Raw genomic sequence first — 61,344 nt, forward strand, 5'->3', positions numbered from 1 at the left:
AGATATGCTCGAGACTCCTGTGATCGGTGTAAATAGTGCACTTGGTACCGTAGAGGTAGTGTCGCCATATCTTGAGCGCGAAGACAACAGCTCCCAGCTCTAAATCGTGCGTCGTGTAGTTCCGTTCATGAACTTTGAGTTGCCGCGAAGCATAGGCAATAACTTTATCCCGCTGCATCAGTACACAACCAAGCCCCTGTATCGATGCGTCACAATAGACTACAAAATCGTCCATGCCCTCTGGCAATGAGAGAATAGGTGCGCTGCATAGTCTATCCTTCAGGTACTGAAAAGCAGTTTCTTGTGTATTACCCCAACGATAGGTAACACCTTTCTGTGTCGACATAGTAAGCGGCTGTGCGATCTTGGAAAAGTCTTTGATGAATCGTCTGTAGCACCCCGCCAAACCCAAGAATTGGCGTATTTCCGTTGGCGTACGCGGTGCAGGCCAGTTCCTGATTGAATCTACCTTGGATGGATCGACATGAATCCCATCCCTGTTCACCACATGGCCTAAGAAGTGGACTTCACGAAGCCAGAAGTCGCATTTTGAAAACTTGGCGTACAGTTGTTCCTTTCGAAGAAGTTCCAAGATAAGACGTAAGTGCTGCTCGTGTTCCTCCTGACTCTTGGAGTAGATCAGAATGTCGGTGATGAAGACAATGACAAACTTGTCAAGATAGGGTTTGCACACCCTGTTCATAAGATCCATGAAAACTGCAGGCGCATTCGTAAGCCCAAATGGCATGACTAGAAACTCATAGTGACCGTAGCGAGTTCTGAATGCTGTCTTGGAGACGTCCTCATCCCGGACTCTCAGCTGATGATAACCAGACCTTAGATCAATCTTGGAGTAGTAGCTCGACCCTTGCAACTGGTCGAATAAGTCGTCAATACGGGGAAGAGGATAGCGGTTCTTCACTGTGACCTTGTTCAGCTCACGGTAGTCTATGCACATCCTGAAAGTGCCATCCTTCTTTTTCACGAATAATACTGGAGCTCCCCAAGGCGAAGAGCTTGGACGAATGAAACCCTTATCCAAGAGCTCTTGTATTTGCTTTGAAAGTTCTTCCAGTTCAGTTGGAGCTAAACGATACGGTGCGCGGGCTATAGGTGCTGCTCCTGGAGCTAGCTCGACTTGAAATTCGACCTGACGATGAGGCGGTAGACCAGGTAAATCTTCAGGAAACACTTGAGGAAAATCACGTACAACTGGAATATCCTCTATTCTTTTCTCTTTCGTCGCTGCATCAGTAACAAGTGCCAAAATGGCAGTATGCCCCTTTCGTAAACATTTCTGAGCCTTCAAGAAAGAGATGATGCCAACCACAGCACCACTCTTGTCGCCTTGAACTTCGAGAGGTTCCTTACCCGCACGAGGAATACGAATGATCTTCTCCTTGCATAGGATCTCCGCCTGCTGCTTGGATAACCAATCCATGCCGATGACGATGTCGAAACTACCCAGAACTATAGGAATAAGATCAATTGAGAAGATATGACCCGCTAGAACGATGTTACAACCCTTGACTACATGCGTGGCTTCTACACTTTTACCATTTGCTAGCTCTACGACATGTTTGGTGTTTAGGGGTGTTGGTGTACGTTTTAACAATTTACTCATTTTCAAAGACATATAACTCGTATCCGCACCCGAATCAAACAAAACAGTAACATAAATATCGTCGAGAAGAAACTTACCCATAACTACGTTGGGATCATTTCTGGCATCACCCTGCCCCAACACAAATGCACGACCCCTTGCTTCATTGCCGTTGTTGTTCCCACCAATGTTGTTGTTGTTGCCATTTCCCTGATTGTTGTTATTGTTGTTGTTGTTCTGGTTCCTGTTTAGCTGAGGGCAGTGCCTTTTGAAGTGACCTTCTGCACCACAATGAAAACATCCCTTGTTGCCCTGCTGCTGATTCTGCTGTGTTGGTGGCTGCTGCTGATTCTGATTCGTAGGCCGAGGGCTTCTACAATCCTTGGCCTCATGACCCATCTTGAGGCATCTTTGACAGCGACCCTTGTTACACTGGCCACTGTGGTGTCTGTTACAGTTGTTACACTTCGGAAGGTTCCCTCGATATCCGCCCTGCCTGTGACTGCCTGAAGAGTGCTGACTGGGACTTTGATAACTGTCAGTCTTTCGCTGCTGAACCTGTGACTGAACTGAAGCTGATCCCTTGCTAGAATCCCCATCCCATTTTCTCTTGTTGTCACTGGGAGTAGCAAGTGTAGTAGCAGTGGTAACGGTAGCAGTAGCGCTGATACGTTTAGGCAGTCTTTTCTGATCCACTGCCTGATCTGTGAGACGATGAGCGAGGCGTTGAATAGCCTGGATGTTGTCGAGATTGGCCGATGTCACATGGCTCTGAATCTCCGGTGCTAATCCCTTGAGATACAACTCGATACGCTTAACTGGAGGGTCCACCATAGTTGGACACAGCACGGCCAGCTCATTTGACCTTTTAGTGTAAGCCTCAATTTCTGATCCAGTCATTTTCAAATGGTAAAGCTCGTCTTCCAGCTTATGGATGTCTTCCCGAGTGCAGTATTCCCTTTTGATCAGTTCCTTGAAATCATTCCAAGGGGTGGCGTTAGCAGCTGCCAACCCTAAGGTCTGCACTTGTGCGTTCCACCAAGTTAGAGCAATCCCCTCTAAAGTACCAGTGGCATATTTCACCCTGCGAGCCTCAGGGCATTCACACATCTCGAACACAGACTCGAGCTTTTCAAACCAGTGGAGGAGTCCAACCACTCCTTCAGTGCCACTAAACGTGCTAGGACGACAATCCATGAAGTTCTTGAAGGTACACACAGGTTGCCGAACGTGTTGACCTAATGTGTAAGAACAGAATGAGGTTAAACATAAGAGTTGTTTAGGAACGTAGGATCTAAATATCCTAGGATGAGTTACGACTGCAGGGTATACCTCCTGCGTTTGCAGCTGCAAGTGCCGCAGCAACTTGTTCATTAATAAGAGCCGTCAACTGGGCTTGTGTCAAGTTAATTCGTCGGGCCATTGATCTTCACATCAAAGGCAACATAAGTGAGAAAGGTTCGCCAATAGTGCGATGACAGAAGAGTGTAAGCACACAAATGTTCTCAAGCAATAACAAGTAGTGAGCAATGTAATCTAAACATACTACGAGCAAAGTTCTATGCAATTCTAGCACGTAGGCAATAAACATAAACCTTATTACCTAGGATGTTGAGTCTTGCACGTGGAGCGAAGCGTCGTTGTGGATCGTTGGGCACTGTACTGGTTATAGTCTGGTTTTAATAAAAACGTTTTCCCATATTAAAACCAAGTTCTCTATAACCAATGGCTCTGATACCAATCTGTCACACCCCCAAAATCCACCTGCGGAGTATCACCGCTTGGGAGTGTGACTGACCAGGATCAAGCCACCAATCATATTGAACATGTAATTAATATATAAAGTAAATGTCATTCAACCACCAATATGATAGGTGTTCCAAAATATAAGTATGTTATCACTGTTTAGCGGAAGCGTATAAATAAAACCCATCATAATAAAGTACTAAATGTCATAAATGTTTAATAAGATGATCACGATCCAAGCCCACAACGACCAGCTCCTCCCTGTGCAAGCTCCATATATCTAACGACCTGCAAGGCATGTAACAGAGGATCAACAACTAGTTGAGCGAGTTCACAGAAAGTAAATGCGTAATGGTAAGTTCGTTTGTGACATGTGGCTCTACTGGGCCGATAGTATGTTCTAATGGTGGGGGCTTCCCATGTTGTATACCCACTAGACTATTCGTAACCATAAGTGTTCTACTTATCCCGAGAACAGTAATACGTACAAGTTTACGTAGGTTTTACGTAAGTATCCTTCACAACCGAGGATAAGGGTACGCAGGGGTTTACGTAGGTTTTACGTAAGTGCCTGACACAACCGAGGCAGTAGTGAGTATAAGTTCACGTAGGTTTTACGTGAGTGTCCTTCGCAACCTGAGGACAGTAAGTAGCATAGGTATACGTAGGTTTTACGTATGTATCCTGCACAACCGAGGACGATGGTATGGTAGTCTAGTAACAGTTTCCGTATGAATCTATTCAACCTCATCCTTTCAAACCCATTCCCACGCCCTGGGAATCCCATGCCTTAGTAAGAGTGTGAACTCACCTTGGTTTGCTCGGAAGGATGTTTCACTTGTTTTTTTAGTTATTAAACTGGTCACACCCTGTTATTATTCCATTAAATCATTAGGCTCATATTCAAGTATGGTCACACTCACTAATGTATAACACAAAGCACCTTGGAAACGCACGTTAACTACATCATACTTACAAATAACTTATCTAACACGCGAACCATCATACATACATACACTACGTTCCACAAGTAACACCACAATAGTACCATACAACCCATCAGATTATGCAATTGAGTCAAATTATAACGAACAATGTTCTAGACCCACAGTCCTAACCCAAGTGCCCCACTGTCACCGCGAAACCCATCATTAATAGCCCAACATCATTTTACAGCCCATTAAGTAAATATGAGACTGGCCCAACCTTCGAATTATATTTGTTTCTCTTTTGGGTATGGCCATATCCAATTCACATGTTTTGTAAACTACACCCACAATTAATCACATTATAACTTATCCCCTAACCACATATACAACCACAACAGATTTATGTATGATGTCTAGTTATGTATGAAGCCCAGATATGTAAATTAGGCACAAGTATATTCCCTCCCAATGAACCGGCCCAATTAATTCACAGCCCAACTAATTTAACGGTGTGTGTGTGTGTGTGTGTTCAACTGTTTGTGTGCGGCCTAAAATAACCATAAAGACAATACTGAGATCAAACAGAAACAAACAAAACCACCTTCATCCTATAATTTCAAATAAAAAATTATTCATGTTTCCTAGTATCATATGCAGACATATATTTCTACCAAGGAATCTTGCACAACTAAATGTTAGTGGCCGCCAATATTGGTATAGACACACATGACCTCTCTCCTGATGTCATGAAATCACTTGATAAAAAGGAGATATTAAATACAATCTGACAAACATAGCACACATTTACATTCATCGAATTCTTCTATTGGACCAACTACAACACTCACATGGCATGGATCAGACATCTCAATTTAAATCACATGCAAATCCTTGAGTTTTTTTAAATATTTACACTACTAAATTTTAATTGGACCAACAATTGAGTAGTGGCTGACAACCTAATCATTATGTTTTCTTGTGATACACAACTATGATATTAACACATAACACATAATCTAACCCTTCCCTATCACATAAACATGAAAAATTAATAGGTGAGATCTACTAACCGGAACCTGATTGATCAGGTACAAACTCGAACAGGGGGGGGGGTCTTGTCTTCCGTCGCACGACAAATAGAGGGGTTGGGGGTAGGGTTTGTTTCAACTAACATTGATATATATTTATATATATAACAAATGCATCCTAGTCATAATCGGAATCAAGTAGGCCGAGCCCACTTGAACCACATTTTGTTTCGATAGCCAATAGGGCTTTTAAGTTATTGGGCCATGTTTAATAAATCAAACTATAAACATGGTAGTGGGCCGAATTGGTTTTAGGATTGGAATTATAGCAGAATAAACTGTGTGTAAGAGCGTCCTACTCTTCCTACGGCCCAACAATGACCCGACATAGACTAGACTACACACCCAAATATACACGAGCATGATTATGTAAAACAAGTTTATGGACGGAGAACAATGAGGATTATAATTACAGGATTACGTGATACTAACCTAAAAAGTCTGGGTTGTCACATAGGGAGCTTCACACATTGATGGTAGGTGGATGGGACTGCCTTCATATCGTGTATCCACGGCCTACCAAGGATAACATTACAACAAGACAAACAGTCAATAACACAAAATTTCTGATAATTATGTAATCCTTCCACGTAAATTGGGAGTTTGATGTCCCCCAGGGTTTTCTTAGTTTCGCCACTAAATCCCACAAGCACGGAGGATCTTGGTGTGATGTCTGATTCAGGAATACCCATTTTCTTCAGAACATCAAGTTGGATAATGTTTACCGAACTTCCTCCGTCAATAAGGATCCTGCGGACAAAATGGTTAGAAATAAAGAGAGTAATAACTAAACTATCATGATGAGGATTCTGGATGTTAATTCTATCATCCTCATCAAAGGTTATGATTTTTCCTTCCGAGACACTTGATGTTCGAATAGGTCTTTCTCCATTATCCATTTTAGCTTCCTTTGCATGCCTCTTAGCTGCTGAAAAGGATGTACCACAAATGTCTGATCCTCCGGAAATAAAGTTTATCACTTGTGCATCTGCCGGAGGGGCTGGAGCTTTTTCAGGGATCCTTTCAGGATCCTGAGTCCTTTGCTTTTTTCTTCCCAACAACTCTTTTAAATGCCCCTTGCTCAACAGATATCCAATTTCCTTTCTTAATGCGATGCATTCTTCTGTTAAATGCCCAAAATCCTCGTGGTATGCACACCATTTTGATTTGTCTTTAGCTGCGGCTGGTTTGTCATTTTTTCTAGGCCATATGGCTTTTTCTCCTAGATTCTGCATTGCAAGGATTAGTTCATGGTTATCAACGGAAAAACAGTATTCAGAAATCGGAGGATAATCCTCATCATCCTCTTCTTGGTCAACAGCATGCACGTTCTGGTTGTCAGTTCTATTGTAGGATTTGAATTTGTTGCTTTTGAAAGAGGATCCTTGCTTTTCTTGTTTTGAGGATCCTACTTGTCTCTCCTGGATCCTCTTGTCATCCTCTAGCCGGATGAATCTGAGTGCCCGAGTCCTTACTTCGTCAAGGTTCCTGCATGGTGTCATAACAAGATCATCATAGAACAATGAATCCCTCAGCAATCCCATTTTGAAAGCCTCAACAGCTGTGGCCACCTCCAAGTTGGGAATGTCCAAGGATTCTTTACTAAATTTGGTTATATAATCCCTTAATGATTCATTATGACCCTGAGTTATCCTATATAAATCACTAGTCAATCGTTCAAATTTTCTGCTACAAGAAAATTGATTATTGAATAAGTTAACTAAATTAGCAAACGAAGTAATAGAGTAAGGGGGAAGACTTAGCAGCCATTTAAGAGCTGATCCAGTAAGAGTGGATCCAAATCCCTTGCATAGGCATGCTTCCTTTAACCTTTCCGGAATTGGATTGATCTCCATCCTCTCCCTGTATTGTGCTATGTGTTCCTCAGGATCCGTTGTACCATCATACAGCTTCATAGTAGGGATATGGAATCTTTTGGGTATCTCAGCATCACAAATTGGTGGTGCAAAACGAGATACCTTATGGCTTCCATCTGCAATCTCCGGGATAGGTTTGACTACCCCTGGAACACTTGAAATCATATCCTTCAGTTTCTGCAGTTCTCTGGCCATAGCATGGTTGATACCTGTATCCTGAATGAATCCATGGTTAGTGGTAAGAGAATTATTAAAAGTGTTACCTCCCATCGGGTTCAAGTTAGGAACATTGGATGTGAATCCGTATTGCTGAGGTTCTGGGATAATGGAGGGACCAGTGGAAGCAATGGTCTGCATCGGAATAAAATCTCCTTGATGGACATCTGAACTTCCTGTCTGCAAACTCTTCGAGGATCCTGGTATCTGGAGGGATCCTTGAAACTGGGATGATCCTGGGATGAGAAAGGATCCTTGACCCTGGGATAATCCTAGAACAAAGGAGGATCCTTGAACCTGGGATGATCTTGGAATAAAGGAGGATCCTTGAAATTGCTGCGCTCCTGAGTAAGCTCCTGAATTCATGAAGGATCCCATATGCTGAGTATAGGGTCCTGCCGGCTGGAAATATGATCCTGATGCCTGAGTCACTGTTGATGAGCCGAAATGTACTCCTCTTGATCCACCCACATGTTGAATGTCTGGGATCTCTGATGGCTGAGAAGTAATCATCGGGGTATCAAAATTCAAAGATTTTGGCATCAGTGGGGAATGATCCTCTGCCGTTTTCTTTTGTCTTTTGAGATCTCCGATTTCCTTGAGGATCCTGTCATTAGTTTCATCCTGCTGTTGCATACGATCCCTCATCTGCAAAATCAAAGTAAATATATCACTAGTACTGGGAGTAGAAGAAGTTAGAGCAGAAGAAGATGATGGTTTAGAGAAAATAGGAGTTGGTCTCTTCTCAGCATTTTTCTGAGATCCAGCTGGTGGTGGCGGCAAAGGTGGAGTGCCCTGAGATGAGTTGACTGCAGACATCGCTGTGGAGGTATTCTTTAACAATGAAGCCATGCAACGCTCCGGAATGATCACCAACAGAAAAACTTTCTTATGAATGAAGCACCAATTGCCCCACGGTGGGCGCCAAACTGTTTTGGTCAAAAATCACACAAGGATTATGCAACCAAACTCTTTGTAAATGGGGAATGATGCTTGGTATGATGAACAAAGATAAGGATCACTTAAATGAAAATTGCACAAGTGACACAAGGATTTATACGAGGAAAAAGCCCTTGATCAATGAATGATCTCTGGCATAAAAAACCTCGGGTGATGGAAACTACCGATCACCAAACTTCAATATAACAAACAATGTTTACAACTTTGGATGGGAACGAGCTAGGTACAAGGATCACTATAGTATCGTATGCTAGAGCGTGTGAGAAATGTGTTGTGTCTTCCGAATGCTGTAGAGTGCCATTTATATAAGCGTGTGTGGTTGAATTTTAGGCAAGTCACCTAACTACTAGCTCGTTACCCCTTTAGAAATAGAAGTAAATTTAGCCTAACTAATTGCCCGTAATTTGTGCTAAGTTTCCATATTCTCCACAACGTCTATTTCCGGAGATGTATGTGCGAGATTTACGTGAAAGATTCCTTAATAACGTTGCCAAGACCAGGTCCAACTCGTAATCCCTGCAAAACAACATTAAATTCAAAGAGAACAATCGTTAGTATGAGGATCCTTAGGATGATCCATGATCCTGATCCTGAAGCTCTTCTGAGGATCACTATCTGCCAAAGAAACAAGGATCACTCGTTAGGATATCATGTAAGGATCACAGGTCATTAAAATTCTGCCCTAACATTGTTCAAAAGAAAAATGGAAAGTGGAGGGTATGTGTCGATTTCACTGATTTAAATAAGGCATGTCCCAAGGATCCTTTCTCATTACCCCACATTGACTCCATGGTGGATGCAACGGCGGGTCATGAACTGTTAACCTTTATGGATGCATCATCTGGATTCCAACAAATTCAGATGGAACCATCTGACCAAGAGGATATGGCTTTTATGACCCCAACCGGTTTATATTGTTATATTGCTATGCCGTTTGGATTAAGGAATGCAGGTGCAACATATCAAAGGCTGGTGAACATGATGTTCAAAGATCAGATTGGACAAACTATGGAAGTATACATAGACGATATGGTGGTAAAATCCAAGAAAGCTGAGGATCACCTAAGGGACTTGGAGGAAGCATTTGATATCCTTGATAGTTATAACATGAAGCTTAATCCTTCAAAATGTCACTTTGGTGTTAAAGCAGGCAAATTCTTAGGATATATGGTAACCCAGAAGGGCATTGAAGCAAGTCCGGAACAAATCAAAGCATTGGTGAATATCAAATCCCCTGCCAACGCTAAGGATGTGCAAAGGCTAACAGGCAGGATAGCGGCTTTAAACAGATTTATATCCAAATCCTCTGAAAAGTGTAAAGAATTCTATGATATCCTAAGAGAAAACAAGAAATTCGAGTGGACTGAAAAACATGAGAATGCTTTACAAGCCCTCAAAGAATACCTGTCCTCAGCTCCAGCGTTGATGAAACTAGAAAAAGGAGATGTGTTATCCTTATATCTTGCGAATGTCCTCAGGAAACCAGAGATGTCCGGAAGGGTGGCTAAGTGGGCAGTAAAGCTTAGTGCCCATGATATAAGATATGAGCCTAGAACAGCCATCAAATCTCAAGCATTAGCAGACTTTGTGGCTGATTTCAGAAGTGATTTACAAAAGGAAGCCGAATTGGAAGTCCAGTAGCTGGATGAGACCAAGGATCCTTGGATACTGCATACTGATGGATCCTCAAATGTTAAAGGCACGAGGCTTGGTATACTACTAAAATCGCCACAGGGGGACATAATACCCGACTCCATAGCTTGTGAGTTCCAAGCCACTAATAATGAGGCTGAATATGAAGCCTTAATCGCTGGTTTGCAAATTGCTAAGCATATGGGGATCAGGTATCTTGAGGTATACGTGGATTCATTGTTAATCACTAATCACTTTAATGGATCCTATGCTGTTAAAGGTGAAAAACTAACCAAATATTTAGAGATAGTCAAAGAATTGGCACTCTCCTTTGTTTTCTTCAGTTTGACACAGGTACCAAGGGAAGAAAATACATAAGCTGATGCATTGGCCAATCTAGGATCATCTTTGAAGATCCCAGAGGATATAAGTATCCCCATCATCCATATCCTGGCTCCTGCTATTGAAAATCAGGTGGCCATGGAAATAGAAGAGGATTCTACAATGATCCCCAATGAGGATACTCAATCTTGTTCAGGATCATGGATCTCACCAATCATGAGATACTTACAACACGGAGAGATTCCTATGGGAGAAAACCCTAGGGCTTTCAGAATTAAGGTATCTCAATTCACAATCTTAAATAATATGTTGTATAAGCGATCTCTTGCAGGACCATATTTAAGATGTATCGAGGATCCTGAAGTTCAAGAAGTTTTAAAAGATTTCCATGAAGGAGATTGTGGAAACCACACTGGGGGTAGGGCATTGTTCTCAAGGATCTTAAGGACAGGATACTACTGGCCAAGTATGAAAAGGGATGCTGTGGAGTATGCTAAGAAGTGTGATCCTTGTCAAAGACACAACAATATCCTTCATCAGCCGGCTGAATTTCTACATCCTATACCATCCTCTTGGCCATTTATGAGATGGGGGATGGATATAGTTGGCAAGCTCCCTAAGGCACCTGGTGGAAAAGTGTTCATGCTTGCTATGACTGACTACTTCTCCAAGTGGATAGAGGCTGAAGCTTTTGCCCAAGTCAGAGAAAAGGAAGTTATATCCTTTATTAAGAGAAATATTATAACTAGATTTGGCATTCCTTCTGAAATTGTATGTGATAATGGTTCCCAATATATTGGGAGCAGAACTACTAACTTTTGTGACAGCTGGGGGATTATGATGATAACATCAACACCAGTCCACCCACAAGCCAATGGACAAGCAGAATCATCCAACAAGATCATCATCAACAATCTGAAGAAGAAACTCGGATCCAAGAAAGGGAAATGGGCAGAAGAATTACCTTATGTGCTTTGGGCTGATAGGACAACCCCCAAGAATGCTACTGGTCAAACACCATTCTCTTTGGTATTTGGGGCAGAATCAGTGATCCCAACAGATATGGTGGTTCCAACTGCTAGAACAAGTACCCGTGATCCTGAGGAAAATGATCAGAACTTGGTTCAAGACTTGGATACTATTGAGGAAATCAGGGATTTGGCTAGGATAAGGATGACTAGCTACCAACAAAGAATGGCTGGTGCTTACAACAAAAATGTCAGGATAAGGAAATTCCAAGTTGGGGATATGGTATTGAGAAAAGCATTCCAAAATACCACTAATCCTGCTGATGGGAAATTGGCACCAAAATGGGAAGGCCCTTATTTGATTGAAGCCGAAGCAGGAAAGGGGGCATATAGATTGCTAACCATGGAAGGTAATTTGTTACCAAGAGCCTGGAATGATGTCCACTTGAAGAAATATTTCATGTAAGCAGGATCCTTCTGGCACATATGATCCTTACATTTGCAGTATCCCTCAAGGATCCCTGAAGTATCGGTAATCCTTGCTCTGGTAATGTCCTAAGCTCGAACTCTTATTTACATATTTTCTTATTTAAGGATAAGGATCATGTATCCTTCATCCTTCTCTCACGAGATTTTGAGTTCTGATAGTCCAGGTATCCTTAGCATATTGTCGACAATCTTCAGAAGCAACTCAGATCCTTGGGTTCAACCCCAGTTGTTTGGGCTTGTCCCCAGTTATCCTCGGGCTTGTCCCCAGTTTCGCCTGTAGCGCACGATGATCCTGGTATAGTTCAAGTCTTTGGGACCAGTACTCGCTTTAGGGGCTGATAATTCCATCGTACTGGCTATACCTAGGATCCTACGTATAATGGTAGACCTACCATACATCCGTTCCTAAGGTTTCTAACGTTTTCACGTTAGCTAAGGTTTTGGCATTATCATGTCACTAAGTTTGGATAGTCGCCAGTAAGGGCCATACTCCAGTTTACACACGATCCTTGGGCTTGTCCCCAGTTATCCTTGGGCTTGTCCCCAGTTATCCTTGGGCTTGTCCCCAGTTATCCTTGGGCTTGTCCCCAGTTACTAACTTGTCTTTTATATTGGCTTAGTCCCAAGTTATATTCTATTTTCAGGTTTTCGAAGTTAAACAATTAAGGATCCTCAATCCTTATTATCCATTAAAGTTTTTCTTATGGTTATCCTGATTAAAGGTTAGGATCCTAACTTGGATTCTCAAGTATGATCCTTAACTGTTTTGATTTCATTCATTATTTTGAACAACCCTTACACTTTGACAACTGAACCTATGATCCTTAAAATGAACTACTTTTTGGAAGTTTTCGACTATAGGATATTTGATCCTGGATCATATCCTAAATTTCTTAAACATAATTTGCTTAACTTTTCTTACTTAGACAAGTATAAATCAAAACAATTGAGAATTTAAAGGATATACAAGGATAACATCACAAGATAAGTCAAAAGTTAAAGTTTTATTCATTCACAAAATAGTTAACCCTTTAAAGTTGTCAAAATTGCCAACCCACGTTTCTACCAGCAAAACGTGGCCCGTCCACATGGGTTGGCAAAGGGTGTCCATTGTTCATGTGGTCATAGCAGTGCAGGAAATAAAGGTCAGCAGGATAACAAGTGGCTTCATCCCCCAAACAGAGGATCCCTCCACCACCTATTATCCTACCTATTGTTCACAGGATCATAGATCCTTATCCTAAAAACTATTTTTCAAAGTACAAACCATCAAACTATTCAAATAAACAACCACCAAACAAAAAAATTGGGCTCCGGCTAAGTCTCGAAATTTCCATCATCGCCCAATCCTGCAGCTCAATCCTTCGCTGCACCATCTCCACCGGCTCCACTTGCCTCTCCACCTTGATCCTTGCCAGTGCCTCCACCCTCGAGCATCGGGATCTCCTCAGCCTCCTCATCATCCTCCAGTTCAGCCAGCCTAGCCTTCCAGCCTTCAACATCCCAGGTGCTCTTATCAAAAGCAGGATCCTGGGCTTCCATGGCCATTTGCAGCTGGATCTTGTACATAGCTATGGCGGCAGAGACCTTGGCATCCTGGGTGATCTCGTGCTTCTCATAGTCAAAGTTGATCAGCATCTTGGCAGCTGACGTGAAGTCGTGGTCACGCAAATTTAATCCCAATAACAACTATATAGATAGCGGCAAGTGGGTATCGAACACAGGGAGTTTGTAGAATGTGTGTTATTTGAAGATTTATCTAAGTTACCTAAAATTAAACTAATTGCAAAAGAAATAAGATTCGAGAGTTTATGTGAGTAAATTGGTTTTAGACTAAATTAAACTAAGTAAATTGCAAGAGAAAAGTTTGTTTGTAAGCAAATTAGAGACAAATGACCATCCTAGATTTCCAGTTTGTATCGACATTCATATTATCATTCCACTAGAAAGAACTACATAGACATAGCTCATGTGTGATTACTTTCAGTGATGAAAAGGAACTAAGTACTCAGATTCCTAGAACGTGAGGTTGTTACCCGATGATCAATCAACCCTTACCCAATCCTAATTCTACCCATGATATCTCGATTGCCAACGGCACCAAGAACGTATGGTTTCAAACTAGAAAATCATAAGAATTAACAAGTTACTAACAAACAATCACACACCATAACAAACCAACCATCAAGATTAGGATTGCTATTCTAGAAATTAGGAAATCAAATACAAATTGTCTCAAACAAACCTTCAATCTAGGACAGTCATAAAGTGTTTAGCCACACATGGCTCGAATCAACATCCTAACAAAGATAATATTGTTCATACGGATCAAAGACACAAACCGAATGTTAGAGATTGTCCAAAAACAAGCAAGAACCAGCCAATTCGCCCCTGGAATGCCCCCAAAACCGACAATGATTGGAATATGTGAAAAGACACCATCAAAGCCAACTTAATGTGGCAGTTACACTTTTTCACGCAGCCACCACCGTAAATTACGGCTCCACCGTAATTTACGGTAGACTTGATATGTTTATGGTGACAAGAGACTGATTTACGGTGGCCAATATTTGATTCTCAGGTCCACCGTAAATTACGGTGGAACCGTAATTTACGGTAGTGACCTGAATGTCCTTCTTTGTCTTGTCTTTTGTTCCATGCTCGACCCGTTCATCACCAAAGTCTCCAAAGCTGCATTTAATCCATCTTTTAGCTCCCAAAATGCACCTGAAACATAAGCAACGGTAGTTATCTAATTCAAGATAATTACACAATTAAGTGGAGGATTATTTCATCTTTTAACACGCTTAAGGGTTGTCCAATGGACCACCCGTCACATCCCCACACTTAACCGTTGCTTGTCCCAAGCAACTCATCAAAGCAATTCCAAAACAAGTGATCAAATTAACCCAAGCAAAACATGCAATCATTTTACCAACCCCTTTTTGACACCCAAGCAATGCACCCCTCTCTAATTCTCTCCTCTCGGCTACAAGTGAAAACTAGCAAAGATAAGCTAGACACACACTAGGCAAACGGGTGGGTGCACAATCATAAGCTTGTACCTAAATCGATCATTCTCCTAAAATGGGTCAAACATGAATGCAAATCAAAGGGACTTCAAGGTTGTAACGCGGCTAGGTGTATAGGTAGGGAATGGAATATATATGAAGTAGCGAAAATTCGACCCGGTCTTTTTATTACAAACATAGACAAACGAACAAACAAACTCAACTACTATATACAAGACAATTAAACTTCTCTTTTTTTTTCTCTCTTTTTTTTTTTTTTTTTTTTTTTTAAGCAAACAACTATACAATAAAGCATTAACCATATCTACTTCAAACTAGCAGAACTACTAATACTATCACTAACACTATAAGACCGGGTCAAATTTGGGTAACTTTTTGGGAAACTAGCTATGGGGTAACAAATGATCGGCTTTAGGCACAAAATTGGCAACTAAATGTCCAAACCCCCGCCCCTCTCACTACCAAACTCATATATATAATTAATGAGGTCCAACCCCCCAAATCCCACACTCGCACACACTATGACGAGTCTTTCCTAAATGCCCTTATCCTTTCTACATTCATGCTCAACTAAGGACTCAAACCGCATTCAAGCACAAGTTCTAATGCACCCCCACCCGTAGCCACTCTCATCAAAGACAATCATTATTTATATACAAGTGTGGCTACAACTCTCACCAAGAATGAAAAAGGTATCAAGGGTTGCCGGTGCATCAACTTGGGGTAAATTAGGGCATTTAAATTCTCACATCATTTCGCTTGGCTCAAAATTTTTCAAAAACTTCAAAAAATCCCCCCCATCCCCACACTTGGGATACATTGACCCCAATGTATGGCTTTGGGAGGCGTTGATCACTAAACTCATTCAACATCAATATACGCTTCTCCACTCAAACCCCAAACTTCTTTTTGTATTTTTCATTTTATATTTTTTATGCTTTTCTTCTTTTTAACACACGACACCACCAACTAACACCAACCCAACAAAACAAAACAAACATACACCACCCCTCCGCCCAACCATAATCAACATAAAAACACAAATATGTACAAATTATACAAAAGAGAGAATACCACCTGATTAGTAGTAGCGCGGTCCTGGAGGTCCAAAGATGGATGACATCATGTCATTCCACTCTCCAAATCCGAATGCGCCGCTGCTACTCCCTGCTTGTTGCTGTGCTCCTTCTTGCTGCCTCGGGTCAAGCCATTGAGAATGGTGAAGTGGTGGAGTCGGATATGAAATGCTACCATCATAAGGCAGTAATGAGGCATAATCCACATGTTGTGGATCCTCAACAACCGGCCTTCCGGCATGCCAATCCGCATGCATCCTCCTCGCCTGATCATCATGATACCTATTATTAGTGTCCACTTCTCTAGAGTATGCGAAAGTACGGTTCCATGCCTCATGGCGATCGAAGCTATGTTTTAACGACCGCTCTATACTTGCGCTATTCCTCGTGTTTTGATCATACAACGTCCTCTCCGACCCCGACCATGTATCAAAAATAGATGCCGGAGGACGTTGACTTTCAATTACCTCTTGCATTGTACCACTATAAGCCCACCCCGGCTCATAAGATTGTTGCGCATAGTCATAGAACATACCACCGTGACCTCCACCGTAACCCCCTTGACCCACATTCAAGTTCACCCCGCCTTGCGGTTGCTCCTCATAATCTTCATCCCCGCTTGGGATCTCTGCTTCTCTCTCGGGTTCATCCTCTTCACCCGATAACAAATCCCTCGCATTCGCCTTAAGAGCTCTCCACCTTTGGCCCTGCGACTTTAACTTGTGATAACGCTCCGTCTGAGTATACGTCCAAACACTCCCCAACTTATCCAACGTGAAAGGCTGGTGCCTTTTTGTTGCTCCCCGATCTTCCGATGTTAACGCCTTCTGTTGTTTCATCAATCCCGTAATTATTCGACAATAAGGGACGATGTCTCTTCCATACTTATTTCGGCAGATCCATAAGTGGTGCATGATAAGGTAACGTATCGGAAAACGTGGAGCCCCATGCATCAACGAATAAAGAACAGGTATCTCTGGAAACCTCACCTGTTCCTTATCTCCCCTTCTTGGAATGACATTGAGAAGGCAGATTGTATGCAACAGTTTAGCTTCTATCTTCAAATTCTTCCGGTATAGAATACCATTGTATTTACCGGGTAGGAACAATGCTGCTAACATGTCATTCCATCGAACATGTTTTTCCGGGTTAAGCAAGAGATCATCGAGAGTGGGAACCATGTACTCACGAGCTGGGAGACTGTCATACTTCCCGAGCTTTTTTAACGTGTCGAATGACATCTCCACCGGTACCCCGTGCACCTTACCAATCAACTTCATCTGTGATGGCTTGTTAAAATTGTGACATTTCAAGGTTGCCATCCACTCTTGTATCTCTGTCATGAACAGGTTACTCTTGTCTTTGTCAAAACATTTGAGCGCCCCTTCCCAACCTAGCGCCCGAAACTTATCAAACACCCTAAACTGTTGGAACTCCACTTCCCGAACCTCTCGTTCACAAATGAAAGCCGCTGCCTTGTTCTTCAATTTATTCATGCAGTCATGGTAGAGTGTCGGTTGCCACTCCTCAGCTTGATCATCTAATGAACCCGAATTCCACACCGGCTTATCACTCGGATCTAACTCCATTTCTTCTTCGCCTTCACTTTCGCTTTCACTAATACGACCCATATATTGCCTTTTTCGTGGTGGTTGTTCTTTTTGTTTGCCTTTCCCTTTTGATGATGATGAACTTGATCCCGCTTGTTCCTTTGTCTTAGCCATTTCCTACACACATGAGACAAGCAACAAAAGCAAACACAAAATTAATTCCTCTTTTCCAAAACATCCCCACACTTGCTTGTTATCATGGTTGTAGATGTTAATGAACCAAAACTATATCAAGAATTTTTTCAAAAATTGGGCATGGTGTCTCTACAATGTAGAACATCCCAAAAGTTCACTACTTTAACCACAAATCTTACGTCTACAACCATATCTATGTTCAAATAATCAATTTCATACCATATCTAAGAACAAGCAAGTGGGTAGGAGCAAGTAACCTAAATCACCTTACTTTTCACAATGTAGCATCAAAATATAGCAAATAAGCTTTCATACCTTTGTTTAAAGATGCAAGAGTGCTTGTGAAACAAAAGCTTCCAAAACCCCCAAATTTTTCAAATTAGGGTTTCGAATTCGGACCCTAAAAGTGCGTTTTCTCTAAAATTTCTCCTCACAATCGACAAACTTGTGAAAAATTAGTCAAGTTAGACTAAAATTTCACTTGATTTGGACAAAGATTCAGAAAGTTATGGAGGATGGAGGGTTTGGGAAGAAGAAGGAGGTTATGGAGAATTGTGGTGGGTCTTGAGAAGAAGATGGATGATTGTAAAGTGAAAAGAATATGTGGATGGGGTGAAGTCACGTTATTATTCGTTTTATTATTTATTTATTTATTTTTTTTTAACATATGCGCTGGACCCCAAACGACGGAAACAGATTTTCTCCGCACCGTAAATTACGGTCTCACCGTAATTTACGGTGAGACCTGAATTGCCAATTTCCACCGTAACTCAGTACTGGAATACCGTAAAACTCACCCAGTTTCATAACATACCGTAAATTACGGTATGACCGTAATTTACGGTGAAAACTGAACATGAAATTGTCACCGTAACTCAGTAGAGTTTTACCATAAAACCCAACAACATTTCCTTTCCACCGTAAATTACGGTGAAACCGTAAATTACGGTGGATACTGGGCAATCCTGATTCATGCTAAAAATTGAGGTTTTAAGTGCAAAAATTTTTTTAGATTTTTTAATTTTTTCGATTTTTTTTTATGTTTTATGTTTTTTTTTTAATTTTTCAAAAACTTGGAAAATTACCCTACCCCCTCAAAAATCCCGTGTTGTCCTCAACACAATGTTAGAGTAATTCGTGACCCGAATATCCCTACACTTGTTTCAAACACGGATTTCGAGGAACTATGGCAATTGTGCAAATTATACAAAACAAAATACTACTATGTACACTACCGAACCTGGGCCTCTCATGGTTGTTCCTCATCAACCGGGCGTAAGATGTAGCCCGCTTTGTCAAGCTCCAAGGTGTTGATGTCATTCCCATTCAAATACGGTTTGAGCCGATGCCCATTCACCGTTTGTTGTCTATTGGATTGTTCGTCTTCTATATCAATATCACCAAACTTTCCCACTCTTCGGATGATGTAAGGACCCATCCATTTGCTCTTGAGTTTTCCTGCAAACATCTTTAACCTTGAATTATACAACCACACCTTTTGACCCACTTCGAAGTTCTTTTTCCTTATCTTTGCATCATGAACTTTCTTCAGTTTGTCTTTGTATGCGGAAGCACATTCGTAAGCTTCATCTCTTATCTCTTCGATCTCATTCAATTGCAACTTCCTTGTTCGACCCGCTTCGTCATAATCCGCATTAACAGTTTTAATGGCCCAATGCGCTCGGTGTGCTAACTCCATTGGTAAATGACACCCCTTCCCATACACCATCCGATAAGGGGTGGTTCCAATTGGAGTTTTGTAGGCCGTTCGATATGCCCACAACGCATCATCAAGTTTACTTGACCAATCTTTTCGATCCGTTCTCACCGTTTTCATGAGAATCTCCTTAATTTGACGGTTGGACACTTCAACTTGTCCACGTGTTTGCGGATGGTACGGTGTCGCCACACGATGGTTCACATTATATCTTTTAAGCAATTTTGCAAAATTAAAATTTTTGAAATGTGAACCGCCATCACTTATTATCACCCTTGGCACACCAAAACGAGCGAATATATTGGATTGCACAAACTTACACACCACGGAATGATCATTGGTCCTTGTAGCAATGGCTTCTATCCACTTTGTCACATAATCTACCGCAACCAATATATACAAGAACCCATTCGAATTAGGAAACGGACCCATAAAGTCTATCCCCCAAACGTCAAATACCTCCACTACCAAAATCGGTTGTAACGGCATTTCATCCCGTTTTGAAATACTTCCCACTCTTTGACAATTGATGCAATTTCGGGCATACTCACAAGAATCCTTGAAAATCGTGGGCCAATAAAACCCACTAGATAACACCCGATAACCCGTCTTGTTCCCACTAAAATGCCCTCCACATGCCGATGAATGAGCATGGGTCAAAATCTCTAGAACTTCAGTTTCAGGAACACATCTCCTTATCACTTGATCGGGTCCAATCTTGAACAAATCCGGTTCATCCCAAATGTATTGTTTAACTTGACTTAGAAATTGTTGTCGTCTCTTCTTCGTCCAATGATTCGGAATTGCACCCTTAGCCAAATAATTCACATAATGGGCGTACCATGGTGCAACGAAAGTAGAAACGGCTAACAATTGTTCATCGGGAAACCGCTCATTAATCTCACTCGGGTCGTCGACACCTTCCAATGGGATCCGCGACAAATGATCCGCAACAACATTTTCACACCCCTTTTTGTCCCGGATCTCTAAATCGAATTCTTGCAACAAAAGCACCCAACGGATCAACCGGGGCTTTGCATCCTTCTTTTCCATTAAATATCGGACCGCACTATGATCCGAATAAACAATCACCTTGCTCCCCCAAATGTAAGCTCTAAACTTGTCCAAGGCATACACCACCGCTAATAATTCTTTCTCGGTCGTGGTGTAATTCAGTTGCGCCTCGGACAAAGTTTTGCTTGCATAATAGATCACTACCGGTTTCTTATCAACCCTTTGACCCAAAACCGCTCCAATGGTCGTGTCACTAGCATCACACATAATCTCGAACGGCTTCGACCAATCCGGTGGTTGCAAGATAGGAGCCTTCACCAACTGTTCCTTCAACACATGAAACGCTTGCAAACATTCGTCAGTAAAATCAAAAGGAACATCTTTTAATAATAAGTTACATAAAGGTTTTGTAATTACACTAAAGCCTTTAATAAACCTTCTATAAAACCCCGCATGTCCCAAAAATGATCTCACCCCCTTAACATTCTTTGGTGGGGGTAGAGATGAAATTACCCGAATTTTTGCTTTATCTACCTCCATTCCCCGGTCCGAAATCACATGCCCCAACACAATACCCTCTTGAACCATAAAATGGCTCTTTTCCCAACTTAGGACCAAGTTTGTCTCCACACACCTTTTCAAAACTTTTTCTAACTCATCAAGACAAGAGTCAAAACTTGGCCCAAAAATGGAAAAATCATCCATAAACACCTCAAGAGACTCTCCAACCATGTCCGAAAATATACTCATCATACATCTTTGGAACGTGGCGGGAGCGTTACATAGTCCAAATGGCATTCGCCGAAAAGTAAATGTACCATATGGGCATGTAAACGTGGTTTTGTGTTGGTCGTCCGGGTGAATAGCAATTTGATTATATCCCGAGTACCCATCCAAAAAACAATAGTATTTTTGACCGGAAAGTTTTTCAATGATTTGGTCAATGAAGGGTAACGGGAAATGGTCTTTGGAGGTAGCGGCGTTTAATTTTCTATAATCGATACAAACTCGCCACCCGGTTACCGGGCGGGTGGCAAGTTGCTCACCTTGCTCATCTTTAATTACCTGAATGCCTGATTTTTTAGGCACTACCTGAGTCGGACTTACCCACACACTATCCGAAATGGGGTAAATGATCCCCGCGTCCAACCACTTGATAACTTCTTTCTTGACCACCTCTCTCAGGTTCGGGTTTAACCTTCTTTGTGTTTCATGGGTCGGCTTTGCGTCCTCACTTGTAATAATTTTGTGCATCACAATGGATGGACTAATGCCTTTTAAATCGGCTATCGTCCACCCAATCGCCGCCTTATGAGCCTTCAACACCCGTATCAATGTAACATTTGTGCTTGTAATAATTATGAACAGTTCAATTATCAATAAAACAATGTTATTTTATCCCAATGATTGTTTGATTGTGTTTTACATTTTTCATGTTTTGACTTTCGTTCAATTTCAAACCCTACATCGCTTTCTGGAGCATTATACGCAAACTGGTGCGTAAACGTACTCAGTTTAATGCGACAAATACTCCGGAACATCAACATATACTCAACATACCTTAAATAACCTTTACATAACTTAGAAATAAGTTTTAAAGGCTTTGGTATGGCAAAAACAAGATAATTCGCTTACAGGGACTAAACTTGACAAACTGTAAAAGTATGCCAATTTGAACTGTAACGAACATTCCGAAACATGTCCATAAGTTAAACATACCATAAATATCCTTTACATAGCTTAGAAATAGGCTTTGAGGGGTTTGGTATGCTAAAATAAACTTTTGGATCATTCAGGGACTAAAAGTGTCAAAAAGTGCATAAGTTTGCACTTTCGCGCATAACTTACGTTCTGAATGCATCCGGACATCCAAAAATTTATGTAAGCATCCTTATATTTTGCCTTAGTGTTTGGCATGAGAAAAATCCATTCGTCGCGTCATTTGGATCGTCTTTCGCGCTTATGCGCATTCCGTCGTAATTAAGCGAACATCGCGATCGTACGGCCAAACGAGCCAACATCCGGAACATTTTTGGGCATGTTTCATGTCCACAATGTTTAGGCATCATTTTGGGGCCTTAAAGATGGCTTTACAGGTCTTAAAAGGGCTGGAAATAGCTTAAAAACGCAACAGGGGCCAAATATGTAAATTCTGCAAGTGGTGCAGATCAGACGGGGCCAGGCGACCCGCGTAAGACCTGCACACACTTTCACGCGGGCCGCGTGAGGATGTCTGACAGAAAGATTTTGCATTTAATGCAAAATCTGGCCTTTCGTTCGATCAAGAGGCGATGCCTTTTCACCCAATGAAGGGCCAAGGGCCAAGTTCAGTGAATTTAACCATTGGACACATGTACGCACGAGATCAAGGCACGATATTCGATAAAACGATCCTAACGGTTCCACTTTTCCTATAAATACCCCCCCCCCCTTTTGTGTAAAAATCACAACAATCTGATCTTGAAGCTCTAAGTTGAAACCATTGTTTCATACCTGAGCTATTGATCTAGATTAGCACTCGGGGACCCTCCGTAAGTCTTCTTTCGCTCTTTTATTCGCTTTTCGAGTCCGAAAGTCAATGTTTTGTTGACTTTCTGCATTGACCAGCTTTTGGTCGATGTGAAGTTCATGGAACTTCATAACGTGAGCGTGATCACGATGGTTATGGTCCGTAGTAACCATACCTACTGATCACCACGTTATCTAGGCTCAGTGACGAGTCGTAGTTTCGGCCAAAATGTGCATTCTTGCATATTTTGTAACCAAACTACTCGTGAGCATCAAAGCCGTTTGTTTTGATGTCAAACCTATTTTCAAACTTAGTTAAGCATGAATAAACATGCTTAGCTCGTCACTTTTAGTTTGGTGCTTATATAGGGTCGTAAGGTAAGCGATCTAAACCATCGCTTATACTTTCGAACCCGACCCATTTGGTCGGTCATTAGGACCTGACCAAACACATTAGGTGACCATAGCTATAACCTTCCGAGGTTATACCTTGTGGTCGCAATGTTAGGCGTTCCGAACGCGTTCTACGCGAACGACGCGTTAGGGTGGCATAAGCTACCTCAACGGGTCGTGATGGACCGTAAGCACTTAGGTTAAGTTTCATTTTAGTATGTAGGCTTTGTTAAACCATATTACACGAGTCTCCATACTCGTTTGGTTTTCGAACCCGCGTACTGGCCGATCCTTCCGATTTGGTCCGGTATATTAACATAAGCTACCTATTAGGTGCCGTTGATATCCCGTGATCTTTAGCATTATCTGGTTATTCTACAAGAACTCAAAGCAATCTCAGGTGAGTACATAGAACCCCATCTTTTACTGTTTTCCAAACTGTTTTGGGGTGAAACACATGTGCCTATCTGTTACTTTCATGCTTTCCATGTTTTCACATCATATGCCTGCTATGTTGTTAGTACATTATAGTACACGATTTCATTACATTTCATGCTATGTATGCCCATTGTGTGCGTACTTAGTACATTTGATTTACATTACACTTCTGTTGCATATGTTTACTCAGCATATGGACACATTGATTTACATGAACATTTCTGTTGCATATGTTTACTCAGCATATGGACACATTGATTTACATGAACATTTCTGTTGCATATGTTTACTCAGCATATGGACACATTGATTTACATGAACATTTCTGCTTCGTATGTTTACTTAGCATACTTAGTACAATTGTTTACATCACATGCCTTCATTTTGTTATGACATTTGGTTTGTTTAACATGGGACAATACATTCATTAACATTAGCTACGCCGTTCGTTAGTAGGTAGTGGTACCATAGGAATTGACAACTCCCATTCCTGAAGTCCTGGGTTTGATAGGACTGGAAGGAATGACCGAATTCGATATACATAACTTAGATAAACCTTTAATTTGTTTAAGGGTTTATCGCCGCAGTCTCAAGGCTTGGATGTTTGCATAGTTTACAATACCACATAAATGTTAATATCAATAGAGCATGCATTTTTCCACAGAACATAACGTTGATTTAAACCACGTGTTACTTCAACGACTTGTTTTGTGCATTTTACAAATGGTTTAAGTTGATACATTTCGCTTACCATACATGATACATTTTGGGATGCACATTACATGATTTACATTGAACATAAACACGTCGACATTGACATACACATTTGGTGGTTTACATTTGAACATAAACATTTGACATGGTTTACACAATAACACTTGACATTTGGTTTACACATGAACAATTTACGTGGTGGATTGGTTTGGGTAAATGTTTTAAGTAACGTGACGTGTGTAATATGATACAAACATGGTGGATACGCCGCTGGTACTTCCTATATATAAATGTTTGTATAATATTACATATAGTGGCGTTATCTAAGTCATTTCAGTTTAGACACATTACACTTTACATAAATAACATATTCTTCACAAGACATTATTTTCACAAACAACTTATCTTATTCAACTCATTTTACTTGGTTATTCGTTTAACCTTGCACTTATCTATACATATCATTTGATGTTATCGTTTTTCAAATGGTTTACAAAGCAAGACAAATTACAAGGTTCATGACTGACTGTTATTAAACATTCTTTAAACTCAAGTCATGAATCCCATTTTCACAAAACCTATGTATCTCACAGGCATTTTTATGCTGACGTACCTACTTTCACATGTGTTTTCAGGAGCTATTCCATAGGACGATGATCATGATTCTAGGGCGGACCTGTGCCTTAGAGCCTAAAAATGAAGTTTGAACTAGCTTAATTATGTTTTGATTTCCGTACTCTCTTTCTAAGACAATGTAACACCTTTGTTTATAAATAAAATACTACTTGTATGCCATGGTTATGAAACAATTTAATTCTGTCCACAACACTCCCCGACGTTTTCCGCCGCGGTTGCATGTTATACGCGGTCGGGGTGTGACAGAAGAGTTGGTATCAGAGCCAATGGTTATAGGGAATTAGGTTATTAGTAATGCTTTGACCTAGACTATAACTTTCTAGGACCCTAACACAAGTTATCTTGTGTTTAGAGTTTAAAACATGCACATCACCTATCCTTAGGTGATAACCACAACGGGAACTTCGGTTCCGAATCCGCTTTGAAAATTAATCATCTGTTCTAGGATGATTAATTACTAGGTTTTGAACCCTCTGTTATAAGGTTTTGAACCCTCTGTTATATGGTTTTGAACCTCTTTGGATTTCAAAAAAATCCCGTCAAAGTTTTGGGTTAATAGTGTGAACACGTGCGAACTGGAAGAGTGAATGCCTGTACCCTGGGTTTTCTGTCTAAGGCTAGAGTGTTCGTACAAATCCACATAATCGGACCAGTCACTCTTACCTGGGAACTCTTGGGGTGAGTGTTCACTTATAGGCGAGCATGTCTTCGCGATGCACTAATTCTGACCCATTCATTTTGACTAGACATTTCATGTCGCTTGTTTGCTTTGCGATGCATTACCGCCATCTTTGCTTTTGATAATATTGCTTCATCTCATTCTCTTCATCCAATCATCTCACTCGTTTCATTTCATGTTTTTCTCTTCTAGAATGCCTCCTCGACGGGACAACCAGATAGCTACTGCCGAGCTGGCGGAGATTATTGCGCAGCAGATGGCTGCTCAATTCCCAAATCTCTTTGCTCAATGGAACCAGGCCAATAACAACAACAATGGTACATGCAAATACAAGGATTTTAACTCGGCTAAGCCACTCAAGTTTAGTGGTTCTGAGGGAGCAACTGGGCTTCTTCAGTGGTTCGAAAGCATCGAGAACACTTTCCGTCATGTGCAGTGTCCTGACAATCGCAAGGTCGAGTTTTCTTCAAGCGTGTTTCAGAAGAGGGCTCTAACATGGTGGAATGGGGTTATGAGAGATCAAGGTGCAGAAGTTGCTCTAGCTCAAACATGGGCTGAACCGAGAGCTCTTATGATGAGGGAGTTTTGTCCTCGTCATGAACAGCGAGCGTTGGAGAAAGAATTTGATGTTTTGAAGCAAGATAGTGGTGAGCACAGGGCTTATACAGATAGGTTTGAGGAGTTGAGTCTTCTTTGCCCAACTATGGTTACCCGACTCGACAAGGCTATCGAAAGGTACATCGACGGCCTACCTGACTCAGTACAAGACATTCTCACTGGTAGCAACCCTACCACACTCCGTCAGGCAATCGAGTTATCAGCGACACTGACTGAGTCGCAGATTCGGAAGAATAAGCTACACAGGAAGGGTGACAAGGGCAAGAAACAGTCGGCTGACAAGGAAGATAGCAAGAAAGGTCAAAACAAGAAGGGGAAGGATTCTGGTTCCTCAAGGGGGTCAAGGAAGCGTAAGGCTTCCCAAAATTTTGCTGTGACTGCCCAAGCTAACCAGGCAGCTCCCAACCAGCCTCCAGCAAAGAAACCCTATTCAGGAAGTGCCCCTTTGTGCAATCGATGCAACAGTCACCACCAGCCACAATATCAGTGTCGTTTCTGTACTAACTGTGGGAAGTCGGGTCATCTTGCCGATGTTTGTCGGTTTGCTCAGAATCACGCAGTCCAGAACCCTGCTCAACAGGTTGCTCAGCAACAGGGTCAGGCTGCACGACCAAACTACCCACCAGGTGCATGTTATAATTGTGGGGATCTGACCCACTACAGAAATCGGTGTCCAAGACTAGTCAACCAGAACCAGAATGCAAACCAGAATCCGGCACCGGCTCGAGGTCGAGTCTTTAACATGAATGCACAAGAAGCACAAGCAGACAACGAGGTGGTGAACGGTATGTTCTTTATTAATAATCAGCCAGCATCTGTTCTTTTTGATTCAGGTGCCGACAAGAGCTCTGTGTCATTGTCTTTTGAGACAATGCTTCGCGTGTCTAGAACGAAACTAGGTAAACCTTTGACAGTAGAGGTTGCCAGTGGTGAACCCATCGTTCTAAATTCTGTTCTGCGCAACTGCCAGTTGAATCTTAACGACCATATTTTTCCTATTGACCTCACGCCAATGCAACTTGGAAGCTTCGACGTTATAGTGGGAATGGATTGGTTATCCAAGCATCGCGCAGAGATAGTTTGTTCTGAGAAGATTGTTCGTGTGCCGCTGTCTACAGGCGAGATCCTACAGGTTCGTGGTGAGAAGCCTGCCGGTGGTCTCAAACTCATGTCCTGTTTTAAAGCACGGAAGTATCTGCGAAAGCACTATGTGGCTTTCTTAGCACATGTTACAGCAGATAAAGGCAAGGGTAAGTCTATTTCAGATATTCCTGTCGTTCGGGATTATTCCGAAGTATTCCCTGAAGACTTACCTGGTCTACCTCCAGCACGCCAAGTCGAGTTCCGTATTGATCTCGTACCTGGTGCAAATCCCGTTGCCAGAGCTCCATATCGTCTTGCACCGTCCGAGATGCAAGAGTTGTCTAAACAGCTGCAGGAACTCTCCGACAAAGGTTTTATCCGTCCTAGCTTTTCACCTTGGGGTGCTCCCGTTCTCTTTGTAAAGAAGAAGGATGGATCTTTTAGGATGTGTATCGATTATCGTGAGCTTAACAAGCGTACCATCAAGAATCGATATCCCCTACCTCGCATTGATGATCTCTTTGATCAATTGCAAGGCGCTTCTTATTTTTCAAAGATTGACCTACGATCTGGATATCATCAACTTCGTGTACATGAAGAAGATATTCCAAAGACAGCGTTCCGTACTCGTTATGGACATTATGAGTTCACAGTCATGCCATTCGGTTTGACTAATGCTCCGCTCATTAATCTCACTCGGGTCGTCGACACCTTCCAATGGGATCCGCGACAAATGATCCGCAACAACATTTTCACACCCCTTTTTGTCCCGGATCTCTAAATCGAATTCTTGCAACAAAAGCACCCAACGGATCAACCGGGGCTTTGCATCCTTCTTTTCCATTAAATATCGGACCGCACTATGATCCGAATAAACAATCACCTTGCTCCCCCAAATGTAAGCTCTAAACTTGTCCAAGGCATACACCACCGCTAATAATTCTTTCTCGGTCGTGGTGTAATTCAGTTGCGCCTCGGACAAAGTTTTGCTTGCATAATAGATCACTACCGGTTTCTTATCAACCCTTTGACCCAAAACCGCTCCAATGGTCGTGTCACTAGCATCACACATAATCTCGAACGGCTTCGACCAATCCGGTGGTTGCAAGATAGGAGCCTTCACCAACTGTTCCTTCAACACATGAAACGCTTGCAAACATTCGTCAGTAAAATCAAAAGGAACATCTTTTAATAATAAGTTACATAAAGGTTTTGTAATTACACTAAAGCCTTTAATAAACCTTCTATAAAACCCCGCATGTCCCAAAAATGATCTCACCCCCTTAACATTCTTTGGTGGGGGTAGAGATGAAATTACCCGAATTTTTGCTTTATCTACCTCCATTCCCCGGTCCGAAATCACATGCCCCAACACAATACCCTCTTGAACCATAAAATGGCTCTTTTCCCAACTTAGGACCAAGTTTGTCTCCACACACCTTTTCAAAACTTTTTCTAACTCATCAAGACAAGAGTCAAAACTTGGCCCAAAAATGGAAAAATCATCCATAAACACCTCAAGAGACTCTCCAACCATGTCCGAAAATATACTCATCATACATCTTTGGAACGTGGCGGGAGCGTTACATAGTCCAAATGGCATTCGCCGAAAAGTAAATGTACCATATGGGCATGTAAACGTGGTTTTGTGTTGGTCGTCCGGGTGAATAGCAATTTGATTATATCCCGAGTACCCATCCAAAAAACAATAGTATTTTTGACCGGAAAGTTTTTCAATGATTTGGTCAATGAAGGGTAACGGGAAATGGTCTTTGGAGGTAGCGGCGTTTAATTTTCTATAATCGATACAAACTCGCCACCCGGTTACCGGGCGGGTGGCAAGTTGCTCACCTTGCTCATCTTTAATTACCTGAATGCCTGATTTTTTAGGCACTACCTGAGTCGGACTTACCCACACACTATCCGAAATGGGGTAAATGATCCCCGCGTCCAACCACTTGATAACTTCTTTCTTGACCACCTCTCTCAGGTTCGGGTTTAACCTTCTTTGTGTTTCATGGGTCGGCTTTGCGTCCTCACTTGTAATAATTTTGTGCATCACAATGGATGGACTAATGCCTTTTAAATCGGCTATCGTCCACCCAATCGCCGCCTTATGAGCCTTCAACACCCGTATCAATGTAACATTTGTGCTTGTAATAATTATGAACAGTTCAATTATCAATAAAACAATGTTATTTTATCCCAATGATTGTTTGATTGTGTTTTACATTTTTCATGTTTTGACTTTCGTTCAATTTCAAACCCTACATCGCTTTCTGGAGCATTATACGCAAACTGGTGCGTAAACGTACTCAGTTTAATGCGACAAATACTCCGGAACATCAACATATACTCAACATACCTTAAATAACCTTTACATAACTTAGAAATAAGTTTTAAAGGCTTTGGTATGGCAAAAACAAGATAATTCGCTTACAGGGACTAAACTTGACAAACTGTAAAAGTATGCCAATTTGAACTGTAACGAACATTCCGAAACATGTCCATAAGTTAAACATACCATAAATATCCTTTACATAGCTTAGAAATAGGCTTTGAGGGGTTTGGTATGCTAAAATAAACTTTTGGATCATTCAGGGACTAAAAGTGTCAAAAAGTGCATAAGTTTGCACTTTCGCGCATAACTTACGTTCTGAATGCATCCGGACATCCAAAAATTTATGTAAGCATCCTTATATTTTGCCTTAGTGTTTGGCATGAGAAAAATCCATTCGTCGCGTCATTTGGATCGTCTTTCGCGCTTATGCGCATTCCGTCGTAATTAAGCGAACATCGCGATCGTACGGCCAAACGAGCCAACATCCGGAACATTTTTGGGCATGTTTCATGTCCACAATGTTTAGGCATCATTTTGGGGCCTTAAAGATGGCTTTACAGGTCTTAAAAGGGCTGGAAATAGCTTAAAAACGCAACAGGGGCCAAATATGTAAATTCTGCAAGTGGTGCAGATCAGACGGGGCCAGGCGACCCGCGTAAGACCTGCACACACTTTCACGCGGGCCGCGTGAGGATGTCTGACAGAAAGATTTTGCATTTAATGCAAAATCTGGCCTTTCGTTCGATCAAGAGGCGATGCCTTTTCACCCAATGAAGGGCCAAGGGCCAAGTTCAGTGAATTTAACCATTGGACACATGTACGCACGAGATCAAGGCACGATATTCGATAAAACGATCCTAACGGTTCCACTTTTCCTATAAATACCCCCCCCCCTTTTGTGTAAAAATCACAACAATCTGATCTTGAAGCTCTAAGTTGAAACCATTGTTTCATACCTGAGCTATTGATCTAGATTAGCACTCGGGGACCCTCCGTAAGTCTTCTTTCGCTCTTTTATTCGCTTTTCGAGTCCGAAAGTCAATGTTTTGTTGACTTTCTGCATTGACCAGCTTTTGGTCGATGTGAAGTTCATGGAACTTCATAACGTGAGCGTGATCACGATGGTTATGGTCCGTAGTAACCATACCTACTGATCACCACGTTATCTAGGCTCAGTGACGAGTCGTAGTTTCGGCCAAAATGTGCATTCTTGCATATTTTGTAACCAAACTACTCGTGAGCATCAAAGCCGTTTGTTTTGATGTCAAACCTATTTTCAAACTTAGTTAAGCATGAATAAACATGCTTAGCTCGTCACTTTTAGTTTGGTGCTTATATAGGGTCGTAAGGTAAGCGATCTAAACCATCGCTTATACTTTCGAACCCGACCCATTTGGTCGGTCATTAGGACCTGACCAAACACATTAGGTGACCATAGCTATAACCTTCCGAGGTTATACCTTGTGGTCGCAATGTTAGGCGTTCCGAACGCGTTCTACGCGAACGACGCGTTAGGGTGGCATAAGCTACCTCAACGGGTCGTGATGGACCGTAAGCACTTAGGTTAAGTTTCATTTTAGTATGTAGGCTTTGTTAAACCATATTACATGAGTCTCCATACTCGTTTGGTTTTCGAACCCGCGTACTGGCCGATCCTTCCGATTTGGTCCGGTATATTAACATAAGCTACCTATTAGGTGCCGTTGATATCCCGTGATCTTTAGCATTATCTGGTTATTCTACAAGAACTCAAAGCAATCTCAGGTGAGTACATAGAACCCCATCTTTTACTGTTTTCCAAACTGTTTTGGGGTGAAACACATGTGCCTATCTGTTACTTTCATGCTTTCCATGTTTTCACATCATATGCCTGCTATGTTGTTAGTACATTATAGTACACGATTTCATTACATTTCATGCTATGTATGCCCATTGTGTGCGTACTTAGTACATTTGATTTACATTACACTTCTGTTGCATATGTTTACTCAGCATATGGACACATTGATTTACATGAACATTTCTGTTGCATATGTTTACTCAGCATATGGACACATTGATTTACATGAACATTTCTGTTGCATATGTTTACTCAGCATATGGACACATTGATTTACATGAACATTTCTGCTTCGTATGTTTACTTAGCATACTTAGTACAATTGTTTACATCACATGCCTTCATTTTGTTATGACATTTGGTTTGTTTAACATGGGACAATACATTCATTAACATTAGCTACGCCGTTCGTTAGTAGGTAGTGGTACCATAGGAATTGACAACTCCCATTCCTGAAGTCCTGGGTTTGATAGGACTGGAAGGAATGACCGAATTCGATATACATAACTTAGATAAACCTTTAATTTGTTTAAGGGTTTATCGCCGCAGTCTCAAGGCTTGGATGTTTGCATAGTTTACAATACCACATAAATGTTAATATCAATAGAGCATGCATTTTTCCACAGAACATAACGTTGATTTAAACCACGTGTTACTTCAACGACTTGTTTTGTGCATTTTACAAATGGTTTAAGTTGATACATTTCGCTTACCATACATGATACATTTTGGGATGCACATTACATGATTTACATTGAACATAAACACGTCGACATTGACATACACATTTGGTGGTTTACATTTGAACATAAACATTTGACATGGTTTACACAATAACACTTGACATTTGGTTTACACATGAACAATTTACGTGGTGGATTGGTTTGGGTAAATGTTTTAAGTAACGTGACGTGTGTAATATGATACAAACATGGTGGATACGCCGCTGGTACTTCCTATATATAAATGTTTGTATAATATTACATATAGTGGCGTTATCTAAGTCATTTCAGTTTAGACACATTACACTTTACATAAATAACATATTCTTCACAAGACATTATTTTCACAAACAACTTATCTTATTCAACTCATTTTACTTGGTTATTCGTTTAACCTTGCACTTATCTATACATATCATTTGATGTTATCGTTTTTCAAATGGTTTACAAAGCAAGACAAATTACAAGGTTCATGACTGACTGTTATTAAACATTCTTTAAACTCAAGTCATGAATCCCATTTTCACAAAACCTATGTATCTCACAGGCATTTTTATGCTGACGTACCTACTTTCACATGTGTTTTCAGGAGCTATTCCATAGGACGATGATCATGATTCTAGGGCGGACCTGTGCCTTAGAGCCTAAAAATGAAGTTTGAACTAGCTTAATTATGTTTTGATTTCCGTACTCTCTTTCTAAGACAATGTAACACCTTTGTTTATAAATAAAATACTACTTGTATGCCATGGTTATGAAACAATTTAATTCTGTCCACAACACTCCCCGACGTTTTCCGCCGCGGTTGCATGTTATACGCGGTCGGGGTGTGACAGAAGAGTTGGTATCAGAGCCAATGGTTATAGGGAATTAGGTTATTAGTAATGCTTTGACCTAGACTATAACTTTCTAGGACCCTAACACAAGTTATCTTGTGTTTAGAGTTTAAAACATGCACATCACCTATCCTTAGGTGATAACCACAACGGGAACTTCGGTTCCGAATCCGCTTTGAAAATTAATCATCTGTTCTAGGATGATTAATTACTAGGTTTTGAACCCTCTGTTATAAGGTTTTGAACCCTCTGTTATATGGTTTTGAACCTCTTTGGATTTCAAAAAAATCCCGTCAAAGTTTTGGGTTAATAGTGTGAACACGTGGAACTGGAAGAGTGAATGCCTGTACCCTGGGTTTTCTGTCTAAGGCTAGAGTGTTCGTACAAATCCACATAATCGGACCAGTCACTCTTACCTGGGAACTCTTGGGGTGAGTGTTCACTTATAGGCGAGCATGTCTTCGCGATGCACTAATTCTGACCCATTCATTTTGACTAGACATTTCATGTCGCTTGTTTGCTTTGCGATGCATTACCGCCATCTTTGCTTTTGATAATATTGCTTCATCTCATTCTCTTCATCCAATCATCTCACTCGTTTCATTTCATGTTTTTCTCTTCTAGAATGCCTCCTCGACGGGACAACCAGATAGCTACTGCCGAGCTGGCGGAGATTATTGCGCAGCAGATGGCTGCTCAATTCCCAAATCTCTTTGCTCAATGGAACCAGGCCAATAACAACAACAATGGTACATGCAAATACAAGGATTTTAACTCGGCTAAGCCACTCAAGTTTAGTGGTTCTGAGGGAGCAACTGGGCTTCTTCAGTGGTTCGAAAGCATCGAGAACACTTTCCGTCATGTGCAGTGTCCTGACAATCGCAAGGTCGAGTTTTCTTCAAGCGTGTTTCAGAAGAGGGCTCTAACATGGTGGAATGGGGTTATGAGAGATCAAGGTGCAGAAGTTGCTCTAGCTCAAACATGGGCTGAACTGAGAGCTCTTATGATGAGGGAGTTTTGTCCTCGTCATGAACAGCGAGCGTTGGAGAAAGAATTTGATGTTTTGAAGCAAGATAGTGGTGAGCACAGGGCTTATACAGATAGGTTTGAGGAGTTGAGTCTTCTTTGCCCAACTATGGTTACCCGACTCGACAAGGCTATCGAAAGGTACATCGACGGCCTACCTGACTCAGTACAAGACATTCTCACTGGTAGCAACCCTACCACACTCCGTCAGGCAATCGAGTTATCAGCGACACTGACTGAGTCGCAGATTCGGAAGAATAAGCTACACAGGAAGGGTGACAAGGGCAAGAAACAGTCGGCTGACAAGGAAGATAGCAAGAAAGGTCAAAACAAGAAGGGGAAGGATTCTGGTTCCTCAAGGGGGTCAAGGAAGCGTAAGGCTTCCCAAAATTTTGCTGTGACTGCCCAAGCTAACCAGGCAGCTCCCAACCAGCCTCCAGCAAAGAAACCCTATTCAGGAAGTGCCCCTTTGTGCAATCGATGCAACAGTCACCACCAGCCACAATATCAGTGTCGTTTCTGTACTAACTGTGGGAAGTCGGGTCATCTTGCCGATGTTTGTCGGTTTGCTCAGAATCACGCAGTCCAGAACCCTGCTCAACAGGTTGCTCAGCAACAGGGTCAGGCTGCACGACCAAACTACCCACCAGGTGCATGTTATAATTGTGGGGATCTGACCCACTACAGAAATCGGTGTCCAAGACTAGTCAACCAGAACCAGAATGCAAACCAGAATCCGGCACCGGCTCGAGGTCGAGTCTTTAACATGAATGCACAAGAAGCACAAGCAGACAACGAGGTGGTGAACGGTATGTTCTTTATTAATAATCAGCCAGCATCTGTTCTTTTTGATTCAGGTGCCGACAAGAGCTCTGTGTCATTGTCTTTTGAGACAATGCTTCGCGTGTCTAGAACGAAACTAGGTAAACCTTTGACAGTAGAGGTTGCCAGTGGTGAACCCATCGTTCTAAATTCTGTTCTGCGCAACTGCCAGTTGAATCTTAACGACCATATTTTTCCTATTGACCTCACGCCAATGCAACTTGGAAGCTTCGACGTTATAGTGGGAATGGATTGGTTATCCAAGCATCGCGCAGAGATAGTTTGTTCTGAGAAGATTGTTCGTGTGCCGCTGTCTACAGGCGAGATCCTACAGGTTCGTGGTGAGAAGCCTGCCGGTGGTCTCAAACTCATGTCCTGTTTTAAAGCACGGAAGTATCTGCGAAAGCACTATGTGGCTTTCTTAGCACATGTTACAGCAGATAAAGGCAAGGGTAAGTCTATTTCAGATATTCCTGTCGTTCGGGATTATTCCGAAGTATTCCCTGAAGACTTACCTGGTCTACCTCCAGCACGCCAAGTCGAGTTCCGTATTGATCTCGTACCTGGTGCAAATCCCGTTGCCAGAGCTCCATATCGTCTTGCACCGTCCGAGATGCAAGAGTTGTCTAAACAGCTGCAGGAACTCTCCGACAAAGGTTTTATCCGTCCTAGCTTTTCACCTTGGGGTGCTCCCGTTCTCTTTGTAAAGAAGAAGGATGGATCTTTTAGGATGTGTATCGATTATCGTGAGCTTAACAAGCTTACCATCAAGAATCGATATCCCCTACCTCGCATTGATGATCTCTTTGATCAATTGCAAGGCGCTTCTTATTTTTCAAAGATTGACCTACGATCTGGATATCATCAACTTCGTGTACATGAAGAAGATATTCCAAAGACAGCGTTCCGTACTCGTTATGGACATTATGAGTTCACAGTCATGCCATTCGGTTTGACTAATGCTCCTGCTGTTTTCATGGACTTAATGAATAGGGTCTGCAAACCTTACTTGGATAAGTTCATCATCGTTTTTATTGATGACATCTTGATATATTCTAAGACGCGAGCCGACCATGAGCAACATCTCCGTCTTACGTTGGAACTCCTAAAGAAAGAGCAACTTTTCGCCAAATTCTCCAAGTGTGAATTCTGGCTTAAGGAGGTTCAATTCTTGGGACATATTGTCAACGAACAAGGTATTCATGTAGATCCCTCCAAGATTAGTGCGATTAAGGATTGGGATACGCCTACTACTCCTACTGAAGTTCGTTCTTTCCTTGGTCTGGCGGGTTATTACCGCCGCTTCATAGAAAATTTCTCGAAAATTGCAGTTCCTCTAACCGCTATAACTCAGAAGAACAAGCCATTTGATTGGGGAGTTAAACAAGAGGAAGCGTTTCAGACTTTGAAACAAAAGCTTTGCGACGCGCCTATCCTAACATTGCCTGAGGGCAACGATGATTTCGTCGTTTATTGCGACGCATCTAAATTAGGTCTTGGCTGCGTCCTGATGCAAAGAAACAAGGTCATAGCATACGCATCAAGACAGTTGAAGATACATGAGAAAAACTACACCACTCATGATCTTGAGTTGGGTGCAGTTGTCTTCGCTCTTAAGATTTGGAGACACTACTTGTACGGTACAAAATGTGTGGTTTTCACTGACCACAAGAGTCTTCAACACATCTTCAACCAGAAAGAACTCAACATGAGGCAAAGACGTTGGGTTGAACTTCTAAACGACTACGACTGCGAGATTCGCTACCATCCTGGTAAGGCGAATGTCGTAGCCGATGCATTAAGTCGCAAGGAACGTACTAAGCTTCATTGTGTACGTGTCCAATCTGTTATTCAAACCGATATACAAACCCGTATTTCTCAGGCTCAACAAGCTTGTGTTTCACAAGGCTTGATGGATAAGGAATTTCCTTATCACATAACACCTGCTCTTGAACTGAAGAACAATGGATCATATTACTTCATGGACCGTTTGTGGGTCCCGAGCCAAGATAATCTTCGTACCTTGCTTATGGATGAAGCCCATAAGTCTCGTTATTCCATTCATCCTGGCTCAGATAAGATGTATAAGGATCTTCGTATTCAGTATTGGTGGCCTGGTATGAAGAAAGACATTGCCTTATACGTATCCAAATGCCTTACTTGCCTTAAGGTTAAGGCTGAACATCAGCGTCCTTCCGGATTATTGGAGCAACCAGAGATCCCAGTTTGGAAATGGGAAAACATTACTATGGATCTCATTACCAAACTCCCGCGCACAAAGAAAGGTCACGATGCCATCTGGGTAATCGTTGATCGTCTTACCAAATCAGCGCATTTCTTGCCAATCCGTGAGGATTTTTCGGCTGACAAACTTGCTCAAATCTACGTGGATGAAATTGTAGCTAGACATGGTGTTCCTTTGAGCATCATTTCTGACAGAGATGCTCGTTTCACTTCTCACTTTTGGAGAACCATGCAATCTGCTATGGGGTCTCAACTTAATCTGAGCACAGCTTATCATCCGCAAACGGATGGTCAATCTGAAAGAACAATCTAGACACTGGAGGATATGCTTAGAGCTTGTGTGATCTACTTTGGTGGTAGTTGGGATTCACATCTTCCGTTGATTGAATTCTCCTACAACAACAGTTATCACTCCAGCATCAACATGGCTCCTTTCGAGGCTCTCTATGGTCGAAAATGACGTTCACCAGTCTGCTGGAATGAGATCGGTGAGGCTCAGCTTACTGGACCTGCCATCATTCTAGAGACAACAGAAAAGGTAAAGAAAGTACGTGATAACCTTCAGACAGCTAGAAGCCGTCAGAAGAATTACGCGGACCTAAAACGCAAACCCTTGGATTTTCAAGTCGGTGATCGTGTATTACTTAAGGTCTCACCTTGGAAAGGTGTGATCAGATTTGGAAAGAAAGGAAAACTTGCACCTAGATATGTTGGACCATTCAAGATCGTCGAAAGAATCGGTAAGGTAGCCTACAGACTTGAGTTACCTCCTGAACTTGGAAATGTTCATCCAACCTTTCACGTGTCCAATCTCAAGAGGTGTTTAGCTGATGAAAACCTTAGCTGATGAAAACCTCCACATACCGCTTGACGAAATTCGTGTTGATAAAACACTGAAATTTGTCGAGAAACCAGTGGGAATCATGGAACGTGAAGTCAAGTGGCTTAAACGCAAGCGCATTCCTTTGGTCAGGGTTCGTTGGGAATCTAAACGTGGACCCGAGTTTACTTGGGAACGTGAAGATCAAATGAAGGCAAAATATCCGCATCTTTTTCAATCAGTTTCCTCTAAATAAATTTCGGGACGAAATTTCCACAAGTAGGGGAGACTGTAACATTTGTGCTTGTAATCATTATGAACAGTTCAATTATCAATAAAACAATGTTATTTTATCCCAATGATTGTTTGATTGTGTTTTACATTTTTCATGTTTTGACTTTCGTTCAATTTCAAACCCTACATCGCTTTCTAGAGCATTATACGCAAACTGGTGCGTAAACGTACTCCGTTTAATGCGAAAAATACTCCGGAACATCAACATATACTCAACATACCTTAAATAACCTTTACATAACTTAGAAATAAGTTTTAAAGGCTTTGGTATGGCAAAAACAAGATAATTCGCTTACAGGGACTAAACTTGACAAACTGTAAAAGTATGCCAATTTGAACTGTAACGAACATTCCGGAACATGTCCATAAGTTAAACATACCATAAATATCCTTTACATAGCTTAGAAATAGGCTTTGAGGGGTTTGGTATGCTAAAATAAACTTTTGGATCATTCAGGGACTAAAAGTGTCAAAAAGTGCATAAGTTTGCACTTTCGCGCATAACTTACGTTCTGAATACATCCGGACATCCAAAAATTTATGTAAGCATCCTTATATTTTGCCTTAGTGTTTGGCATGAGAAAAATCCATTCGTCGCGTCATTTGGATCGTCTTTCGCGCTTATGCGCATTCCATCGTAATTAAGCGAACATCGCGATCGTACGGCCAAACGAGCCAACATCCGGAACATTTTTGGGCATGTTTCATGTCCACAATGTTTAGGCATCATTTTGGGGCCTTAAAGATGGCTTTACAGGTCTTAAAAGGGCTGGAAATAGCTTAAAAACGCAACAGGGGCCAAATATGTAAATTCTGCAAGTGGTGCAGATCAGACGGGGCCAGGCGACCCGCGTAAGACCTGCACACACTTTCACGCGGGCCGCGTGAGGATGTCTGACAGAAAGATTTTGCATTTAATGCAAAATCTGGCCTTTCGTTCGATCAAGAGGCGATGCCTTTTCACCCAATGAAGGGCCAAGGGCCAAGTTCAGTGAATTTAACCATTGGACACATGTACGCACGAGATCAAGGCACGATATTCGATAAAACGATCCTAACGGTTCAACTTTTCCTATAAATACCCCCCCCCCCCCTTTTGTGTAAAAATCACAACAATCTGATCTTGAAGCTCTAAGTTGAAACCATTGTTTCATACCTGAGCTATTTGATCTAGATTAGCACTCGAGGACCCTCCGTAAGTCTTCTTTCGCTCTTTTATTCGCTTTTCAAGTCCGAAAGTCAACGTTTTGTTGACTTTCTGCATTGACCAGCTTTTGGTCGATGTGAAGTCCATGGAACTTCATAACGTGAGCGTGATCACGATGGTTATGGTCCGTAGTAACCATACCTACTGATCACCACGTTATCTAGGCTCAGTGACGAGTCGTAGTTTCGGCCAAAATGTGCATTCTTGCATATTTTGTAACCAAACTACTCGTGAGCATCAAAGCCGTTTGTTTTGATGTCAAACCTATTTTCAAACTTAGTTAAGCATGTTCTAACATGCTTAGCTCGTCACTTTTAGTTTGGTGCTTATATAGGGTCGTAAGGTAAGCGATCTAAACCATCGCTTATACTTTCGAACCCGACCCATTTGGTCGGTCATTAGGACCTGACCAAACACATTAGGTGACCATAGCTATAACCTTCCGAGGTTATACCTTGTGGTCGCAATGTTAGGCGTTCCGAACGCGTTCTACGCGAACGACGCGTTAGGGTGGCATAAGCTACCTCAACGGGTCGTGATGGACCGTAAGCACTTAGGTTAAGTTTCATTTTAGTATGTAGGCTTTGTTAAACCATATTACACGAGTCTCCATACTTGTTTGGTTTTCGAACCCGCGTACTGTCCGATCCTTCCGATTTGGTCCGGTATATTAACATAAGCTACCTATTAGGTGCCGTTGATATCCCGTGATCTTTAGCATTATCTGGTTATTCTACAAGAACTCAAAGCAATCTCAGGTGAGTACATAGAACCCCATCTTTTACTGTTTTCCAAACTGTTTTGGGGTGAAACACATGTGCCTATCTGTTACTTTCATGCTTTCCATGTTTTCACATCATATGCCTGCTATGTTGTTAGTACATTATAGTACACGATTTCATTACATTTCATGCTATGTATGCCCATTGTGTGCGTACTTAGTACATTTGATTTACATTACACTTCTGTTGCATATGTTTACTCAGCATATGGACACATTGATTTACATGAACATTTCCGTTGCATATGTTTACTCAGCATATGGACACATTGATTTACATGAACATTTTTGTTGCATATGTTTACTCAGCATATGGACACATTGATTTACATGAACATTTCTGCTTCGTATGTTTACTTAGCATACTTAGTACAATTGTTTACATCACATGCCTTCATTTTGTTATGACATTTGGTTTGTTTAACATGGGACAATACATTCATTAACATTAGCTACGCCGTTCGTTAGTAGGTAGTGGTACCATAGGAATTGACAACTCCCATTCCTGAAGTCCTGGGTTTGATAGGACTGGAAGGAATGACCGAATTCGATATACATAACTTAGATAAACCTTTAATTTGTTTAAGGGTTTATCGCCGCAGTCTCAAGGCTTGGATGTATGCATAGTTTACAATACCACATAAATGTTAATATCAATAGAGCATGCATTTTTCCACAGAACATAACGTTGATTTAAACCACGTGTTACTTCAACGACTTGTTTTGTGCATTTTACAAATGGTTTAAGTTGATACATTTCGCTTACCATACATGATACATTTTGGGATGCACATTACATGATTTACATTGAACATAAACACGTCGACATTGACATACACATTTGGTGGTTTACATTTGAACATAAACATTTGACATGGTTTACACAATAACACTTGACATTTGGTTTACACATGAACAATTTACGTGGTGGATTGGTTTGGGTAAATGTTTTAAGTAACGTGACGTGTGTAATATGATACAAACATGGTGGATACGCCGCTGGTACTTCCTATATATAAATGTTTGTATAATATTACATATAGTGGCGTTATCTAAGTCATTTCAGTTTAGACACATTACACTTTACATAAATAACATATTCTTCACAAGACATTATTTTCACAAACAACTTATCTTATTCAACTCATTTTACTTGGTTATTCGTTTAACCTTGCACTTATCTATACATATCATTTGATGTTATCGTTTTTCAAATGGTTTACAAAGCAAGACATATTACAAGGTTCATGACTGACTGTTATTAAACATTCTTTAAACTCAAGTCATGAATCCCATTTTCACAAAACCTATGTATCTCACAGACATTTTTATGCTGACGTACCTACTTTCACATGTGTTTTCAGGAGCTATTCCATAGGACGATGATCATGATTCTAGGGCGGACCTGTGCCTTAGAGCCTAAAAATGAAGTTTGAACTAGCTTAATTATGTTTTGATTTCCGTACTCTCTTTCTAAGACAATGTAACACCTTTGTTTATAAATAAAATACAACTTGTATGCCATGGTTATGAAACAATTTAATTCTGTCCACAACACTCCCCGACGTTTTCCGCCGCGGTTGCATGTTATACGCGGTCGGGGTGTGACAATCAACTCCTCCTCTTGAGCTACCTCCAAGTTGGAAGCAATGATCACCGGTAAAGTGTCATTCTCCCCCAAGAATGCATACTTTAAGTGCTTTGGTAACTCCTTTAACTCCACACTTGGTGGACTTTCCAAAGAAGGTTTTGTGCCCGGATCAATTTCTACCGGTAATGTATCCATTTGGTAGGTCCATGGTGGATTTCCTTCCTTCACCGCAAGAGCCTCTTGCTCTTTCTCTTCTTTTTCCAAATCACATGCGTGCACCTGCAAAGACACACCACGAACACAAGAACCCAAAATCTCTTCCTCGAACTCCTTTGGGTCATATTCATCTATGAAGTTTGCTACAAAACACTCATCATAAACATTAGTACCATTAGTAAAAACGTTTAATCTCATCTTTCTATTACCGAATGTCATGACGACCGTACCATATCGACAATCAATAACGGCATGTGCAGTGTTTAAAAACGGCCGACCCAAAATAATATTTTGTTGTTGAATTGGGTCCGCGGATGAGTAGTCTAGCACAAGAAAGTCCACGGGATAATAGAACTCATCAACCTTAACTATCACATCCCGTACAATCCCCCGAGGAAGTTTATGAGACAAATCGGCTAATACCACCGTTGTCTCAACCCGTTTCAATGGACCAAAATCATATTGGTCATATAACCCCCCCGGTAAGATACTTACTCCGGCTCCAAGATCCAGTAACGCCCTCGCAGTTTGAAAATTTCCTACTTGAATATTTATAAAAGGCGTTCCCGGATCTTGTAACTTAGGAGGAAGATCTCCTTTTAAAACCGCACTTACCCGCTCCTTCAAATCAACCAATTTAGGCACTTTTTGTTGCCTCTTTTGGGTACACAATTCTTTTAAAAACTTTGCGTAAGCGGGAACCTGTTTAATAGCTTCAAGCAAAGGAAGATTGATTTTAACCTGTTTAAAAACCTCCCACATTTCCTCTTTTTGAGGACCCCGTTTTAAAATAAAATTCTTTCTACCCGGATCTAATAAAGCCGAAGGGAATGGTACTTCACTCGACCCCTCACTCTCATTTACTTTTTCTTTATCTTTATTAACTTCAGGTTTTTCAAAATTGGGTTTTTTAGAAGAAATAGTAGGTGGCTCATTTTCTTCCTCACTCTCTTGACCCGTTATATCCTCAACCACCCCATCAACCAAATCCGGTGAAGGATTGGTTTTGTACTCTTTCCCACTTCTCAAAACACTTACATGATGAATGTTGACATTATTACCTCTTGAAGTACCATGAGACGGATTTACCTTAGTGTCACTTGGTAATTGACCTTTGCCTTTCTTCAATTCGGACACCTCGGTTGCAAGTTGACCCATTTGGGTGGTCAAAGTTTGAATCGCTTTGTCTCGGGCCTCGTCTTTTTGAATGCGAGCATCATCCATTTGGTTCCTCTTTTGCATCTCCGCTTGCATGCTCTTCAACATTTCCATCATTTCGTTACCACCCGAAGACCCCATTTGTTCTTGACCCGTTTGGTATTGCTTTTGATAACCTTGGTTATTTCCGCCTCGGTATCCACCTTGGTTATTGTAAGATTGGCGTGAACCAAAGTTACCTTGGCTGCCTTGAAAATTCGGGTTTGCTTGATTTGAAGGGTTCCCATATCTAAAATTCGGGTGGTTCCTCAACCCGGGGTGGTAGGTATTAGAGTTCATGTTGTTGTAATTCCTACCACCTCCTCCTTGACCTTGACCTTGAACCGCACGGACTTCCTCGTATTGGCCGTCCAACATCGCTTGGCAATTTTCAGCCGCATGACCTATTTCATTACACAAAGCACAAACATCATATATTTGGTTAGTGGTTTGAACATTACCATCATCTATGGCGTGCACTTACGGTCGGGTAGTGGTCGGTCGGGCTCTTCTCGAGGCTTGAGCTTTCCTTTTTGATGTAGTTGCCATGCTTTCTAAAAACTCCCAATCATCATTCTCATAGTTTGTTCCAAAAGTCCCACCGGTAATAGACATCAAATCACGTGCATCTTCGGCACTCAACCCCTCGTGGAAGGCATTCATCAACTCCCACAATTCAATTCCATGATGAGGGCAATTCTTAATCATCATATTGAAATGCTCGAATGCCTCATGAAACATCTCACCATGTTGTTGTTGGAAGCTTCTCAACCCCTTCTTTGCATCGTTGGTCTTTTGGGCGGTGTAAAACTCATCCAAGAAGGTTTGTTGCATCTCCCCCCATGTATATATGGATGCCGAAGGTAACGTGTAAAACCACTTCTTCGCCTTATCTTCCAAGGAAAATTGGAACAAAACCAATTTAATATCATCAGCCGAAAACCCTTGACTCCCAAGAGTGTTGCAAATTGAGTCATAAGCCTCTAAATGAAAATACGGCTCCTCCGTTGCCAACCCCTTGTACTTCGGTAAACTTTGCAAAGAGTTGGTTCTTACTTCAAATGTTCGCCCTTGATCATTATGAGGAATGACTACCGGTGAAGGGTTTTGCGTGATTACCGGCCGAAAATGTGCTTCAATGCCCCTCACATTTTCTCTAAGGTGTCTCCTTGGTACACCATACCTACCTCTCGGAATAATAGGACCATTTGGCCTTGGTACTTGCCCTTGTGGTGCGATTGGTTGTTGAAACTGTTGTTGTCGCATCGGTGGACGTTGAGGTGGTCTTTGAAATTGTTGTTGCACATGTTGTGGCCGGACTTGTTGCAATGGAATAGGTTGTGGCATTGGTGGCCCTTGTGGTCTTGGCCGAATGTGTTGTGGTATAAGTTGTTGTTGTGGCATTCCACCAACACTTGCCATCCCTTGGGATTGACTTAGAATATACCCAAACTCCCCTTGATCACCATAACCTCCATAACCGTACCCATCATCTTCATAACCCTCATAATCTTCAAATCCCTCATCATAACCATCTCCTTGAATTCCCGAGGTCTGCCCAAATGGGATGGTCGAATACTGAAAGCCCGATTGTTGTTGTTGTGGTCTAAAAGATGAAGTAGTATGCACGATACTTGAATTGGGTGCAATTGTGAAGGTGGATGATGATTGACCCGTAGTTGGGGGAAAGAAGTGAGATAATGGTGGGATTGTAGTGGATGGGTTGTAGGTGATGGCGGGTTCAGCTTGAGTGGTGATTGGTTGGGTGACATTGGATGGTGTAAATTCGGCGGTGGTATTAGGTAATGTGGTGTTTGGTGATGGTTGGGTGGAAGTAGGTATAAAGGATGAGGATGATTGACTGGTTGTAGGTGGAATTTGAGAATCAGCCATGATGTTTCTCGGTGTGATGGGTGAAGTGGGTGAACCAATGATCTTGTTTTCTTGTACTAAAACTCTGTTTTGTCTTAGGGTTCTTTCAATTTCCGGATCAAACGATAGTGGTGATGACCTGTGAGAGCCTCTAGTATGCATACACCTGAAGTACCTGCACACTAAACACAACCAACGTAAACCCGAAAATAACAAACAAAACTATTAAACTAACACACGTTGCGCACTACTCCCCGGCAACGACGCCAAAATTTGACGTGAAGTCGTGGTCACGCAAATTTAATCCCAATAACAACTATATAGATAGCGGCAAGTGGGTATCGAACACAGGGAGTTTGTGGAATGTGTGTTATTTGAAGATTTATCTAAGTTACCTAAAATTAAACTAATTGCAAAAGAAATAAGATTCGAGAGTTTATGTGAGTGAATTGGTTTTAGACTAAATTAAACTAAGTAAATTGCAAGAGAAAAGTTTGTTTGTAAGCAAATTAGAGACAAATGACCATCCTAGATTTCCGGTTTGTATCGACATTCATATTATCATTCCACTAGAAAGAACTACATAGACATAGCTCATGTGTGATTACTTGCAGTGATGAAAGGGAACTAAGTACTCAGATTCCTAGAACGTGAGGTTGTTACCCGATGATCAATCAACCCTTACCCAATCCTAATTCTACCCATGATATCTCGATTGCCAACGGCACCAAGAACGTATGGTTTCAAACTAGATAATCATAAGAATTAACAAGTTACTAACAAACAATCACACACCATAACAAACCAACCATCAAGATTAGGATTGCTATTCTAGAAATTAGGAAATCAAATACAAATTGTCTCAAACAAACCTTCAATCTAGGACAGTCATAAAGTGTTTAGCCACACATGGCTCGAATCAACATCCTAACAAAGATAATATTGTTCATACGGATCAAAGACACAAACCGAATGTTAGAGATTGTCCAAAAACAAGCAAGAACCAGCCAATTCGCCCCTGGAATGCCCCCAAAACCGACAATGATTGGAATATGTGAAAAGACACCATCAAAACCAACTTAATGTGGCAGTTACACTTTTTCACGCAGCCACCACCGTAAATTACGGCTCCACCGTAATTTACGGTGGACTTGATATGTTTATGGTGACAGGAGACTGATTTACGGTGGCCAATATTTGATTCTCAGGTCCACCGTAAATTACGGTGGAACCGTAATTTACGGTAGTGACCTGAATGTCCTTCTTTGTCTTGTCTTTTGTTCCATGCTCGACCCGTTCATCACCAAAGTCTCCAAAGATGCATTTAATCCATCTTTTAGCTCCCAAAATGCACCTGAAACATAAGCAACGGTAGTTATCTAATTCAAGATAATTACACAATTAAGTGGAGGATTATTTCATCTTTTAACACGCTTAAGGGTTGTCCAATGGACCACCCGTCAGCAGCATCATTCTTGGTGGCCTGGAGCTCCTTCTGAAGATCGGCTATCTAGAGATCCTTCAACACCCCAACCTGTTGAAGGTCAGCAATCTGGCGATCCTGATCCTCAACATGGCCAACATATGTCTCTACCTCAGCAAATTTCTGCAAGGAAGACAAGGAACGATCTCAGAAACCAAGTGATCCTTAGACTAGCAGGATACACAAGCAGGGACAGTGATCCTTACCTCGTTGATGTAATCCAGACACTGTTGGCGGAGCAGGGGCAGACCTTGCAAATCCTCAGAGGCCTTTCTCTTCTTGCTTCCTTTTCCCCTGACAGGTGCTTTAGGGGCTGAAGCAGTTGGGCTAGCAGCAGGAGTCTTTCTCCTTGAAGATTTGACAATAGTAAGATCGTCGATGCCAAACTTCGAAGTAGACTTAGAGGATTTTCCAGCACCTACACAACCAAAACAAGATAAGTATCTTAATTTTATTTGACTCTCATTATATAAATACTCCTTAAATAAGGATACTTACTTGACATTGTAACAGAAGCAGAGGATACTTCCTGAGAATCCTAGGTGGTAACCTTGAAAGTTCTGACTTCAGGGTCAAGCTTCTTAAAGGCCAGGAGTCTCTCTTTTGCAGCAGGTGTCAACTTCAGATGTGAAACGGAGATAGCTGCACAACAAGAAAACAACAGAACATCAGTGATCCTTATGCTCAAGGATAAGTTCTACGGTGATCCTTCCAGGATCCTCTATCCTACCATGGGTAGCCCACTTCTTGGGCAAATCCTTCCCATCAGGGATGGTATCTCTCCTCACAAAAAAGAACCGCCGCTTCCAGTTCATATTATTTTTGGTAACTTTGAGAATAGGGTGCTCTTCACCAGCTTTTCGTATGAACAAATATCGGTGGGATCCAAAAGTAGTGAGATCATACATCTCAGCCAACTCCGCCATACCCAGATCAATTCCTTCTTGTTCGATGATCCTTTCAAGGGTGTATAAAACCCTCCAGATCATCGGCATAGCCTGGATATAGTAGATGCCGGTAAGGGAGAAAAAGGACTCGGTGAACTGAGGGAAAGGATACGAGTATCCTATCATGAAAGGAGTGACCGGGAAAGCTACCCAAGTCTCAGAGATGTAATCGCTCAGAGCGGTAGGGCTAAAAGGTTTAAAGAGGGTGTTCGCCGGAAAGCAATGACGAATTTTGTCGATTTGAGGGTCGGTAAAACAACACCTCTCGGCGGGGGAATCCTTGATGATCCCTTGACCCTTCAAGGGGCTGTTATTCTTAGGATCCTTGCTGGGAGAGTTCCGGAGCAGCATTTTTGACAGAATGATGGAAAGAGAAAGAAAACAGAGCAAGAGAAGAAAGAAGATGAAGAGAAAATACCTGTTTATCTTCGGATGAGATTATAAAGGGAGTACTTCTGAAATTTAAATGCAAACGATCCTATCTATATCTCCTATTTATAATCATGATTGTGCAGGGTTGTCACTTCCATGACGTTAGGATTGCAATGGATAGTTCGGTCACAACGGCTATATATCCGTTGAGTTAGTTATAGATAAGATTGGCAAAATATAATTTGTTAATATTACATAATTACTCCTTATATTTTGGGGGCAATTGTTAGGGCAAGATTTTAATGACCTGTGATCCTTACATGATATCCTAACGAGTGATCCTTGTTTCTTTGGCAGATAGTGATCCTCAGAAGAGCTTCAGGATCAGGATCATGGATCATCCTAAGGATCCTCATACTAACGATTGTTCTCTTTGAATTTAATGTTGTTTTGTAGGAACTGCGAGTTGGACCTGGTCTTGGCAACGTTATTAAGGAATCTTTCACGTAAATCTCGCACATACACCGTCGGAAATAGACGTTGTGGAGAATAAGGAAACTCAGCACAATTTACGGGCAATTAGTTAAGCTAAATTTACTTCTATTTCTAAAGGGGTAACGAGCTAGTAGTTAGGTGACTTGCCTAAAATTCGACCACACACGCTTATATAAATTGCACTCTTGAGCATTCGGAAGACACAACACACTTCTTACACACTCTAGCATACTACACCATAGTGATCCTTGTACCTAGCTCATTACCATCCAAAGTTGTAAACATTATCTATTATATTGAAGTTTGGTGATCGGTAGTTTCCATCACCCGAGGTTTTTTATGCCGGAGATCATTCATTGATCAAGGGCTTTTTCCTCGTATAAATCCTTGTGTCACTTGTGCAATTTTCATTTAAGTGATCCTTATCTTTGTTCATCATACCAAGCATCATTCCCCGTTTACAAAGAGTTTGGTTGCATTATCCTTGTGTGATTTTTGACCAAAACATTGTGTACTTACCAGATGTTTTGGTCAAAAATCACTTAAAGATAATGCAACCAAACTTTATGTAAACGGGGAATGATGCTTCGAATGATGAACAAGGTGAAGGATCACTTAAATGTAAAATGCACAAGTGACACAAGGATTTATACGAGGAAAAAGCCCTTGATCAATGAATGATCTACGGCATAAAAAACCTCGGGTGATGGAAACTACCGATCACCAAACTTCAATATAACAAAATAAAGGTTACAACTTCGGATGGTAACGAGCTAAGTACAAGGATCACTATAGTATCGTGTGTCAAAGCGTGAGGGAAGTGTGTTTTGTCTTCCGAATGTGGAAGAGTGCTATTTATACAAGTGTGAGTGGTCGTATTTTAGGTAAATAACCTAACTATTAGCTCGTTACCCCTTTAGGAATAGAAGTAAATCTAGCCTAAATTATCGCCTTTCAATTATGCTGAGTTTCCATATCGTCCTCAACGTCCATCTTTGATTATGCAAATGCCAAAGTTGTTGTGACGAGTTCCTTGTTTACGTTGCTAAGAGCGGATCCTACTTGAAATCCCTGCAAGATAACATTAAATCCAAGGAGAACAACTGTTAGTATGAGGATCCCTAGAATGGTCCGTGATCCTGATCCTGGAATTCTTCTGAGGATCACTATCTGCCAAAGAATCAAGGATCACTGGTTAGGATCACATGTAAGGATCATAAGTCATAGAAATCCAGCCCTAACAATTGCCCCCAAAATATAAGGAGTAATATTGTAAATAAACGAGTTGTATTTTGTTTGATCTTATCCGCAACAAATTAACGGATAACTAGCCGTTGGAGACGGACTAGCCGTTGCAAACCCTTACGTCACAGAAGTGACAGCCCTGCAAATCATCATTATAAATAGGAGTTAGAGATAGGATCAATTTGCATTTAAATTCAAGAGAGACTCCCTTTATATTCTCGTCCGAAGATCAATCAGGTATCTCTTTTCCTCTTTCTTCCTTCTCTTACTCTGTTCTTCTATTCTCTTTCCATCATTCTGCAAAGATGTTGCTCCGGAACTCCCCGCATAAGGATCCTGAGAAGAACAGTCCCTTGAAGGGTCAAGGGATCATCAAAGATTCTCCCGTCGAGAGGTGCTGTTTTACCGATCCTCAGGTCGACAAAATTCGTCATTGTTTTCCGGCGAACACCATCTTCAAGTCTTTTACTTCTACCGCTCTGAGTGATTTTATCTCTGATTCTTGGGTAGCCTTTCCTATTACTCCGTTCTTGATAGGATATTCGTATCCCTTCCCACAGTTCACTCAATCCTTCTTCTCTCTCACCGGCATCTGCTATATCCAGGCTATGCCCATGATCTGGAGGGTGTTGTATACCCTTGAGAGGATCATTGAGCAAGAGGGGATTGACCTCGGTATGGCGGAGCTGGCTGAGATGTATGATCTTACCACTTTCGGACCCCATCGTTATCTGTTTAAGCGAAAAGCTGGAGAGGATCATCCTGTCTTCAAGGTCACCAAGAACGACACAAACTGGAAGTGTCGGTTCTTTTTTGTTAGGAGAGATACCATCCCTGATGGGAAGGATCTGCCCAAAGAGTGGGCTACTCATGGTAGGATAGAGGATCCTGGAAGGATCACCATAAGATTTGTTCCTTAGGATGAGGATCACTAATATTTTCTTGTTTATTGTGCAGCTATCTCCATCTCTCGTCTGAAGTTGACACCTGCTGCAAAAGAGAGACTTTTGGCCTTCAAGAAGCTTGATCCGGAGACAAGAACTTTCCAGGTTGCTACCCAGGATTCCCAAGAAGTATCCTCTGCCTCTGTCACAATGTCAAGTAAGTATCCTTATTTAGAAAGTAATTCTACGTAGGATTTTCAAATTTAATTAGAAAACTTATCTTATTTCGGTTGTGTAGGTGCTGGAAAATCTTCTAAGTCTGCCTCAAAGTTTGGCATTGATGATCTTACTAATGTCAAATATGCAAGGAAGAAGACTCCTGCTGCTAGCCCAACTGCTTCAGCCCCTAAAGCACCTATTAGGGGTAAAGGAAAGAAGAGAAAGGCCTCTGAGGATCTACAAGGCCTGCCCCTGCTCCGCCAACAGTTTCTGGACTACTTCAACGAGGTAAGGATCACTGCCCCTGTTTGTTATCCTGGCAGTTTTGAGGATCACTTGTTTCTGACGTTATGCCTTGCTTTCCTTGCAGAAATTTGCTGAAATAGAAACTTATGTTGGCCACGTCGAGGATCAAGATCGCCAAATTGCTGACCTCCAACAGATGGGTGTGCTGAAGGATCTCAAGATTGCTGATCTTGAGAAGGAGCTCCGGGCTACCAAGGATGAAGCTGCCAAAATGCTGATCAACTTTGATTATGAGAAGCATGACATTACCCAGGATGCCAAGGTCTCTGCTGCGATAACCATGTATAAGATCCAGCTGCAGATGGCTGCGGAGGCTCAGGATCCTGCCTTCGACAAGAGCACATGGGACGTGGAGGGCTGGAAGGCGAGGCTGGCAGAGTTGGAGGATGATGAGGAGGCTGAGGAGATACCGATGCTTGAAGGCAAGGATCATGCTGGGGAGGCTAGTGGAGCTGGTGGTGATGGTGCAGCCAAGGATTGAGCTGCAGGATTGGGCGATGAAGGAAACTTCTAGACATAGCCGGAGCCCAATTTTTTTGTGTTTGTTGATGTTTTAAACAATGATGGTCTGTAACTTTGAACAATAGTTTTAGGATTAAGGATCCAGGATCCTTCAGACAATAGGTAGGATTGCAAACGGTGGAGGGATCCTCTGTTTGGGGGATGAAGCCATTGTGATCCTGCCGCCTTTATATCCCTGCATTACTTTTGAACCTATTATCACGGACACCCTTTACCTACCCCAGCGGACGGGCCACGTATTGCTGGTAGATGCTTGGGGTAGGTAATTTTGACAACCTTTGAAGGGTTAATCCTTTTGCTAATAAATAAAATCTTAAACTTTTGTCGCTTATCTTGTGTTGTTATCCTTTTAATTTCCAATTGTTTTGATACATGTTTGTTTGAGTGAGAAAAGTTGAGCAAAATATGTTTAAGAATTTTAGGATATGATCCTGGATCAAATATCCTATAATCGAGAATTTTCAAAGTAGTTTATTTTAAGGATCATAGGTTCAGTTGTCAAGGTCTAAGGGTTATTCAAATGAATAATGAATGAAATTAAAAATAGTTAAGGATCATACCTGAGGATCCAAGTTAGGATCCTAACCTTTAATCAGGATAACCATAAGTGAAACTTTAATGGAAAATAAGGATTAAGGATCCTTGATTGTTTAACTTCGAAAACATGAAAAAATGGAATATAACTTGGGACTAAGCCAATATAAAAGATAAGTTAGTAACTGGGGACAAGCCCAAAGGATAACTGGGGACAAGCCCAAGGATAACTGGGGACAAGCCCAAGGGATAACTGGGGACAAGCCCGAAGGATAACTGGGGACAAGCCCAAGGATCGTATGTAAACTGGAGTATGGCCCTTACTGGCGACTATCCACACTTAGTGGCATGAAAATGCCAAAACCTTAGCTAACGTGAAAACGTTAGAAACCTTAGGAACGGATGTATGGTACGTCTACCATTATACGTAGGATCCTAGGCATAGCCAGTACGATGAGGTTATCAGCCCCTTGAGTGGGTACTGGTCCCAAAGACATGAACTATACCAGGATCATCGTGCGCTACAGGCGAAAACTAGGGACAAGCCCAAGGATAACTGGGGTTGAACCCAAGGATCTGAGATGCTTTTGAAGACTATTAATAATATGCTGAGGGTACCTGGACTATCAGAACTCAAATTCTCGTGAGAGGAGGATGAAGGATACATGATCCTTATCCTTAGGTAAAAATAAGAAAATGGAATAGTTTAGGAGTAGGATATTACCAGAGTAAGGATCATTGACATCATCGGGATCCTTCGAGGATGCTTTTAATGTAAGGATCATATGTGCCAGGAGGATCCTATTCACATGAAATATTTCTTTAAGTGAACAGCATTCCAGGCTCTAGGTAACAAATTTCCTTCCATGGTTAGCAATCTATATGCCCCCTTTCCTGCTTCAGCTTCAATCAAGTAAGGGCCTTCCCACTTTGGTGCTAATTTCCCGTCAGCAGGATTGATGGTATTTTGGAATGCTTTTCTCAATACCATATCCCCCACTTGGAATTTCCATATCCTGACATTTTTGTTGTAAGCACCAGCCATTCTTTGTTGGTAGCTAGCCATCCTTATCCTAGTCAGATCCCTGATTTCTTCAATAGTATCCAAGTCTTGAGCCAGGTTTGCATCATTCTCCTCAGGATCACGGGCACTTGTTCTAGCAGTTGGAACCACCATTTCTGTTGGGATCACTGCTTCTGCCCCAAACACCAAAGAGAAGGGTGTTTGACCAGTAGCATTCTTGGGGGTTGTCCTATCAGCCCAGAGCACATAAGGCAATTCCTCTGCCCATTTCCCCTTCTTGGATCCAAGTTTCTTCTTCAGATTGTTGATGATGATCTTGTTGGATGATTCTGCTTGGCCATTGGCTTGTGGGTGGACTGGTGTTGATGTTATCATCTTGATCCCCCAACTGTCACAAAAGTTAGTAGTCCTGCTCCCAATAAATTGGGAACCATTATCACATACAATTTCAGAAGGAATGCCAAATCTAGTTATGATGTTTCTTTTAATAAAGGATATAACTTCCTTTTTTTTTTTACTTGGGCAAAAGCTTCAACCTCTATCCATTTGGAGAAGTAGTCAGTCATAGCAAGCATGAATACTTTTACACCAGGTGCCTTAGGGAGCTTGCCAACTATATCCATCCCCCATCTCATGAATGGCCAAGAGGATGGTATAGGATGTAGAAATTCGGCCGGCTGATGAAGGATATTGCTGTGTCTTTGACAAGGATCACACTTCTTAGCATACTCCACAACATCCTTTTTCATAGTTGGCCAGTAGTATCCTGTCCTAAGGATCCTTGAGAACAATGCCCTGCCCCCAGTGTGGTTTCCACAATCTCCTTCATGGAAGTCTTTTAACACTTCTTGAATTTCAGGATCCTCGATACATCTTAAATATGGTCCTGCAAGAGATCGCTTATATAGCACATTATTCAAGATTGTGAATTGAGATACCTTAATCCTGAAAGCCCTAGGATTTTCTCCCATAGGAATCTCCCCATGTTGTAAGTATCTCATGATTGGTGAGATCCATGATCCTGAATAAGATTGAGTATCCTCACTAGGGATCATTGCAGTATCCTCTTCTGTTTCCATGGCCACCTGTTTTTCGATAGCAGGATCCAGGATATGGATGATGGGGATACTTATATCCTCTGGGATCTTCAAAGATGATCCTAGATTGGCCAATGCATCAGCTTCTGTATTTTCTTCCCTTGGTACCTGTGTCAAACTGAAGGAAACAAAGGAGAGTGCCAATTCTTTGACTATCTCTAAATATTTGGTTAGATTTTCACCTTTCACAGCATAGGATCCATTAAAGTGATTAGTGATTAACAATGAATCTACGTATACCTCAAGATACCTGATCCCCATATGCTTAGCAATTTGTAAGCCAGCGATTAAGGCTTCATATTCAGCCTCATTATTAGTGGCTTGGAACTCACAAGCTATGGAATGGGGTATTATGTCCCCCTGTGGCGATTTTAGTAGTATACCAAGCCTCGTGCCTTTGACATTTGAGGATCCGTCAGTATGTAGTATCCAAGGATCCTTGGTCTCATCCGGCTGCTGGACCTCCAATTCTGCTTCCTTTTGTAGATCACTACTGAAATCAGCCACAAAGTCTGCTAGTGCTTGCGATTTAATGGCTGTTCTAGGCTCATATCTTATATCATGGGCACTAAGCTTTACTGCCCACTTAGCCGTTCTTCCGGACATCTCTGGTTTCCTGAGGACATTCTTAATTGGGAAATTAGTTCTAACAACAATAACATGGGTTTCAAAATAATGTCTTAGTTTAGTGGATGCCATAATCAGTGCAAGGATAAGTTTTTCAAGGTGTGAATACCTGGATTCAGCATCAAGTAAACTCTTACTTACATAATAGACAGGATATTGTGTACCTTCATGATCCTTAACAAGGACTGCACTTACTGCTTTTGAGGATACCGCAAGGTATAAGGATAACTCATCTCCTTTTTCTGGCTTCATCAATGCTGGGGCTGAGGACATGTATTCTTTTAGGGCTTGTAAGGCATTCTCATGCTTTTCAGTCCACTCGAATTTTTTATTCTTTCTTAGGATATCATAGAATTCTTTACATCTTTCTGAGGATTTGGATATAAATCTGTTTAAAGCTGCTATACTGCCTGTTAGCCTTTGCACATCCTTAGCGTTGGCAGGGGATTTGATATTCACCAAAGCTTTGATTTGTTCCGGGCTTGCTTCAATGCCCCTCTGGGTTACCATATATCCTAAGAATTTTCCTGCTTTAACACCAAAGTGACATTTTGAAGGATTAAGCTTCATGTTATAATTATCAAGGATATCAAATGCTTCCTCCAAGTCCCTTAGGTGATCCTCAGCTTTCTTGGATTTTACAACCATATCGTCTATGTATACTTCCATAGTTTGTCTATGTGACAACTCGAGTTTCTGACTTTCACTTTCGCATTAGATGCGCGTTGACTTTGACTGTTTAGTTGTTTGGATTGTGGACTTGAAATTGTACGCGTTGTGTTTTAATGAAACGTATTGTCGTTTTGCCTATATGTGATTACTTGCTGTGGTAGAAAATAATATGAGAATTATTATTAAAACGCTTAGTCTAGATCACGAAACATGACTTACATATCGAAGGATCACGAAAGATAACCTTCGATTCGAAGGATCAACTTTCGGTTCGAAGGATCACGAAACATATCCTTCGACCAAGGACTCTATCCTTCGAGCAAAGATAGGATCCTTCGACATCTTTCGGCCCAGTCTTTTTAATGGGCTTGGCCCATTCCTGTGATACGTTTATATACGTGAATGCATGTAAGTCGACGGTTATTTTCAAAAACCCTAGTTCCATTGTGTGTGTGTGACGGCATAGCAGACCCATTCTCTGTTCGAAGATCTCGTTCCGTAATCCAGATTTTCCGGTTAGTGTGTGATGTTGTTTATGTTAATAGATGATGCTTTGAGTGTATATGATTTCATGATTTATCAATTGTCTTGCAATATGTTGTTTGTATGTTAATCGGATATGGATGTTAATCGGATATGGATGTTAATCGGATATGTATGTTAATCGGATATGGATGTTAATCGGATGTGTATGTTAATCGGATCTGTCGTGATGATGTTTAATGATAATGTTTTGTGGATCGGCTGTGATATTATGCAATTCGGAATTTTTATTGTTCATGGAACCGGAACATAATATGATTGAGTGCTATTATTGTTCATGTGGTTAAATTAGGGTTCATGAGGTTTAATATGAAACTCCCTGTTTGATCGATTCTGAGGTAACCGAATACTTGAATTTGTGTTAATTGATAATCACGGATAAACTTGGAAACTTTGAGTAAAACGTAACTGATATTTATCGAAAGATACTTGTTAGTTGAAACATAGTTGTTGTGACCGAAAGATACTTGTCCTTCGAACCATAGCAGTGTTGACCGAAGGATAGCATTGACCGAACCATAGTAGTGTTGACCGAAGGATAGCATTGACCGAAACATAGTTATGTTGACCGAAAGATAACAGCGTGGTCGAAAGATGACATTTGGTCGAAAGATGACATTTGGTTCGAAACATAACAATTGGTCCGAAAGATAACTGTGAATAACTAATATGTCGAAAGATAACTGTTGTGTCGAAAGATAACAGTTGGGTCGAAAGATAATGGGGGGTTATAAACATACTTTGAATGATGGAATGTATGCTTGATTTATTTGGCATGCCATGCTTGGTGATGAATGTTAACATTTGTATTCGTGTACACTAGCTGATGATTAAATGTGAAATGATACGTGTTGTGCCGATATGCAAACTGACTGTTATGTGATACATGATTGATGCATGATATTGGCTATCAAGCATTATGTGACATTAGATTGCATGCGTACCATTGCGAACATGAACTGATTTGTTATACGTGCATACAATAGGACGTGATTAATTACTTGTGAGTGCATAACCTAGCATACCGAGCAAACCAAGGTGAGTTCACACTCCTACTAAGGCATGGGATTCCCGGGTCGTGGGAATGGGTTAAAGGTTGTCATTGACTAAGAACGTATATATGCTTTTCCTAGACTATCACCTATCATGGTCCTCGGATGTCAGGACGGTTCCGTAGGTTGGGATAACACCTACGTGGTCACATGCCAATTACTGCCTCGGATGTCAGGCACGCACGTAAAACCTACGTGTACGCATTACTTACTTCTATCCTCGGTTATGAAGGATACGTGCGTAAAACCTACGCACACCCTATACGCGCTACTGTTCTCGGACGAAGAACAGGGATAATACGAATAGTCTAGTGGTCACATAACATGGGAAGCCCCCACCTGTATAACTTACTATTGGCCCTGTAGAGCCACCCGTTACTTACTGTTACGCATTTACTTACTGTGAACTCGCTCAACTAGTTTGTTGATCATTCTGTTACATGCCTTGCAGATCGTTAGGTACTTGGAGCTTGCACTGGAGAAGCGGGTCGTTGTGGGCAAGAATCGTGGTTTCTACGTTGAACTATTATGACATTTAAAACTATTAACTATTGTTGGTTTATTTACTATGCTTCCGCTACACTTTGAAACTATGGTTATGCTTTGAACACCTATCGTATTGAATGGATGGTTTACATTTATTTTACTTAATATTAATTACATGTTCAATATGATTGGTGGCTTGATCCTGGTCAGTCACGCCCCCAAGCGGTGATACTCCGCGTGTGGATTTTTGGGGGTGTGACAGATTGGTATCAGAGCCATTGGTTATAGAGAACTTGGTTTTAATATGGAAAAACGTTTTTATTAAAACCAGACTATAACCAGAACAGTGCTCTCAACGATCCACAACGACGCTTCGCTCCACGTGCAAGACTCAACTTCCTAGGTAATAAGGTTTATGTTTATTGCCTACATGCTAGAATTTGCATAGAACTTTGCTCGTAGTATGCTTACATTACCTTGCTCACAACTTGTCATTGCATGAGAATACTTATGTGCTTACACTCTTCTGTCATCGCACTATTCGCGAACCTTTCTCACTTATGTTGCCTTTGATGTGAAGATCAATGGCCGCACGAATTAACATGACTCAAGCCCAGCTAGAGGCTCTCGTTGTTGCGGCAGTTGCAGCCGCCCAAGCAGGTAGTATACCCTGCAGTATAGACACTAGGATCTTTAGATCCTACATTAATTCTCGTACTTAACTTTGCCCTATTCGTACACAATAGGTCAACCCGCTCAGCAACAACCTGGGTGCACCTTCAAGAATTTCATGGATTGTCGTCCTAGCTCGTTCAGTGGCACGGAGGGAGCAGTTGGACTCCTCCACTGGTTTGAAAAGCTCGAGTCGGTTTTCGAAATGTGTGAATGCCCTGAGGCTCGCAGGGTGAAGTTCGCCACTGGCACACTTGAAGGGATTGCGCTCACTTGGTGGAACGCACAAGTGCAGATCTTAGGGTTGGCAGCTGCTAACGCCACACCCTGGAATGATTTCAAAGAACTGATCAAGAGGGAATACTGCACTAGAGAAGACATTCACAAGTTGGAGGACGAGTTGTATAACTTGAAAATGGTTGGTTCGGAAATCGAAGCTTACACCAAGAGATCAAATGAGTTGGCTGTGTTATGTCCAACTATGGTGGACCCTCCATACAAGCGTATTGAGTTGTATCTCAAAGGTTTGGCACCAGAAATACAGAGCCACGTTACCTCGGCTAACCTCAACAACATCCAGGAAATCCAGCGTCTCGCTCATCGCATCACCGATCAGGCAGTGGATCAGAATAAACTGCCTAAGCGCGTCAGCGCTACTGCTACAGTCACTCCTTCAGCTACTCCCGTTACCCTCAGTGACAACAAGAGGAAATGGGAGGGGGATTCAAGCAAAGCATCAGTTTCGGTTCAGTCCCAGAATCAGCAGCGAAAGACTGGCAACTATCAAAGCCCTAACCAGCAGTCGTCAGGTAGCCACAAGCAGGGTGGATATCGCGGAAACCTTCCAAAGTGTAACAACTGCAACAGGCACCACAACGGCCAGTGTAACAAGGGCCGTTGTCAAAGATGCCTCAAGATGGGTCACGAGGCCAAAGACTGTAGAAGCCCTCGTCCTGCGAATCAGGAACAGCAGCAGCCACCGGCACAGCAGAATCAGCAACAGGGCAACAAGGGGTGCTATAATTGTGGTGCTGAAGGTCACATCAAGAGACACTGCCCTCAGCTAAACAGGAACCAGAACAACAACAACAATCAGGGCAACGGGAACAATAACAACAATAACGGGGGAAACAACAACAACAATGGCAACGAAGCTCGGGGTCGTGCTTTTGTGCTAGGTCGGGGTGACGCAGTGAATGATCCCAATGTGGTTATGGGTAAGTTTCTTCTCGACGATATTTATGTTACTGTCTTATTTGATTCGGGTGCTGATACAAGCTATATGTCATTGAAAATGAGTAAATTATTAAAACGTACACCAACACCCCTAGACACCAAACACGTCGTAGAACTAGCAAATGGTAAAAGTGTAGAAGCCGCACAGGTAGTCAAGGGTTGTAGTATTGTTCTAGCGGGTCAGACTTTCTCGATTGATCTCATACCCATAGTTTTGGGTAGTTTCGACGTCGTCATTTGTATGGATTGGTTATCCCAACATCACGCGGAGATCTTATGCAAAGAAAAAGTTATTCGTATTCCTCGCTCCAGTCAAGAACCTCTCGAAGTACAAGGTGACAAGAGTGGTGCTGTGGTTGGCATCATCTCTTACTTAAAGGCGCAGAAATGTTTACGAAAGGGACATACTGCCATTCTGGCACTTGTCACTGACGCATCAGCAAAGGAAAAGAAGCTGGAGGATATACCAGTTGTGCGTGATTTTCCTCAAGTGTTTCCTGAAGATTTACCTGGTTTACCTCCTCATCGTCAAGTCGAGTTTCAGATTGAGTTAGCTCCTGGAGCAGCACCAATAGCCCGCGCACCGTATCGTTTAGCTCCAACTGAACTGGAAGAACTGTCGAAGCAGCTACAAGAGCTCTTGGAAAAGGGCTTTATTCGTCCAAGCTCTTCGCCTTGGGGAGCTCCAGTGTTATTTGTGAAGAAGAAAGACGGTACGTTCAGGATGTGCATCGACTACCGCGAACTCAATAAGGTGACGGTGAAGAACCGTTATCCTCTTCCGCGCATAGATGACCTATTCGACCAGTTGCAAGGGTCGTGTTACTATTCCAAGATTGATTTAAGGTCAGGGTATCATCAGCTGAGAGTCCGGGATGAGGACGTCTCCAAAACCGCTTTCAGAACTCGCTACGGTCATTACGAGTTTCTTGTCATGCCATTCGGGCTTACAAAACGCGCCTGCAGTCTTCATGGATCTTATGAACAGGGTGTGCAAACCTTATCTTGACAAGTTGTCATTGTCTTCATCGACGACATTCTGATTTACTCCAAGAGTCAGGAGGAGCACGAGCAGCACTTACGTCTTATCTTGGAACTTCTACGAAAAGAGCAATTGTACGCAAAGTTTTCAAAATGCGACTTCTGGCTTCGTGAAGTCCACTTCTTAGGCCATGTGGTGAACAAGGATGGGATTCATGTCGATCCATCCAAGGTTGATTCGATCAGAAACTGGCCAGCACCACGTACACCGACAGAAATACGCCAATTCTTGGGTTTGGCGGGTTACTACAGGCGATTTATTAAAGACTTCTCAAAGATCGCGCAACCACTTACTATGCTAACACAGAAAGGTGTCGTTTACAGATGGGTAATACGCAAGAGACCGCTTTTCAGTACTTAAAGGATAGGCTTTGCAGCGCACCTATTCTCTCATTGCCAGAGGGCACGGATGACTTCGTGGTTTATTGTGACGCATCGATACAGGGCTTGGTTGTGTATTGATGCAGCGGGATAAAGTTATTGCCTACGCTTCGCGGCAACTCAAGGTTCATGAACGGAACTACACGACGCACGATTTAGAGCTGGGAGCTGTTGTTTTCGCGCTTAAGATATGG

The 61,344-nt window shown here is 41.7% G+C and overlaps 1 protein-coding gene and 1 non-coding gene across 2 annotated transcripts; one reads left to right on the top strand and one right to left on the bottom strand.

Annotated features, from left to right (window-relative positions):
• Positions 1-21,072: 21,072 nt before the first annotated feature.
• On the bottom strand, positions 21,073-43,515 carry LOC118491514. Its single transcript, XM_035989354.1, has 4 exons — positions 43,282-43,515; positions 42,739-43,209; positions 42,094-42,675; positions 21,073-21,084 (listed from the first exon to the last, which is right to left on the bottom strand). The coding sequence occupies exons 1-4, from the start codon at positions 43,513-43,515 to the stop codon at positions 21,073-21,075; spliced, it is 1,299 nt and encodes a 432-aa protein (XP_035845247.1).
• A 604-nt stretch (positions 43,516-44,119) lies between these two features.
• On the top strand, positions 44,120-44,225 carry LOC118491876. The gene has a single exon (XR_004892321.1). It is a non-coding gene; the product is annotated as a small nucleolar RNA R71 (small nucleolar RNA).
• The last annotated feature ends 17,119 nt before the right edge of the window (positions 44,226-61,344 follow it).

This window comes from Helianthus annuus, chromosome 4 (genome assembly GCF_002127325.2).
Source record: "Helianthus annuus cultivar XRQ/B chromosome 4, HanXRQr2.0-SUNRISE, whole genome shotgun sequence".
In the NCBI taxonomy this organism is placed as follows: domain Eukaryota; kingdom Viridiplantae; phylum Streptophyta; class Magnoliopsida; order Asterales; family Asteraceae; genus Helianthus; species Helianthus annuus.

Excerpts from the sequence above, each read along its gene's own strand:
- LOC118491514 (XM_035989354.1), bottom strand. The coding sequence starts at position 43,515 with ATGGAAATGTTGAAGAGCATGCAAGCGGAGATGCAAAAGAGGAACCAA. Across the intron at positions 43,210-43,281 it reads ATAATGTCAACATTCATCAT|GATATAACGGGTCAAGAGAG; the intron begins GTAAGTGTTTTG and ends GGGGTGGTTGAG. Across the intron at positions 42,676-42,738 it reads TACTGGATCTTGGAGCCGGA|ACAACGGTGGTATTAGCCGA; the intron begins GTAAGTATCTTA and ends AAACGGGTTGAG.